The 71,273-nt window shown below is 47.0% G+C and overlaps 2 protein-coding genes across 4 annotated transcripts in view; both read right to left on the reverse strand.

Moving 5' to 3' along the window:
- Positions 1-8,175: 8,175 nt before the first annotated feature.
- On the reverse strand, positions 8,176-45,921 carry GLP1R (glucagon like peptide 1 receptor). Of its 2 annotated transcripts, XM_039856102.1 has the most exons (14): positions 45,787-45,921; positions 37,929-38,025; positions 36,961-37,068; positions 29,645-29,763; positions 29,197-29,303; positions 25,691-25,844; positions 24,996-25,155; positions 20,400-20,460; positions 19,788-19,857; positions 19,576-19,664; positions 19,099-19,237; positions 18,136-18,177; positions 13,312-13,431; positions 8,176-13,112 (listed from the first exon to the last, which is right to left on the reverse strand). In XM_039856102.1, the coding sequence occupies exons 1-14, from the start codon at positions 45,862-45,864 to the stop codon at positions 13,044-13,046; spliced, it is 1,413 nt and encodes a 470-aa protein (XP_039712036.1). In that variant the 5' UTR covers positions 45,865-45,921; the 3' UTR covers positions 8,176-13,043. The 2 variants fall into 2 exon arrangements, with proteins under 2 accessions (XP_039712036.1, XP_039712037.1); XM_039856103.1 differs by lacking the exons at positions 20,400-20,460; positions 29,645-29,763.
- Positions 45,922-64,393: 18,472 nt separating this feature from the next.
- Positions 64,394-71,273, reverse strand: part of DNAH8 (dynein axonemal heavy chain 8) — a 310,080-nt gene continuing 303,200 nt past the window's right edge. For both annotated transcript variants that reach the window (XM_039856088.1, XM_039856089.1), the window contains 2 exons: positions 68,066-68,187; positions 64,394-65,076 (listed from right to left, as the gene is read on the reverse strand). In XM_039856088.1, the coding sequence (XP_039712022.1) occupies positions 64,789-65,076; positions 68,066-68,187 (410 nt within the window). In that variant the 3' untranslated portion in view covers positions 64,394-64,788. The remainder of the gene's footprint in view (positions 65,077-68,065; positions 68,188-71,273) is intronic.

A 71,273-nucleotide genomic window follows, 5' to 3' on the forward strand; every position in this document is an offset into this window, starting at 1 on the left:
AAAAGAATAAAGTGTTTTATCTTTGTACATATATGTATTTCAGAATTCAAGAAGTACATAAGATATACAGTGATAAAATGTCTCCCACCATCTCGTTTGTTCTTTCTCAAGCCCACAAACGATAGCATACTATACAACACTATTCTGCCCTTTTTTTTTCTTTTTTAGGTTTTTGGGTTTTATTTACATGCATTTGAAATTTTTATGTAAGAGAATGCCGTGATCCAATTTTCATGTTTAAAATATCTGGGTTATCATGTAGAGAGTGGATTCTGTCATTCATCTTCTCATCCTTCTGTCCACATACCTGTTCACCCATCTAGTCATTTATGGAGCCCCTAATCTATTTTTTTTCCATTGGTGAAGTGTTTATATATTTTTTATGGCAAAACTATTGGCTTATGAAGTATATACATTCTACTTTTTATGTTCAAGTGGAAGGTTTTCATTTAGGGAAACCAATAATATTAATAATTGTAATAATTAAAAACTAACAGGATATCCTAAAAGTCAAAACAACAAAAATTACAAATATTTTAGAAAAGAAACCAAATAAAACCCATAACCATTTGTTTCCAGAACAAATAGGCTATGGATTCATCAATTTAACAGTTTGGAACAGCATTTTACTGAATAAATTTTTTTACTGAATTTATTCTTTCATCAATGAAACAGTTACAATCCATAAACATGACCAAATGAGGCATAACAACCTCTCGACCAGCACCTGCTTTTTAACATATGAATTTATCATATCTCTCCCTATCTATGTGTCCATCTTCATTTATCTATCTGAAGGTTTGGGTCATGATTTTTTTTTTGGCAACCTTTAATCTATTCAAATTTTGTCAGTTTCACTAATTTTCTCTGTAGCAAATAAAACATATATTTTTCTGGTCCAATATGCCATCCAGGGTCATGATTTCTTATTAAGAGAATCAAAAGCTAACATAGTATCTCCTGTGGACTTTGCTGGAGCACCTAATCTTTGCCGGGTCTGGTGGTAGGCTCTGAGCATACAGAGAGAATGCAGTCAAGGTGTCTTTTTCTCTAGGAGCTCACAATTAAATGGGGGAGGAAGCCTATAATCAGACAGAGCACAGTGTGATAAGCACTATGAGAGTGTGATGTCTAAACAAGAACAGAGCATAGAAAAAGGATACCAAACACACATAGGGTCAGAGAGGGCTTCCTGGAGGTGGTGACATTGTGCTGCATTCAAAGGAGCATCATCCCTCAGGGAAGAAGGGGGCGAGGAGGTAGCATTTCAGTTCCTGGAAACCAGCGGGCAAACAGGTGATAATCATAATGGAGAATAGGATGCTTGGGAAAAAGTGATACATTCTGAGGATTTTATTTTTTCCTACTAATTGTTTTATATATATTGAAAGCTATTGATTTGGGTATATTAATATTGTACCAGATCTTGCCTTTTAGTGAATTTTCCTAGTAATAATAATGGTTTTTCAGTTAATTCTCCTGGATTTTCCACATAATTATTTTCAAATAATATAAAATTTAGCTCCTGTTTTTCCAATTTTTATACGTCATATTGTTTCTGCTTATCTAATTACACTGACTAGCACATCCAGGAAATTGTTAAATCAGAATAATGGTCAATGATCTCTTTGTTTTGTTCTTGACTTTAATGAGCATGCTTTGATATTTTCCCATTAATGCTGGCTTTGGTTAAGTGGATAGATAGATAGATAGCTTAAGGAATTATTCATCTATACTTAATGTTATTCAAAGTTTTTTTTTTCTTAAATTAAGAATGGATGTTGAATTTCAAAAAATCTCTTTTAGTGTAGTGGAGATTATGTGATTTTTCTCTTTGATCAATTAAGCTGGTCAATTATGTTATAGATTTACTCATATTAGACCTTTCTTTTATTCTTGGAATAAATAATTCCTGATTGTAATATGCTGATGGGTTCTGTTGTTAATGTTTTTATTTCTATTTTAAATCAATTTTTATGAGATTATAATATTTTTGAGTATTTTTTCAGAGTTTGCAATATATAAAAGCATTTTTAGGTCTTCGGTATAAATTGTATCCTTTTATCATTATACAAAGCCATCTTATTTTTCATTTTTATCTGAATTTAGGATTGAGACCCCTGTTTACTTTTTATTTGCATTTGCCAAGTATGTTTCTGTCTAATCTTTGGTTTTCAGCCTGAGTAATTTTTATTAGGTATATTGCTGGTATATAGAGAATAGTTGTATTTGCTTTATAATCCATTATGAGAATATTTTCTTTTAATAGGTAAGTTTAGCTCATTTATATTTATTGAAGTCTCATTTATCTTATCACATTTTATGTTAACCTTTCTATTTATATTGCTTTTTTTTACCATATGGTCTCTGTTTTTTTATTTTTCGTTTTGTTTCCTTTTGTGTGTATCTGTTTCTTTTGATAATTTGGAAAACTTCAATATCCATTCCTAAGTTATTTTTTTACTTCAGTTATTTTATCTTTCATAATTTTAGGCAGTATTTATTAACATCTTGTAAAAAAATGAATGTAATAAGCTTGTATTTCCACCTTCTATCCATTCCTCAGTACTCGATTCTATTGACTGATTGATTAATTGATTGGCTTTATAGTTTTAAATTTAATTACAACCTATTACTTGATTTATTAGCCTTACAATACTTTTACCTGTGACTATGAAAGGTGTGGAAATCAACAAACCCGTACTGCTTTATACCTCCTATCACTTTTCCTTTCCTTATTTTATGTGCTATCTAATTAATATATTGTTAAGGTTTATACATCTACATTCTGTTTTTTAATCATTATTAGTTTTAGTCTTAGTCCTATCCATAATTGATTTTTTTCACTTAATGATAAACTGAATATATTCTCGTTATTCTCCTACAATATTGACTTTGACTGCCACGTAATATTTCTGTATGAATAAATATACCATTATTTATTTAGCCAGTCCTCTGTTATTAAACATTTAAGTTGTTTCCAATGCTCACTAATATGACTAGTATGAACCAGGCTTTGAAATTTAAAACCATATTTCCAACTCTTGGAAAAGAGTAATTAGAGGCTAGTTCCTATCAAGACAGTGGTCTCAAACTGTAGTGACCATTCAAATCTTCTGGGAATCTGATTAAAATGCAGATTCTGATTCTGTAAGTCTGCCCAGGACCTAAGATTATACATTTCAAACAAGCTCCCAGGTGGTGCTAATGCTGCTGGACTTTGGACCACACTTTGAGTAACAAAGTCTTTGAACACATTTTGTGTCTGTGGAATTTTGCTTGAAGGAAAGAAATGCTAGAAAACATAGTTTATACCAGTGGTTCTCATTGTGTCTTGTGACACACTTTAAAATATTAGGTTCATATCAAAGTAATTCATAGCAAACCGTTATTATTTGTGAATGTTCATTTTGTAATTTTATTAGTGCACCAGCAAAGTTACCCTTATGTTGTAAATTAACTCACTTGCCTGGGCCTATCGTGGATGTGTCCACAGGAGCTGATCAGATCTGTATGTTGCTGTCACATGGGGAAAAAGGCTGAGAACCTGGGGACCAGCAAAAAAGCAGAGGTCAGATGGGCAGTGACTTGATGAAAAGAATCTTTTGAACCCCAATTCATAAATGATATATGCACTCCTAATCCTTGGAGGTATGTTTTACGTTTGGTGGGTGGTTGGTTGGTTAGGTGGTTTTATCCTACCAGGTTCTAAGTGATCTGTCCCTGCCTGCCTTCCCCAGTCACATTCACCTCCTTCATGTTCATCCTTCACAGGAGTTTGATAGACATCTTCTGTAAAGGGCCAGACAACAAATAGCTTCATGGATCTTACTGTCTCTCTTGCGACTATTCAACTTTGCCATTGTAGAGCAAAAGCAGTCACAGACAACATGTAAACAAATTAATGTGCCAATAAAACTTTATAAAACCAGTTGAGGGGGCTATAGTTTGCTGACCCCTACTCTGACACACCAAATAAGCTTCTGCTTCAGGGTCTTTGCACCAATTGTTCCCTTCACTTAGAACTCACTTCCCTTAGATGATCCTAGAACTTCTTTCCTTACTCCATTCATATCTTTCAGATGTCATGTCATCCAAAAGGCCTTCCCTGACTAGCCAATCTAAAAGAGCACCCTTCCCCCAGATCTCCATGTCCTTTTTTGCATCTCCTCGATGATAAATACTTCATCTAGTTGCTTTACAAATCATATTGATAACACTTTGATATTCCTAAAGAAAAGCATATGTTTTTATAAGCAGAGTATTTTTGCACACGTAGCAGTTTATTTATAGTGGACCATCTCAACAGACAGAAATACAGTTTATTATACAGCTTGTTTTAATCATATTCCTTTCAATGACTTTTCCCTTGTGATTTAGACGGAGTTTGGCAAGTACCAAACATATTGTGTGGTCACATAGCAAAGGGTGATATGAAAGAATTGCTTTGTTCTAGATTCTCATCAATGAAAAAATAATGTCTTTTGTTATCCTGGCTCTTATAGATTACAGCAGTTTCTGCCCCTATATGTAATTTTCAAAGAACTATTTATGGAAAGAGGAGAATTTTCTATACAATTTGCATGTTTCTTTGAAGCAGAGGAAACCTCATGGCCTAATGAAATGCTGGTCAATACAGGGTGAGTAGGGCAACTGGGAGAGACATTTCCTGAGGAAAGATGAATAACAGGAAATTCATGTTAGGACATGATAGCTTTGGAGGATCCAGCCTCAAGGAAGAGAGAGAAGTCAGATTCTAAAGAGTCCACACAGGTTGTCGGTGAGCTTGCTTTCAGCTGCAGCCTTTAGAAATCTCCGTCAGTGCACCATTGTGAGTGCAGCTGAAGAAAGTCTCTCTATGTGGGTGGATGATGCGGAGGGTACCTGAGCCCCACATACTGTTATGGAGATAACTCCAATTTGGGGGTGCTGCTGCAGTTCAGGTGGCTTGGCATACTCCAAGGGGGTCTGCACCATGGATGCAGAACATCTCAAGAGGTGTTGCATTTCTAATGTGAGGAGTGAGTCCAAGAGTAATCCAGTGAAAGCCTGAGAAGCAAAGAACACCTGCTAGAAGAGGGCTGTACCTGAGAAGCAGGCAGAGTTCATGGCCAGGAAAATGTGAGAGCAATGGTTGCAGTTGGGGCTGAGGCTCCACAAGTGGGGCATCTTTTCTGCACTTCTAGCCCCATCGTGCTTTGGCTGGCAGGCTTCATGATCTCTACCAATTTCTAAAAGAAGATATTTTTGTAAATACCTTATGTGAAGTGTAGTGTCATGGATGTTTTCCTTGACTGCTAAGAATACTCCAACATAGTATAATTCTTAATGTAACATGAGTGTACATAAGGTGTCTTTTTGTCTGTGTTTTTAACTGTACCTTTTCAAAAGATGCTGTCGGAAAGATGGAAAGAGCCTGAGGGGTTTCATTGTAGAATGGCATCTAATCGGTGGGAACCAGCAGGGTTTGATAAAACTGTAAATTAAGTTTCCTAGGAATTTTGAAGATTCTAAAGCTTTCTGGAGAGCAAAATATATGGTGACAAAACACTTGTTTCTTTAATGCAAAAAATGTACATATGTGGTTATAGATTCTTGAAGAATGGACCTAAAAAGTAACTGTGGCCTTTTTGTTGTAGCTATTACATTTGTTTCATTATGTCCCCAAGTCCTGAACTGTGTTTCTAATTCTACCTTAGGTCATTGAAACTGAAGTCTTCTGTAAATATTGTTTATTTCAAGTCCTTGCTCTTTTATCCTGGAGATATAGAAAGTTAAAAAAAAAAATTGCTTGACAATCTCCTCCAGGCGTTGCCAGCCTGCTTTGGCCTCTAAACAGTCCATCTCTTGGCTTGGGACCGCTCGGTATTGATAATTCTCAGCTATTGATTTTGTTCTTGGAGGTTGTAACACAGATAAATTCCAAGGTCTGCTGGTCCTACCTGAGGAGGAGCCACAGTAATTCATTCTGACCCTGGTGCCCTGTGTCAGTGGGGGAAAAAAATTTTAACTATTGGATTTACTCCAGGTTGTGGATCTTTTTCTAAAATCATTGTATTAGTTAATATGAGTCTCTGACCCAAAGAGAATAATCTATCACAGTTTGGGATTAGAGAACTCTTCTAGGAAACAGCTCATATTTGTGGAAGAAGGAGTTAATAACATTGACCAAACAAGAGGCTCCTTCCTTGGCTCCCTCCAGCCTGCTGCTTGTAATTATTTGTTCCACCCCTGCAATTTCCTTCTCTCTTTTATTGCATCTCTTTTTCACATCGAAACAGGCTGCTGTTTTTCTTTATTTATTTTTCTTATATTCTGGCCTCTTCATCATCTCTTTATACCTACCTTAATTTCTACTCCTTCTTTGTCCCAATATCAGCTCTGTTTTCCCATTTTCTCCAACTATCTGGCTACATTTGTTATCCATTGCAGTTTATACTGCTTGGGTTTTCCCTCCACTACTTCTGATAAGGGAGACCTCACTGTTTTCAGTCTTTATCATGAGTGTGGTGGGGGTGAGGGAGGGAGGGAGAAGAGAGATTGAAAGACACTGAACTGCATGTGTTTCTGGTATTGGCTTTTGAGAAGATAGTGAAAGAAGATTTGGGGGGTGAGGAGTAAGGGAGATTCTCAACCTTTGGGAATGCCAATACAGATGGTAAATGAGTGAGATCTTTCACAAATTCTATGTGGAACGCAGTTATCCGTGGGACATCAATCACTCAAAGGTGGCTTTATATGGCATGTGAACATGAGTGAGTCTAGAGGCCAAGAATTCTCATTTATTACTCCCATGAGCAAGGCACCTCCCCTTAACCCTTTCTTTATCCTGGGGTTAAGTCCTATTAAACTAGAGTGCACTCTCTTTTTCTGAAGTTGCATCTACCTGATTTACAGGGTCCTACAAATGTGGTAGTCATTACAGTTGACCCTTGATGAATGCGAGCGTTGGGGGCACTGACCTCCCCCCCATCAAAAATCCACATATAACTTTGGATTCCCCAAAACCTTAACTATAGTCATCCCTCACTATCTGCAGGGGATTGGTTCCAGCACCCCATGGATATACCATATTCCATAGATGCTCAAGTCTCTCATGTAAAATGGTGTAGAACAATGCATATAGGTAGCCCTTTGCACCTGTGGCTTCCTGACAATGGATCAAAAATACTGTTTTTTATTTGTAGTTGATTGAATCCATGGATGGATTAGAAACCCAGGGATATGGAGGGCTAACTGTATACTTATCAATAAAAATCCCCATATAAGTGGACCCGTGCAGTTCAAACCCATGTTTTTCAAGGGTCAATTGAATTGGTTTGTGCATGGGGAAGGGAGAAAAAGCTCCGAGCTCCATCTTGCTCCTGCTGAGTGTCACAGTAGAGACACGGAAAGATGAGACTATCAACAGGGAGGTGAATGGAGTCAAAAGCAAGGTTGGTGCAGACACACTGAAATGCAGATACTCTGTCGGCAGATGATAGGGATTGACCATGTTCATAGTTTGCTCTCTGAGTAAGAATTGTGTTTGAAAGGGACAGTGACACAGCTTGCCTGAAAAAGAGGTATATTTTAGGAGACTTTGGGTAAATACATTAATCGTCTAATGGGGTAATTGAAATGGTAGAGGAATTAGGAAGAATCTGGAATTCCTCTGCTCTTCTATACGAGTGAACTGCAAATCTGGAGAGGAAGAGAAGATTTAAATTGGTGAAAAGTTCATTTTTCTAGTGATGAATCTCTAAACAGCAGCTCCTTTCAAATTCTGTGACTGCTTTGCAAATGAGGTGTATGCTTTTATGGCATTTTAAAAAAAATGGATTTAATGGACTGAGTTCATTTAGACAGGGATATCAAATAAATGAGTGGAATTAGAATACACATCCATTTGGCCGTCAGTCATTGTTTTAAGCCACTCGACCACCCAACTTATCTAATTAAATGACATTGCAGTCCCAGGATAAAGGCTGTGATGGATAAATTAATACTTGGTAAGTACTTTAAAGGTGAAAATCACAATATGAGTAACGAGCAAGAGTTGTTCCCCTTCCTCTCCCCCCCCCCCCCGCCTGCCTTGGGCTGGAAGCGGCATCTTGTGTGTTTTCCCACTGCATCGTGAGTCACCTAGGTTGACTTTGCAGAAAACCTCCTCTCCCAAAGGAAGAGCAAGAGAGAAACAGTAATGATAGGCTTTTATTTGACTTACAAGGCAAATCAGGAAAGAGCCTGAATCTGTTCACCTCTGTACAAGGAATTATACACCATACACATTTGCTACCTATAGACGCAGGTCATATTTCACATGAATTTATACATGAAGAAACTGCACAAAAATTATCTCGTTTAAACATTCATGAAGAACAAACATTCCCCGAGAGCACTGAAGACAAATTCAGCTTTGGCTCTCCTGTAAGCTTGGCTCACCTCTCTCTTGGTGCATTTAAAGAGCTCCACAAAACCCCCTCCAAAACCAATGGGATGTTGAGGTTTATCTGCTTTGATGATGTGATTATTTTTAGTGGGAGGAGCTTAGAACTGTATATTTGAAAGTAAAGTGTGAACTGTTTGGCAAGACTCAGCCCTGTCTGGGGAAAATCTTGCTCCTCATGACCACCCCAATGGCTCCCCTGCAAAGAAGCCAACAACTTGTTCTAGGTTCCAAACTTTGCTAGGAGCTCTTTTCTCCTCACATCCAATCCTTCTCATTTATCTATGTTTTTCTTCTCCTGGATCGTTTTGACAGGGTGATAATTAGTCATGCTAAATTGTCCGGGTTGACTAATTACTGATAGTTTTGACAGGCCCCTTTGGAAAGATTGCATAACCCTAGTGTAAGTTAGGATCCAAGCCACTGGTTGCAACAGCTCCTCACTGCTCCAGATTGTAGAATATGGCACATCATTTTAAGCCCTAGAAGCACCTCACTCTCAGCTGCATCCCTAAATTGGTCACAGTTGAGAGAAGGGCATTCCCAGCATGGCTAGCAGGGTGACCTCTTACTGAGGCAGCAGGGGGAGGAGTGTGGGGAAGCTCACTGTGGGGATGGAAGGGTGAGGGGGTATTGAGGGGTAGAATGAAGTTGGATGCATCATGGGGGAAATCACCACTGCTGGATGAGATGTTGAAAATCTGGCTAAAATGGACAAATGTTCCCCTCTGATAGATTTAGATACAGAAGTCCAAGAGACTTTGAAGAGTTAATGGGAAAACAATTATTCTTATCTGCTTCCTGCCATTCTGTATCCATTGAAAGAGCAGAAGTAATTATAGATACACTGTAAAGGGTTTGAAATTATACTGCTTAACAATGCTTTCTGATATGGGCCTCCTCACGGGGCCAGAGAGCTGGTTTGTGACAGCAGGTAACAGTGTAGGGGCATGATGATGTTGTTCATAGAAGTTTCTTAAACTGAGGCATTTTGTTTCCCCAGAAAATTCACTCCAGAGAAAAGAAAAAAAAGTTAGAGTTTATACTAATTTAGTTTCTGTTGAATATTTAGCATGTCGTTCACATAGTTGTCTTAGCAGAGTAAGCTGACATTTTATTTGAAGGTTTTTGTAGTTTGCTTCGTAGGAGCCAAAAGCAGGGTCAGCACTGTAGATTAGAATCAATTCAGTGGAGGGAAAATAAACCTTTGCAATATATTTTGCCTTCTCTGAGCACGTAGCAGACATTAGCAATAATGGGAGCCCTGTCTGTGCATGGAGAGGAAGCATCTATCTCCCAGGCTCGCACCCATTCTTGCCCTGGGTTCTGTGGTCCCACAACCTTCACAGTGGGTGGGATGATTCTGGATTCATCATCTCCTAACTTTATGCTGCTATGCACAGGACATACACACGCACAGTGTTCTTTCCTTATGGAAAAGACAGGAGAGGGAATGGAGATGGAAGTTGCTGAAACATGGCTCACACCAATGAGGTGAGCAAGCCTTTCTGAGCCTGGATGCGAACTGGCTCTACCTGCTCTTGGTGGTGGCTGTGCCATCTTTGTTAAGCTAAAATTTCCCAGTTGACTGGTCTTCTCCAACTTCACGCAGTACTACAGAACAAAGGAGAGGTTCAAGACCCTTTAAAAGGTTCTTTTAGTCCACTCTGTGTGGCTCCCAGTACTTCTCCAACAAGCACGGATGCACAGAAAAACATTAAGACAAATCATTAAAAGAGCCCTGGATTTGCTGTCTATTATGACTCACTTGCTGTTTCTATGCATATATATGCTTATTACGCACTAGAGACAGAATATAGCACACTTTACTCCTCCTCTTGCCAATATAAATCATCAAGGAGATAGTACCTTCACCATACATTTGCTGCTGTTTACTATTTAGTGGAAACTCCAGATATACTGCTGAATTTTACTCAGAGTATCTTGTGTGGCCATTTATAGTTTTCACCTATCCTTCCCAGAGGCCTTACTGGACTGGGAGGCAGGAGTTGGCCTGGGTTCTAGCCCATCTCAGCCACCATCCAGCACTGTGACCTTGGGCAAGTCACCTCTTCAAGCCTCACTCCTCACTTCTGTAGATCAGAGCAGGAGGGATCTCCCCAGTCTTGAGTCTCCAAGAACTCCACTGATGTAGTTTTCAGCAAAAATTGGGTTGAGGCAATTGAAAATCATGCCCACAACTTGGAAAGTTGCTTTAAAGGGAAGGCAACTTTTCAACATGTGGCTTTTTTTTAGTTCTGTGATTTAGTTCTGTGATTTAGCTCCTCCAAAGATTGAAATGATTTAAGCCCCTAAAACATCTGAGGGAGCTGGCCAGAGTGCTGAACTCAGACCTTGCTGGTTGCACAGCTCAGAGAACCCACACCCTGCTGGTCAGCAATAGTTCCCCCAAGACAGATGCAGACAAGAATGTTCTCAGCAAGCTCCAGACTTATGGCATCAGACATATAAACAGCTAGTGGAATTTGGAGTACATTGCATTTGACAGTTCCCAGACCTGTTAGAGCTATTTTTACTTAGGAGAGTTTGGGAATAGTTGTGGAGAGAGTGCACTGCAGTTCAAATGAATATTAATAGTGTGGGTCTTGGAGCAAAGAAAATATTTCCTTCAGTTCAGCAGTTGGTATGTATCCAAGAAGGAAAAAGTTCCTTGGTGTTAAAAAGCTTGGGGCATGGGGGGTGTGATGAACCTTCTGAAATCAGGAATCATCTGTACCAGCTGGAAAAAGAACTCTACTTACAGTTTAAAACAAATTGTCTGAGCTTCCCATGTGCATCCTAACTAAACACTCTCTCTTCACAATTCCTCCCCTCAGCAATCTATTTCTCGCCGATAATATCAATGTGTCTTTGTCGCTATGCAGTGTATTAATGATTCTCAAAATCTTCCAGTTTATCCAAAACTGAAACTCGTGCACCAGAGCCATACCCCCACCCCCACCCCAACAACCCACCGGTGCTCACCTCCCCCTTCCCCACTCCAAAGAGGAAGCCAAATGAGTGATGCCTATGGGGCAGTTTGCCCTTATCCTAGGGGAGCACCTCTCTACATTTTCTCCACCAAGGAGGTAGTCTGCACAATTCCTTTCTTTAGCGCGGGATCCAACTTCCCTATTAACATAGACGCAACTCTTCACTGAAGCTGAAGTATAAGAAATTTTCTGCTTGATATGTTTTATGTCCCATTATTATTTCTCCTGCATATCACATGCTTCTCTGAGGGGCACAGGAGGATGTGTCTGGTGTAAAGTTGGGGGGAGGTTCCCCACCACTTAAAAAGGAGAAAGAGGGAGAGATGGACTCACAAAGGAATTCATCCAAAGCCTCTCCCCCTGCCCTCCCAGCTGAGACTCCCAGGAGTTCTCTCTTGCCCTGGAAATTTCCTTTGCATCCAGGCACTCCATTGCCAGCCTCTCGGGTTGGCTGCTTCTCTTTTGTCTAGGTCTCTGCAGTGCAGCTACGTGTCTGCTTTCTCATCATGGCTGGGACAGGATTGATAGGTTTCTGCTGCTCAGTATTTACGGGGTGAGACTGGAGGCAGGGCAAACACTAATTAGCTCGAAGTGTAGAGGAGTCCAATCAATGACTACCCCACTCCCCCAAACAACATCACAACCACCACAACGATCTAGCTCTTATTTTCACCAGGGAGGAGAAATCAGAATTGCACATTTGCACATACAGACTATTCATAGCCATGAAGAAAAATGAATAAAGTCTATACAAGCTCTCAAGTTGGGGGTGGGGGGGTGTTTAAGGGAAGAAGCCAGAGCAGGGGTAGCCTGCTTCCATGGTAACAGTGGGGACTGGCAGCTGCCCCTCAAGAGTCTCTTCTTGGTCACATCCCCTAAAGTTAGCACAGCCAAACTCCCATGCAAGATACATAATCTGGTCTGAAATAAAAAGTATTTCCACGGCAAGGTGGAAGCACTCTCTCTCAGCCCTCTGGGTTCCTGACAGCGGCAGGTAATCTACACCCCCAATGCACATGTTCCTAAAGTTCCCTAGATGAACCCCAGAGGATACGTGAACATCTCTAGAATTCAGAGCTCACACCCAGGGCCGGGCTCCTTGGCAGTGGGCCTGCCCTGGTTCCCTGGGCATGGCAAGAGCAGGCACCAAAGCAACCCAAACGCCCAGGGGAGAAGTAGGCACCCAAAGGAATCCTTTGAGCGCCTTCTCAATGGTCACCTTTAACACCACCCACAGCCATTTCTAGAAACAGCTGCTGGTCAGCCCAAACAAAGCCCCCCAGAGAGGCTGCGTGGTGAGATGAAGGGGCAGGCTGAGGGAAACAAGCAACCCAGACATGCGAACAGCAACCCTTAATGAGGCAGATGGGGTGGTGACCCCAACCCGAGGCAAGCAGTGTTGGCTCGCATTACCCAAACCCTGTTTGGCTAAGGTTATATCAGGTCCTTTCAGAACTACCTCCTCTGACAAGCCACAATTCCACTAATGCGCCATTGACCTTGAGTTTGAGTCTGGGGCTGATTTGCTGCTCTGTCTGGGGGAACCCCAGGGGCCTGTGGCTTAACGGGAAGAAATCCTCATTTTAGCAGCAATCGTTTTTCCTTTCCTACCGCCACAGTGATCAAATTAGCATGCTGCTTCTCCTCAGAGAAAATGTGTCCACAGGTCCCAGGAGGCTCTGCTCATTTGCCTGTTTGATGGGTTGGGGAAGGGGAAGCGGGGATGTATGCGTGCATGTGTCCCTCCCTTCCCCCACCCGGGGAGAGTCCCCCACCACCACCCCAACCTGGGATGGCCACCCAGCCAGCAGCGGGACCACAGGGAGGGCAGGTGCTGGAGTCTTAGCTGCAGGAAGCCTGGCAGGTGGCTGCATACACGCTGCTACCCACCATGCCCCCGCTGCTCAGGCTGCTGGTGGGACACTTGAGGGGCTTCATGCTGCTGTCCCTCTGGATGTGCAAGTGCTCGAGTCGCCACCGTTCCCAGCTCTTCCGAAACTCCATCTGGACCTTCCATGGGAAAAGGAGGGAAACAAAAGCCATCATGTAAACCAACTGCCCACAGAACGGCCCCATTATTACATTAGTAGGGAAGGGAAAAAAATCCGCTGCATTATATCAAGAGACACAAGTCAAGGCCTTCGGGCACCTAAATTAATATCCCAATAAAATTGTTTATTGTTGTCTCCTATTTTCCGCCTCTCCTCAGGAGAGAGATGGGCTTGATGATTTAATTGGTTTCTTCCATCTCTAAACTCTGTGACTCAGCTAAGTACCTTTTACAATCCATCACAGCATTATTTAACGTAAGACAGAGTGAGAGAAATGCAGGGAGATGGGAGACAGGAGATGGGAGACAGAGGAAGAGGAGAGAAATCTGACTTTAGAGTGCACCTTCCAGGTTTCAGCTTGGACGACTGAGAAGAGCAACAGCACACCTGTAACCCTCATGGTGCCCACATCGGACTCTTCTAAATTCCCCGAGGGCTTTTGTCCAGGTCCCAGTGCCTCACGGGGATGAAGGAGGACGGGAGAAAATGAGACTAAGACTGGTAGCATCAGTGACGAGGAGGCTGCAGACGAGGGCTTCTCAACCTGAACTAATCCCATCCAGGGACTAGTCCTAGCCCATGGCGGTTCAGCCCAGGTGAATTCGGCCGGCCATAATCCCTGCTATGCTAGGCTCAGGTGTCCCATCAGGAAAAGACTTCTCAAGAGGACTGATGCTTCGGGACCAGGTAGTTGGGTAGAAAGCTATAAATCCAACTAACACTGCAGAGCAGCAAATCACTTAGGGACTTGTTGTAATGCCATGACCTCTCGTGATGGCCAGTGAATCTGGTCTCCCAGAGGGGGCCACTGCAACCTGCACAGCTAGCCCAGGGCATCTGGAGTGCTCTCCCGGCGTAAGTTCTCTCTCCAGAGCTTCTCTGATGTCCCCCACCCTTGCCCGCAGTGGAATGTCCAGGGCCTAAGCCCTCCCTTTCAGATCCCGGCCACCAGGATGGCCAGCTGCCAGCAGCTGTAAGCAGCACACTGACACTGTTGCCATCAGGTCCTGTATACATGCCCCTCTTCTCCATCTCCTGTGAGGGCTGTCATCCATCTAGCTAAGCCCATCAGGATGCCTGGTGTGGCCACATGCCATCCCTTAAGAGAACTTGTTCTGCACTGAGCAGAGCTGAGATGTCCAGAACCTGCCAGCCAGGATGGCCTCAGGATCCAAAGCAGTGTTGTGGAGCCAGGCTGGGGTGTTGGGGGCAGGTGAAGTAGACACTAGCTATACCCCACTTCTATGTGCTAGCTCGTTGCCTGGCTTAGAGAGTGCGGTGTGGACGCCAACAGCTGGGATGGGGATGCCTGAAGACAATGATGGCCCTGCTTATGCGGCAGCAGGGAGGCCAATCCTGCCCCACTGCCCTTAACTGGGGCAAGGGTGGGGAGATGGAAAGCTGAGGAATGCCCACGGGAAGATGCCTCAGAGACCGAAGAGGTTTCATGGGTGTCAGCAGCAGGACCGGAACTTCTCAGCATGCTGATACCGGTGTCTCCTCTGTCCCCATTTCCCTCAGCGGTTTTTCTGAACCTCAGCCACAGTCCCCGTAACACAATCGTTATTATTTTAGTTAACTTTCACAGCAATCCTGTGAAGCTCCTGTTATGATTCTCCATTTAAAAGTGAGGAGACTGTGCTGTAGATATAAAAAAAGTTTTAAAAAATAAGGGATTGTAAGCTGACAAGGTCCTTGCAATCTGTGAGGTCAACCAAGGGTTGCCTCGCCTAAAAAAAAATAAATATAAAAGAAAATAAAATAATAAAAGAAAAGAAAAGAAAAGTGAGGAGACTGAGGTGCAGACTATTTAAATATTTGAACCTAGATCAAGGCTGACTCCAAAGCTGGTCTCCTAATCACTGGCCCCCTGCCCCCCATGACTCTTTCAGTCATACTTGTTTCTGGCCGGGTCTCCCCCAGACTCAGCTGGGAGTGCTGTGAGGGCTGGCACCACATGTGCAGAGCACCATGGCTCTGGAGTCAAGAGCCATGGTGAGAAGACAAATGCTACCACAAAACCACTCCAGGCCTCCTCTCTCCATCGGCAGCTGGTGCAGGCCTTGGCTGGCACGCGAGACCAATGTCCAGGCCATCTTTTCCCTTCAGGTCACAAGTACCTGGCATTGCCATGGCAACCCTGGGTCTGGAGAACAGCTCTGTGAATAGAGGCCTCAGCCCAGGAGCCATGCGTGCTTGGTGACGTGTCTGTCCTTGTGCCTGGAGGAGCCAGGGCACGAGGTGTCTCCAGGAGAGTTTAAAGGAATTGGGTTGTGCACTTCAACAAGGCAGCCTCACTGGGCCACTGAGCAGCGCTCCCTGGACCCCATGACACAAGCCTGGGAGAGCCCCAGGGTAGAAGCCAGAAGGGAATCTGGTAATTCAGGGGTCAAGTTATTCGCCAAGGGAAAAGTGGGATATGTGCCCATCCCTCCTTCCTTACAGAGCTGGGCCAGCCTTGGTGGGGGGCAGGCAGTGAGGCAGGAGGTAATAGGTCGACTGGGCTTTGAGAAATGGAATCAGGAGAAAAGACCGAACCAGGGTCCAAGTGATACTCTCTACATAAGTGGTAGGGAAGCCACTGCATACATGCACACAAGTGGGAGTATAGTGAGCGTGTGGTACCAGCATGGCTTTGGGGAAAGGGAGTCAGAAGTGGGAAACCGGGGGCTGAGGGGGGTAGAAAAGGTGTGAAAGTGGCAGTAGTAGCCTCGTTCTCTCCTCACAGGCCTCTGTTCCCATCCCACACAAGAATCCCTGCCACCCTGCCCCTGTCCCCTGGAAAATAAAGAGCATAGGGCCACAGAGCACATCACCCATCTGGCTGAGAACCATGCCTGAAGAAAATGCCACCCCTCTGAGTGTCCTCTACACTCACCTTCTCTCCTTCCTTGTCTTACCCCATTCTGAATCTGGCCAGCCCTCTGAGACCTGCCCATGGGAACAGCCAGAACCTAATAATGGGCCACCCTTTGCCTGGTTCTACCTCTACCTCCCCAGCCCAGCAGCCCTGATGCATTACTAGGGCTCCCTCCCACAGCCTGCTAACTCTACCTACTTCTAGCCATTGAATTGGGGCTATTCATTTCACTTTGCTGAGCCTTAGTTTTCTTGTCTATAAAACGGGGCTGACATCTGCTATACAATAAATAATAAAACACTTGAGCTACCTTATACACAGCAAGTGCTCAGAAAATATCGTGTCCTCTCTTTTTAGAGATCTGAAGTCCATGTGCTCCAAGCATTATTACCTCTATTTTGTAGATGAGGAAACTGAGGTTCAGAGTGGGCATGTAACTGCCCCAATGAGCTTAACAGCTCATTAAGTGATGGGGTCTAGATAGGAGCAGAGCTCTGATACCAAAGACCGCAACCTTGCATTTTCCTGCTACATTACATTGCTTCTTTGGACGATCTCACAGGTCCCTGAAATACCAAGATCCCCACCCACTTATCCCCCCCATGTCCTCCATACCCATAGCAAAAGTAAAATTTGTATTAATGTGCTGACTTTTAAGATCTCTAAGCTCCAGGATCCCAGACTCAGTGACACAGAAGCCACTCTTTGACGAGCAGTGTCCCTGGGTCATCTGAGCTCTAGCCCCACTGATGAGAACCCTTACCTGGGCCTGAAGAGAGTTAAGAGTCTTTGGTTTCACACCACCCCCAGACTGTGGGGTATGGGAGTGCCTACACTCTTTTTCCTGCGAAGGGTTAATCCTCTTGTGGAAACTTCCTCAGGTGGCTATTGTGCTGTCTGTATAACTATTGTTTGTTTTCCCTTCTGGAAAGAATTGCGGGGGTGGAGACTGTGGCGTGTGTGATATCCACTTTGATGGCTTGGGGTTGCTCCTACTCCAGCACAAAACTGGGTACCTCAGAGCAAGGGGCCTTCCCCAGGCACCCACAGAGAGCTGACCGCACTTCAGGTGCTGTCCTACAGGGTCAGCGAGAACCAACTCTCTCCTCCCAGCCCAGCAGCCAGAAGGCCACCAAACAAACTCATCCCCTTTCCTCTGGTGGACAGAAACTCTTGTCTGGCCACAAAGAACAGGGTGCTTTCCTCTTTGGGGCAGAATTTATTTGAATCCTGGCTCAGCACCTATTTCCAGGCCAAACCTGGGCCACGTTTCTTACTCTCTCTGCTCTTCATTATTCTCACGTATAAGAAACAGGAATACTGAAACCAGAATTTTAGCCTGGATTTTGTGTGTGTGTGTCGGGGGTGGAGCGAGGGAGGAGCGGGGGTGGGGGGGCGGGTCAGGCTATAACAATGGAATGAGTGATTATTAAAACCCCAAGGCTGTGACCTGGGCGTGTCTGTTGAACCACTGTGTAACAGTCACCACCACCTGTTCACTCAAGACCTCTTTAACACGAGGTTGGGTCTTTCCCAAGCTCATATGTGATTAGAGTATGCCTGCACGTGTGTGTGTGTGTGTGAGAGAGAGAGACAGACAGACAGACAGACAGACAGACAAAAACAGAAAGACACTTGCACAGAAACAAAATACATGGACAAGATGCCTCCTCAACTCCAGTGCCGCAGTTGGGCAAGTAGGAGATTGAGCTGAAAAGACTGATGGGAGTCCCCACTGCACAACTCCAGAACAGCCAATGGTAGCAGCCCAGCAGGGTCCCCCACATCTCTCTCAGGCCTTACCTCGCTGTTGACAAAGCAGTACAAAATGGCCACCATCAGCCCCTGGAAACAAGAGTCATGTCAGCGGAGAGGAAGCAGGAGGAAGGCACCCTAGTCTGAAGCTCCTTGGGGGCTCTAGTGCCAACATCCCCATCCTCCGTTTGGGCAGCCCCAGAGATGGGGCTGGTGGGCTCCTTCTCCTTTCCTTTTTGGAGGAACAAGGAGGACTCTTGCTCAGATACTGCAGAAACTCTTCGACCACCCTCCCTTTGAGGAGGCCTGACCCAAGAAAGTACACACCTCTGACTGTTGGGGAATTTTCCTGCCTTGGCCTCATTCATTCACTCAGGAGACACAATGCTCCAAAACTATGGTGTTTGTGTGTGTGTGTGTGTACATGTGTGTAAGTGCACACACATGGGCCCACATGCTGGTGGCCATCCCATAAGCCTCCTGAGGGGCTGGGACCAGTTTCTTATATTTCTTATATTTCTACAACCTCATTGACACTCGTGCCCCTCAGCATCATCTAATACTAGTGGAGAGGATCGATTCTTGGCTTTGGAAACTACGTGACCCTGCTAATCTTGTATTTAAGCCTCTGAGCCTGTTTCCTACTCTGTATAATGGGGGAATCCCGCACGCCTCCTGGGGTTCTGTGATGATTAAATGCACAGTGTGTGTAAAGCAGCTGGCAGGGCACTCATCACCTAGTAGCAGCCCAGCAGACGGCGGTTGCAATGCCAAGCTGGGTGCCCGCAGCTACGTCTGGGAATACTTCTTGTCCAATGTGCTTACAGAAAAGACTGGCCTGGGCATCAGGACACCTGGGGATTCCAGCTCTGACTCTGCTCCAGCCATGTAACTTTGGGCGAGGGCCACTTTCCCCCAGGCCTTATGACACCCATTTCTGTGGTACAGACTGGTCTCTGCCCCACCTCCACTCTGAGACTTGAAAGAGAGAGCCCCCAGCTGTGAAGTCACCTGGAAGGAGGTGAAGGAGAGCTCTGTGAGCAGCTTGATGAAGCGCAGTGTCCCCCGGGCGTGCTCATCCATCACGAAGGCGAAGATGACCTCGTGGGTCCCCAGCAGGGGGATGAGTGTCAGTGTGGACTTGGCAAGTCTGGGGGCGGGGTGGAAATGTAATTCTGGACCGCTCCCATGGACTCTTCTCCCCTTTCTGTGCCCTCAGCTTCCGCCAAGGCCTGGCATCTGGGTTACAGACACCCTCACATTCCAAATACTCTGATACAGGCTGCTTGGAAGGAAGGAAGTAGAGGTTGAGACCCCCCAGAAGCCCAGGAACTGCCCAGGTACAGCGATGAGGGCAAGACTTGGGGGCCCAGGCCAGGCCTGGGTGGGAGAAGGTCAATGTAGGGTTCTGAGCTCAACACCCCAGGATCTCTGTCTCTGAGGGAAGGAAGGGCTGAGGGTGCCTAGCAATGCCAACTGTTACATCACCTGCACTTGATGTCTGTCTTGCACATGAGATTGGCTTTCAGTTTGGACACCACAATGCAGATGACTCGGATAAAGATGAGGAAATTCACCTGCAGGGCAGATGGGTGAGTGGCTGGAAGCCCTCTCAAGATGCTCGCTCTTCCCTAGTCCTTCTCCCAGCACCACCTCAGGCCCATCAGAACGCCCGCTCCCACCCTCATACCACCACTCACCCCAATGGCAAAGAGAATGGGCAGCCGGATAATGAGCCAGTAATTCATGTTCGAGTTCCTGGTCCAGCAGCTGGAGAGGGGAGAGAGACACACACAGGTACCCAGTTGGACATAGACTCCAGCTCACAGTGCAGTTACAGGGGAACACAAGTACACATGGGCATACAAAGTGACACACACAGAGCCACATAAACAATGCCAAGAGGAGCTACCCAACAACCAGTCCCACAGACTCACACAAAGCTCTTGTAGCCACACACACAAACACAAACAGAGTTCTAAATATACAGTCACACAGAAAGATATACACGGTCCTTTTATAAACCTATAAACAGCCATTTGTGTACCCAGCATCATACACAAAATAACACATTATTTACAATATTACAGAAGAAACTGCAATGGGACACCACACGCTCCATCAGGCCCCGCATCATTTGTCCTCATACAATCCCAGGGAGGGTGAGGAGGGTAAATTAGAGAACTGAAGTCATAAATTAAGCTCTGGTCCCTCTCAACAGGTCATAGCCACACACTCCAGGGGCCAAAAAACCCCATGGGGTTTGAAAATGGGGACCTTGGCACACTCACCCCTTGGAGTAGGACACTCACCCCTCATCCTCATAGAGGTACTTGACAATGCCCCAGGGGATAACAAACAGCAGGGGGACACCTAAGAGGAGAGAGGGAAAGAGAGACAGAGGGAAGAGGGGCTGGCAGGCCAGAGCCACCGCCATGCATACGCAGAAGTCTCTTCTACCTCCAGCGTGTCTCCTTGCCTGGCCCCAAACCACACTTTTTAGCACGTATGAAACTAGGCTGGTCTGGGTACATGAAGAATGGAGGCAGCAAGAACCACCCCCACCACCTCTGACTCCCCGGACACTTCCTTAGAGAGAGCTCCCTACCACATGGTGGGTGTGTTAGAGTCCTCTCCGGTATGCCCCTCCCACGGGCCAGGCACACTGTCTGGGTTTGCCCCTAGGGTTCTGGTTGAGACACAAGGACACAGACCACAGATAGCTGAGCCGCAGAGCAAAAGGGCCACGGAGCAGGGAGGACATGCTGGATGAGGTGGTAACAGGCTAACTCTGATGCCCTTCCCCCACTGCCTCCATCCACATGCCCATCTCAGTCAACTGTTTCAGGTTCCAGAAGCCCCATCGGTCATCCATTCCCTGGCTGCATGCACTTGCAAGTGGTTAGGCAGAGCCTGGAGTAGAGAGATAGGAGCCTAGCCTTGATGCTGGCGGCCCAACTAACTGTGCACAGTGGCCCACAATAACAACAACTACAATAACAGCAGCGCTTTCTACTTGGCTGGGACTTAGCCAGGATGGTAGCAGCCTCTAGGTCGGCCCCCAAAGATCCTCACCTCCTGGTATTCACATGCTGGCGTGGTCTACATATCAGGATTGGTCTGTGTGACCAATAATGCACAGCTGAAGGGATGGCATGTCACTTCAAAGATTAGGTTATAAAAAACCTTCTTTAAAAGTTAGAAAAGGCTTGTCTTAGGCTCTCTCTCTCTCTTTCCCTCTCTAGTTGATCACTCTCTCTGGGGACACCTGTTGCCATGTCATGACGACACTCAGATAGCCTACACTAGGGCCCCTGTGACAAGGAATGGAGGCTTTCAGCCAACGGCCGGCATGGTCCTGCACTTCCTGCTGACACCTTGTGAGTGGGCTTGGAAGTGGCTCTGCCAACCCCATTAAGCCTTGAGATGACAGCAACCCTGGTTGACAGCTTGACTGCATCTCTGTTAGAGACCCTGAGCCAAGGGGCTGCAGTTAAGTTGAACCCAGATTCCTGACCATGGAAACTGAGAGATAATAATTGTTTTAAGTAGCTAAATTGTGGGGTAACCAATACAACTGGTTACTGGTTCCTTGAGGGTAGAGCCTCATTCAACTTCAGAGCCTAGGTACTCAGCTCACCCTGAGAGTTCAGTATGCTTGCCAACTTAAAATTGGATTGTCCATCCTCACATGACAGATGGAGTTGGATCAGGAGCTCAGGAGGGTATAGGTGGGACTAGAACACAGGCTGCAATCCCATGCCCATGCCAGCCACCCTCAATGGCTCCCTGCACCAACTCTCTCCATGCCTGCCTGTATTGGTGCCTCTCTCAAGGTTGGAGGTATGGGTGTCTGATAGGTAAAAGTGTGCATTTTAAGATGTGTGGACACAGATGTGTGTGTATAGAAGCGAGTGCGTGTGTATGCATGTGTGGCTTCAGGGGGCTCTCCCCCAGGAACACATTACCAGGGCAGAACCCACTTTATAGCCTTTCCTGCCACCATCATCTAGATCCTCAACACATGATGCCCACTCAACAGCAGCTAGGAGCAGCTCGTATGCCTGGAGCTACTGTGCTTAATAGTGTAGACAGGGATGGAGGAAGCAGAGAAGCTCACAACTGACCAGCATTCTTCACCAGACAGCTCTCTCCTTGGCCATTTATTTTTACACAAACCAGACCTCTCAGCATCCATGACAGACCTTTATGAGACTGGACAGGCAACAGATGCCCTCCAAAGGCCCCAGTATATAGTACAGAGCCTGCTGCATAGAAGATGCTCAGTGAGAATGGAATGAATGAATGAATGAATGATTAAGGAGTCAATATTTCAATGAGAGAAGGGAAGTTCTCCAAGCCAACTCCCTGAGCCGCATGTACAGAAAGCTCCTTCTTGGGTATCCCCAGCCACATGCTATCCTTTCTCTCAGAGACCACAATCCAGGACTGAGGGGCTCACTCATGTTACCAGCCAGATACGTGAATTTCATTCACTCATCAGCACCTCCTTAACAAAGCCTTTTTAAAAACACAGGCACAGCTCTGCCATGTGCAGACATTACACACTCCCTGCTGGTTTCATCTTTCTCCCCTTTAGAAAATCAACTTGACAGGCTGGAGGAAAAAGCTCGAATTAAGACACACAGAACCAGCTCCAAGAATTAAGGAGGCCCTCATCCATCTCTTGCCTCCCTTCTGTGCAGCCTCCTTGTGGGGAGTTATGGGGGTACCCAGCCACCAATGGACTGCGGCAGCAGCTGACATGCCTTTCAGGAACTCTCCCAACTGTGTTGGAGTCCTAATTTTAATTTTTCTGCTCACACATGAAGCTAAACATTGTTTCCCAAGCATGCCAACTTAGGCTAGATGTCCTGGCATCACAACAGAGCACATGGCTTTCCGTGACTCTTTCTTCTCTGTCCTTCTGTCTTTGTTCCTGTCTCTCTCTGTATCTCTCCATCCGATTCCTCAAAAAAGGATGCTCTGATCGGGGAGAGGGGCCCTCAGGTCATGCCCTCGTGTCCCCTCAGACTCTAAGCCCTGAACAGGGGAGCGAGGTGGTGGGAAAGGACTGGCGCCCTGCCCCCATTTCCCACTCACAGACCTCAGGGCACTGTGTCCCCACCAACCATCCACCAACCACCCCCACTCCTCTGCACACATCACAACATCCCTTTGATTGTTTCTGCCCTCAGGTCACCATGGTGACAAGCACTACCAGTGCTGATGCTATTTCCCAGAATGAACATACACGGTCCCCCACCCTGACGACAGCCTTCCTTCCCAGACCTCTCCTCAATGGCCTAACCCCAAGCCCACCCCTAGTTAGCTGCAGGGCTCTCCAGCTGCCTGCTGCCTGTTTGCTCTAGTGGAATGAAGAGGCCTTGGGAGAAGAGGAAGGCTGAGCAGGGGTGGGCTGGGCCTTGGGGAAGGAGGAAGGGTAGGAGCAGAGAGCTGAGTGCAGAGGCCCACCTGCCCATCTGTACAGAGTCCTGGGTTTGCTCAGCTGTCCCTCAGGGAACTAAAGAGAAACAGCTTAGGCTACAGAACTTTGTGTGGCAGAGAGCAGGGCCCAGAGCCTGAGAGTCACCTGGTTCCAGTGCCTGCTCTGCTTATAAGGTTCTGCCCTCTCTGGGCCTCTGGGCCCTCAAGACAATGGTCATTTCAAAGCCTCTTTAGAGGTAGTCTTCTCCCTGGGGCTATACAGAGCCAGGTGGCTGAGGAACACCAGCAAAAAGTAATGAAGTGGGAGGGCAGGGTCAGGGAGTCTGAAAGGGCCAGAGACAGCACAGAGTCAGGAGGGCCAGGCGACCTGAGGCAGCTTCCTGAAGAGGTGGGCTGGACCCAGAGAGCCTTGTAAAGGCCCTGGGGCAGGAGCCGGTATTGGATGGAGAAGTCAGTCAAGGGAGAAGCGTGGTTGTGAATGAGGCGGGAAGTCCCTGGAGGTCAGGGGGAAGCAGTGGTCAGAGCAGCATAAGACAGGCAAATGGAGGAATGAGAGGCGTGAATGGATGAATGGCAAGCTCAAAGTAGAGGGCAGGTCCTGTGTGTGGGACATGGACACTGGCAGATTAGGGAGGGCCGCAGGGCAGGGCCCTCTCTGGCTCCATCCCAGGTGGGTGTCCATGGGCCTCTCCAGAGTAAGCGCGGTTGCATCTGTTTTCCTGGTAGTGGGGTGGGGGTTGGGGGCTGCTACTGGTGGGTGTCGCAGCCACTGCCCCCTCCCCCTGCTTTCTCAAAGAAATCCATGTGGCGAGAGGCAGAAGCACAACCAGAAATGTTCCAGCACAAAAAAAGACACAATGGTTCTTGGCTAAAACATTTCCGACTGGGCTCCAGGCACATCCGTGGTCTACCCTTTCCTCAGCTGGCTTCCAGCTAACCTATCCTGCCCTACCAGGCTCTGCGAACCCTCATCTTCATCATGTGACAGAGCCATAGCCTTCAGCTCACACCCCAATGACACCCCACCTTGAGGCCTAAAATCTCTATCTCCCCAGGGCCTGAGCTGCCCAGGTCTGACTGGGTGTGGGGCTCCATTCCCAGAGGGTCTTAGGAGTCAGGGTGTTAGAGTACAGTGCCATAACCGCCAATGGTGTATGAGGTATATTTGGCCAGATAGAGTGGAGGCTTCTGCTTCCATTAAGGAAGGAGGGTGATTCAAAAGGGAGAGGGTAACCACAACCCCTACAGTGTCTCGACAGTCCCAAGGGCATTGAGTCCTGTGCTCTGGAGAGAGTTATCTAGTGGGCCCTGCCTCTTGGTTGAGTACCAAGCTGGCATCGTGGGGGTAGCCTGAAGGCAATAGTTTGAAGAGGGGCCAGCGTCTCCTGCCCGCTTCCCCCCGCCTCCATACCACAGGTTGGGGTGGAAGAGGGTGGTAAGATGAATGGTGTGGGCCTTACCCCAGCCTATGGTCAGGTAGAGCCTGAAGACGCGTTGCTCCGAGAAGACTGAGAGGGCCAGCAGTGTGTACAGGTACACGCCTTCCACCAGGAGCCAGTAGTAATTGGCCGCCACGCAGTACTGCATGAGCAGGAACACCAGGCGGCAGCCCAGAGAATCCTGGGGGCAGAGGAAGGGTCTCGAGGGAACAACAATTCTGCTCCTGCTCCTGTCCCTCCTGACCCCCCTCCCTGTCCTGCCCCAGCTGCTCGCCTGCCATAGTGAATGCAGGACAAGAGTGCTAACACCTTCTGGCCAGGGCTAGTGCTAAGAACTTGACCTCTTGCCCTGCTTTAGCTCACTGAATCTTCACTATCCTGTATGGAAGAAACTAATATTACTCCTATTCAGGTAAGAAAATTGAGGCTCAGCTGCTTAAAAACATAGCTAGTAAGTGGTATAGCTGGGATTCAAACCCAAGTCTATCTTCAAAGACCATTCTCCCGTGTCAGACTGAGAACTCCCTAAGGGCAGGGACTGTGTCTCCTTCCTGGGCTCCCCAGAGTGGACTGCCTCTCCCATCAGACTGGGGGCTCCGAGGACCAGGTCCGGGCAGCTCTTGCCTTTCTTTGTGCCAGGCCTGGGTGGGGTGGGGGAGGCCAGCCTTCACCAACCGTCCATCCCTCTCCAGGCCATTCCTGGACCCACCACACACCTGGTAGGAGAGGAGCCCATCCCACTGGTGCTGCTGGGCAGCCGTGCTGTACATCCACTTGAGGGCTGTGTCCTTGATGAAGACAGACAATGCTCGGAGGATGAAGGATGCAAACAAGTTTAGGTGAATATAGTTCCGGGTGCAGTGCAGGTGTCTGTGGGAGAAAGCAGGGCCCTTCTCTGGTAAGATGGCCAACAATTCTGCTCCACAACCCTCAGTTCTCAGGCTAACACGTACCACAGGAATGTTTCTAGCTCTGGGACTGTGCTCCTGGTTTCCTTCCTCTGAGAATGGCCTTCTTCCCCATAACCCTGAAAATTCTTTTGTTTAATTCAAGTCCTGTCTCTCCCTGAAGCCTTTAGCTGTGTGGTCGCCACCACTGCCACACCCCATCCACATTCTGTCCTTCTTTCTGTGGCAACTTCCTTTCTACAAGTCAAGTGGCAACTTCTTTTCTACAAGTCAAGTGTAGCCATTATGTGTGAGGAACACTTTCCCCAGTGGATACTTTGCTTTGCTTCTTTATGACAGGGCCTACACCTTACATGCCTCCAGGCTGCCTAATGGAGGCAGACTGGGACAAAGCACAGGGTAAGAACTCAAAAATATTAGATACAATTTCAATATACTTTCATGTAAAAACGCATAGCAAACTGGAAATACAAGGACATTTCCTAATCTGATAAGGGGAATATATACCCAAACTAGGAGCAAATATCATTCTTAATAGAGAAATTTTAGAAGCATTCCTTTAAAATTAGAAGAAAAAAAAAATAAGAATCATCTACCCTTAAGAATCTATCATCATATCTCTTGAACATTGTACTACGGATCCCAGCCACTATAATAAGGCAAGGGAAAAATGTATAAGAAAATAAAGAAACAAAATTATTATTTGTAGTTGATAAATTACCTTCACAGAAAATCTAAGACAGCTGACACATAAATTACTAGAACTAACATGAGAGTTCAGCAAGGTTGCTGGTATGGACATTTATATATACATCAGCAATAAACAATTAAAAAGTAATTTTAAAAAATTCATTTACAATAATTTTAATTGGCTACCTGGAAATAAGTCTAACATAAGATGGGCAAGAAGATCTCTACAGAGAATACAATAAAACTTGCTTAAAATCATTAAAGATGACTTAAATTCATGGAAAGTACACCGCATTCATAGAAAGACTCATTATCTTGAAGGTGTCAATTCTACCCATATTAATTGATAAATTCAACATAGCTATAACAAAAATTCCAACAGTTGGAATTTTTAAAAAACACTTGGTTTTCTTTAAATGAAATTTAAAAACTTATAAACAAGAGCTGAGGGTCAAGAATAGTCCAGACACTCCTAAAGAACCACAAAGTATGGGCCCTTACTATAAGAAAACCAAGATTTTTAATGAATATAGCGTAGCTAAGGCACCATAGGAGGGACAGATAAATAGACCCGACAGACAAGAGTACAGATGAAAGAAACCAATCCAGGCACAAATGGCCTTTGCTGCCTGGAAGAATAGGTACTGCAAACTGAGGGGAAAGGATGGGCTAGCAGTAAATGGTCCTGAGACAATTAACTATATGTATACATGGGAAAATGGAATTAAATCTTTATTTTCACCATAGAAAAAAATAAATTCCAGATGCATCGAAGAATCCTAAGGCATGAGCAAAACTTATGACCCTAGAATAAGGAAAGATTTCTCAAACAAGATGATAACTAAATTTGGTTTTTGAAAAAATTGATAAATTTTTAAATCAATTGACAAAATTAATTTTTATTGTTTGATAACATTTATTAAATTATGTTTATCAATAAAACAGATGAACTGATATATTTCATTACATTAAAATTAAGGACTTCTGTGCATAAAAGACACCATTAAGTGAGTGAAAAAATAAACCACAGACTGAGAAGATATTTCCTGGATTAGTATCCAGAATATAAAATGAATGTCTAAAATAAAAATGAAAAAGCCAAATAAGCCAATAAAAAAGTAAGAAAAGGATAAGAACAAGCAATTCTTATTTAAATATAAAAAAAATGCTTGATCTCTCTAGGAGTCAGGGATATGCAAATTAAAATCATAATGAAACATTTCACACACTTCGGATTAGCAACAATTAGGTCGGAAAATACTAAATAATGGTGAGTGAGAATGTTAAGGGAAGGGAACTCTCAATTATTACTGGTGAGAGGGCAAAGTGGTATTATCACTTTCGAGAGCAACTAAATGACACCCAATAAATTTGCAAAAGAACGAGGTATTCAAGGTATTCGAGTTATTCCGATGAGGCAATTCTTATGAGGCAATTCTACCCAGAGGTATTCGCCCCTGGAGAAATGCACAAGGGGTCATAGGTAAGAATGTTCATTGTAGCAAAGTTTACAATTTAGAAAAGAAAAAAAAAATCCAAAAACTTCAAATGTCCACTAAAAGGATAATTATAAATAAACTGTGATGTACAATGGAGTACACAGTAACAGTTAAAATGAATGAAGCAGAACTACCTGTATCAATGCGAGTGAATCTCATAAAAACATATTGTTGGGTCAAATACAAAACTAAAAGAATGTAGGTCCAACATGCCATTAGAAGTAAGCAAAACATATGGTATATATTTTTACGGATACTTACAAATGCAGTAAAAGTATAGGGAGATGGCGAGAATTATATGCAGCCCCTTTAGGGGTTTCCTTGGGGCCGGGGGGCAGGGAGTGAGCATTACCCTGGGAAGCATAACTGTGTGGTTCTTAGGCTGAATGGTGTGTACACAGGTGATCATGGTATCAGCCACTGTATTTCTGGATCTCTGAAATACTTCATAATAAAAGGGGAGGATACTGTGTGAATGCATTTATTGAGCACTGACTGTGCGCCCAGCACTGACTGTGCCAGGTGCCATGGGGAGACAGGAGGAATGATGGGTGCCCTGAGCTCCCTGCCCTCCGAATCCCTGCTGCTCTTGAAGCCAGCCCCTCTGGTTCACCCCCACCAAATTCAGAGAGAGTGGGAAGAACTGCAGCTCCAAAGCCACCTGGTACTCCTAAAGGAATGGCTCACCTAGGAAGACCTTTACCTCAGGGACTGACAAGCTCCAAAGGGCAGAATCTCCAAACTCCTAAAGTCTTTTCTAAAAACATACTGAATTTCTGATTATTTGAGTTACACATGCTCACTGGAGAGGCTTTCCTTTAATCCTACTATCCACTGTTAAGGTTTGAGTTGTGTGCTTTGTGTGTGTGTGGTATTTATTTTTCCTTTTTTTTTTTTTTTTTTTTTACAGTATTATACGCATATGTTTACCCAGTAGAGATTAGGCTAAGTACACAGTGTCGTATCCTGTGTTTTCAGCTTCATATGCTAGGGTGTGGGCTCTCTGGGGATCTCTTGAGAAAAGCCTGCTGCATTATGGATTTGGTTTGGTGCCCCCTTCTCTATCTGGGGACAAAGTGGGGAGTTAGGATGAGGCAGCCTGCTCTGGGTCCCAGGACCCCTTACCTGAAGCTGAGGAGAATGGCCGAGGCGATAACCAGAGCAGAGAAGGAGAGCGCATAGCCCACTGTGTAGATGATGTAAAGGGACAGGAGCTGGTCCTCCGGGGAGCTCTGTGTGCACACAGGGACACAGCGTACATGGGGCACCCCATACTCTCCTCTCCCATATCCTTCTTTCCCACGGGATGGGGCAGATGTGGGGCCCCAAGTCAGGCCCCACTGGAGATTCCAGAACTAAGAGAATAATAACCTATAGAGATGGTCCCCAGATTTCTAGGGCCCTGTTCTAAGGCCAGAGAGGTGAACACACACTATCCAGAAACATGATGTGCAAAGCCCCCAGAGGCAGGTGGATGGACAAGTTGACCACAACTAGCCACCCAATGCTCTGCTCCAATGAAGCTGGGACCCTGCTACCCTTCACTGGCTCAGAGCCGCCATCTTCAACTCACTCTCTCCCCTCGCTTGGACTCCTCACACTCTGTCAGGTCCCTCCAGGGCAGGCTGGAGTTGTCTTTGTATAGCCACAGGCCGTCCACTGTGCAGAATCGGTACACATGACCCTGTAGCACTGGGGGCAGAGAGACACAGGAACTGAGCTTTGGCCCAATGTCACACGCTTCTTATTCCTCTCTATCCTGGGGGTTACCATGTTCCCCCAGGCCTGATCTCTTAGTGTTAGTAACACCTCTTACACACAGAACCCCCTCCCTACACACACACACGCACGTATACTTGGGCCTTTCTGCCCTGCCAAATGCTCATTTGGCCCAGGAAAGGAAAGGCAGTCACTTAGGTGAGGGCCACCCAGCCCCACCCTCAGCCTTTCCTCTTGGCTACACTGCAATGCAATCTGATGAGGCCAGGTCTTTGAGATGAGAGAACTCTAGCCCACTGCCATGGCTCTGCCTCCAGCTTCAAATCACACTATTGAAAGGTCTGGTGTGGACAAGCAGGAGTTCTGACAGCTCCAAAGCCACCTGCAGTGACTTCTGATTCTCAGGACTCAGTGCCCACCTCCCTCCAACACTCCTCAGGCAGAGCAGACCCTGGGAACAAAGTAGGCAGGGAGCTCTTGAGAGGAAGGAAGAGACACAGCCCTGTCTCAGGGAGCCCGGTCTGAGGGGGAGACACAGCCTTGCCCTTAAGAAATCCTAAATCCGAAGGAGATAGTCTTATTCTCAAGGACCACCTGAATACATAGTAAATTGTAGAAACACAGCCCTTGGAGACCCACCATTCTAAGCAAGGAAGACCCAACTCCTCCTTTCAAATAGCTCCAAGTAGTTGGAGAGAGACACTGCCCTTGGAGACGTCCCAGTTTGAGAGTGGGGAGAGATCCAGCTCCTGACCTCAGGGAGCTCCCAGTCTGAAGGAGGGAGCAGGCACCGACCCTGGCTTTAGGAAATCAAGACTCTCATAGGAAAAAAAAGTGCTCATAAAGGGAGAGCATAAATGCAAACCGAAAAAGATTAAACACAGGCCTCACATCAGTCCCCCATGCCCAGGGAGGTGGGTGGCTAGTGGCCCCAGGTTTGCTGTGATGTCACAAGAGGGGATAAGTAGCTTACTACCTTCCTCTAGGAGAATTTGAGTCTGACCTCAGGGCCAGGAAACTGGGGACAAAATGGGGCAGGGGGTAGTGGGGCATAGCATATGGGAATCAAGGAGGGAAGCTGGAGCCAGGATAAATTTTAAAAGGTTTTAAAATTCTAAAAAATTAAAATATTTTAAAGACCAGCTTCCCCAGCTGTGGGAGGAAGGTACAGTGGGAGGGAGGGAGAATGGAGTGGTGGTGGCTGGGCAGAAGTTTCCAGGTGGAGAGGTAGCAATAAGAACCCTGTAGTGGGAAGAGGCTCATTACAGGTGTGTGTGATGGAAGCGTTGTCAGCCCCAGGGCCTACCCTGCTAGGGCCCAGGAGGGAGGCAGCCATCTGGGACAGGAGCTCTAGTTCACAGTTCACAAACCCTTCTCCCACCCAGTATTTTTATGAGCAGGAGACCATCACTGCAGCGTCTGGTGACAGCCCTCTTACCTGTCAGGGACCTGCAGGGTCTGCCAGTCAGGCCCTTGTCTTTCCTTAACGCCAATCCCCAGCCACCCATTGCAGCCTCCTTGCTCACATTTCTCTTTTCTCTTGCTCCCTGTCATAAACAAACCCAGAAGCGGGTCTCTCTTCAGGAGATAGAAGTATCTGGTAATACAATGAGGTAAGTCAGCTTGCAGCATCACTCCTTCTAGAAGGACCTGCATTTTAAAAGAGACTTCACTTGGAAGAGAAACAAAAACCTGAGTGGCTAACGGAGGGACTTCTGGCTGTGGGAAGAGCCATGTCCCAACACCCCATTAATACATTTATGGACGAAATCAGGCAAGGACAAAGGCAGAGAAGGGGAGGCACGTGGTTTGGTTTTAGCAACTGGAGGGTTCCTCTCAGGCCCCAGAATGCCTCTCTTATCTGCTGCATGGATGCCTGGAATCTTTCACCAGGGGTCAAGTCTTCTGATATGTGGCCAAACTGGTCTTCAGTGAGAGATAACCCCAGAACAGTGATGGGGATCTGGGTTGACTCCATGAGGAGTGAGACGTATGTGGGAGCCTTCTCTGGCAGCCCGTTTTGGGGTAAAAAAAAAAGATGATGGCAGAGGGGCCAGGGGAAGGGAGGACACAGCAACAGGACACAAACCATGAAACTTCCCATTTACCCAGGACTCAGCCCATGACCCTAATAATACCTACTTGCCACAGCTGCCTCAGGGCCAGGTACTTGACAATTGCTGGTTCTCACCCTTCGTGCCCCCTTACACAATCCCTCTGCAGGACATGCACTCACAGAATCTGTTTCTTAACACCTGCTGTATGCCTGACACCTTTGAGCATCACAACCACCTGACAAGGCAGGCACAGGTAATCCCATTTAGCAGATGAAGAAATCGAGCCTCTATGAGGCCAAGTGACCTGCCCAAGATAATCCAGTCAGGAAGCAACAAAGTCAGGTTTCAACCCACCCCAGCTCTTTGCCTTCAAAGGCCAAAACGCTATCAGGCAAACTCGCTAACAGTCAACAATGGCCATGTGCCATTTCTCCTCTGCTGTTCCTGTAGGCTTGGACTGGCCAACATTCGGTTGTCCTCCTAACAGGTCCTCTTGCCAGGGCAGACCCCTAGCAGGCTGCACCATTCCTGGGGCTTCTGCTCAGGGCCAGCTGTGGGGGTGGTATCTGCACAGATGTGTGTGTGTTACAGGCAGAGTGTCAAGGGATCGCTGCATCCCTGGGAGTCTATATGAGTGCGTCTGTCAATTATCCTTTATTAGCAACAAATATTAAAAGCCAGGACTGGTTCTTGGCTGGGCTGTGGTCCCCAGACACCCATCTTGGCTGGAGGTGGAGTTGGTCCAGGCATAACCCTGCTTATCAGCCCAGCTTTATCTGGCCCAGAAGCTGCTGGTAAATCAGCCAGGGGCTTAGCTCCAGTCTTGTCAACAAGAAGAGGCAGCCGGCCGCATGCCAGGAGGCCCAGGGATATTTCATTAAGTCAGACCTTGGTGCTGGAAATAAAACCCCCAATTAAACACTTCCCCTCCCGGAAACTGAAGCGGCGTCTGTAATCAAGCTAACAGCCGCCCTTCCACGTGGATGCGGGCACTCGGGGCTGTGGAGAGCTGCTCATGAATCCATTAGCTCCCACACCCTGGCAACAATAGCAGCCAGCAAGGACTACTGGGCCCCCATCTTACAGACCAGGAAGCTGAGATTCGGGGAGGGGAGTCACAGGCCCTCCCCAAAGTGGCGGAATGTGGGTCAAAGCCAGGGCTGGAACTTAAGGCATCAGCCTGGGGTGAGGGTGAGGGGTAGTGCATCACATCACGGCCTAGGAGAAGGAGCTCAGGCTCTGAACTACACGGGCTCAAGTTCAAATCCTGGTTCTGCCTTCAACCAGCTATGGAACCTTGGGCAGGCCTCCTCGGGTCTCACTCAGTTTCTTCATCTGTAAAATGGGAACCATAATGATTTCCCAGGTCTGTGGTGTGAGGATTAGGAGATTAAACATGTGAAGTGCCTGGTGCATAGTAGGCCTTTAAAATATGATCACAATGGAAGCCCTAATGCTGCTCCCACCCCAGCTTCTCATAAGGGCACTCCTTCACTGGGGCTGGGGCTGGGGCTCAGGACACTACCTCAGCCAGAACTCCTCCAAAGCCAAACTTGGGCCTCGGTCTCCCTTTGGCAACCCTGGCCTGCCATGAAAGCTCCTACACTCAACATTACTCAAGGGAGGCACCTGTCAGAGTTTCCAAGAATTGTTGAGTGATAGGCTATTTTAAAAGCATTTTATGACTCTCATAAAATTAGAACTAAGCTAACAAACAGGTAGAGATTGGGAGGGGATATAGCTAATGAGACCAGAATGATCTGTAACAATCAAATCAGCTGCTGGTGGAGGGTGTTGGTGGGCTCTCAGGCAGTAGCGTCTCTGAAGCCACCCCAGCCTTCTGGTTTACAGAGAAAATCTTGTTGACACCAAACATCTCCTTTGAACTCCTTCTTTCCTTGACTCATCTGCTCCTGCCCTCTCCATGCAATCTGGAGTCCCAGGTTCGGAATTTGAGGGGTCAGAATTCAAGAGCTGGCTTCCCTGGCTTCCCTCAGGACAGAGGCCTGAGGCCTGGCCACACCTTCAAGGTGGAACTTTATGTCCTCCCTCTCTCGAGGCCCTCCAATCCCCCTTCTCCACCTGTCTATTCTTCCAGGCCTGGCGCCACCTCTCTCTGGAAGCCTTCCTGATGGCACTCCCCAGGCACAAGAGGTAGTTCTGACCTCCCTCAGCACCACTTACTGGGCCGTTGAGCTGACCTCTTCAGCCCCTTCTCCCCCACACATACACATTCACACACCTCTGGGGTCTCATTGGCATTCCTAGCTCTTGACACAGACCTAACCCCGGTGTCTGGTAATTGGTTTGAATTTAAATCTTTCTCTAGTTACTCATTCCCTTGCCCTGCTCTGTACCCCAGAAGGTTGACCCCTGTGGACAGAATTACTTGGCTGCCTGCCCACTACTGGGTTTGACCAATGGGAGGCAGTGACAGAAGGTAGGAAGGCGGAAGGAGAGAGGTTGGGATATCTCTCCCTTATTCCCTTCCTGCTTTAATTCTGAGGTTCTGGCAGTGGCTTCACCTGTGACCACAGCCCTGCTAGGTGACTTCTCTGTCACCATGACCTCTAGCTCTCATGGGAGCCCCATAGCCCCGTTTCTGTCCTACTCGAGTCTAGGGATGCTAAGCTTCCCATAGCTATGGTCCTTGGTGCTTTACATACCTTACTGGCCCCTTAGCCCTGCCCAGCCTCTGTAAGTGGCCTCTCCATCAAATTCTCTTCAGATTTCCAGCTGAGTATGTTTTCTGCTGGGCCCCTGTCTAAGACACCCCGCTTCTTTCTGCCCACTCCTAACTCACACTGAAGTTTCTCTGCAGGCTACTCTCTTGATCAGCCCAAGAAAGCTCCCAAACTGCCCCCTTCCTGCTCCCACATGCCCTGGGTGGGGGTGAGGGAAGCTCACAGTGCCAGCTTCTGCCCAGGGGAGCCCATGGTGGGTGTCTCTGTGGATCCCTCAGAGAGAGAAGGAGGGAGGCAGAGTCAGTGATTCTGAGTGTCAAAAAAGGGAGCGAATTAGCCTGGTGAGTGGGAGCGGGGCAGAGGCTGGCAGGGGGCCTGTGCAGTGGCCGTTATCTTCGTGTAAAAAGCAATAAAACTGTGTTCGCTCATAAATGGACACCACCAGGACCTACTTGCTGCTCGAATAAAATTAAAGGTGATGGATGGAGCCAAGAGCAGTAGGCAGAGTTGGGGGCAGCTTAGTGCTGAGTGATGGGCCCCGTCCTGTGCCTGGCTCCTGGGGATCTAGGGGCACAGCCCACGCTGGCCAAGCAGCCAGCCTGAAACCTTTGTGAGGCAGGGAAAGTGTAGATATGGTGGGAGGTGGGGCAGGTAAGTAAGGTGGGTGGAAAAAAATTAACAGCAACCAGTTTTCAAAAACCTGCAATCCTCCCAACACCCTCATCACCTGACTCTATCCCATGAGCCAGGTGAGCCATCTGAGGCACAGAGAGGTCTAGGAATTAGCTCAAGCTCACACAGCCAATCAAAACATTGGTAAGCAGAACCATCAGATTGTAAGACTCAACTTTTCCAACTATAGGGAGAGGGCAGGCAGTTCACTGCCCTCCCTCGGGGAAAGCCCAGCCAGCAGAGGCCCAGGCCACTCACCTGTCTCCATGCCCAGGAACACACATATGCACACACACACATGCATGCATGCACACTCCAGGAAGCCTGGTATAGCAGTGAAACATACTGACTTAAAACCGGACTCCTGACTGAGTCCTGGGTCTGCTACTCACAAGCTGTGTGAGCTTGAAACAGTCACTTAGCATCTCTGTGCCCCGGTTTCCACCTCTGCAAAATGGGAGGAAAATCAGAGTACTGGCCTCATAGGGCTGTTGTGAGGATTAAATAAATGTAAGTATGTAAATGCTTACAACAGGCCAAGGAAGTGCTGTGTGAAGGGCCCCTCTGTGTCTTAGCCAGGTGCCCCCGTTTCCAGGCCCAGGCTCTCCTTGCACCCCTCAGGGTGAGATGGGTGTCCTGGGAGGGCAGAGAAGAAGGAAGTCTCTTTAGGACTCCTGCCAGGGCTTCACCTGACCTCAGTCCTGAGTTCTGAGGTGAAGCTCACGCCAGGCCCTGCCAGGTGCCCTGATATTCTATTCAGGGGCCTCCTCTTCCAGGAAGACAGCTGGCTTCCCACAGTACAACCTCATTCTCACACTTGCTTCAGGGCCAGTTTCTGCTGGGTCTCAGGTCCCTTCAATGCACAGTGGTTAAGAACAGAGACTGGGTTCAAATCCTGGCTCTGCCATTCACCACGTCATTTGGAGGAAGTGGCTTAAACTTTCTGGGGCTTAAACTTTCTTGGTTTCTCATCTGGACCAGAAGCATAACCACGGGGTAGTTGTAAAGATTAAATAAATACCCTGTTTTAAGAGAGTGTCTTTTCTCCCCTTACTGGGCTCCTCGAGGCAGGGTGCTTGTCTCCTGTTAGCACTCCAGGTACCCGAGATAGATGGATAGGGGTGGGGGCGCATTAATTGCTCCTCCAGTCAGAGCTCCCCCTGCAGCCTCTGTAGATCTCTGTACTCCAGTGACCTTCTCACTTACCTGGTCACACCTTTCTCAGTGTAGGATGTCCCCTGTAGGCAGAAGTGAGCCCGGGAGGCTCTGAGGGACAGCCCCACCAACACTCTGATAGCTACTCCCACCTGGGTTTATCTGACTAGTGAACCCCTGAAGAGTCAGGAGGTGGCCAGGTAGGGGGCACTTATAAACACCTATCATATATACATACATACATACACAAACTTCAGAGCAATAACACTTCTGGGTAACGCCCCTCCCTGAACACCCCAAATCTATACCCATCAGGCTCCTTCCCTGACTACTAGATGAGGGAACACACATTTCACTCTGAAGTCGGACCCCACACTTCCCCCCACCCCACCTGCCAGCATAGGCCTCAGGCCCAGGTTATACTTGATACCCCCCACTGCGCCCCTCCCCAAATGACAGGCAGACCACCCATAAAAGGGCCTAACAAACTTTTGGGGTGGGGAGGGCTGTGTCTCGGTGGAAAGGAAGCAGCGTGCTCCTCCCTCACCCCTAGCCTCCTGGATCCGGGAAAGGATAGTCTGTGTGTAGGGGAGTGGACTCACCACTATTGGCCCAGGGCAGGTACCAGGGGCAGCTGACATTCACGAAGGAGCCGGGCAGCCCATCTGGCCAGCAGGCATAGTCATCAAAAGTCCGGTTGCAGAAAAGGCCTGGGTGCAGGGGGAACAGTCACAAGTCCCAGCCTGGTGGTGGCACATCCCTTTCCCTCCCCACCACGGAGGCTGGCTGGTGGGTCAGAAACCAGCACTTTGCTAACCCGTTGCTAAACGTTTGCTATGTGCCAAGCACTTTCCCCACCCAGCAGGTGCCAAGCAAGCGGACCTGGCCACTTATCAACAGTGGGACTTTAAGCAGGTTGCTTAATGTCTGTTCCCTCATCTGGAAATGGGAGTAATCCTGGTCCTACAGAGCTTTATATAGTAACAAAAAGTGCATGTTACATAGAGATCTGAGCATAGTAAATAAGTGCTCAATAAATTACAGGCCTATTCTTAAATTATACACCATGGATGAGGGGGAAATAGTACCTCATATGGTTGAAATAACCTTCCTAAAGTCACTGTTAGGATTTGAACCCAGGCTTGTCTTCAGTCCTGTGCTTGCTATCTATCTATCATCTATCATCTATCTATCTATCTATCTATCTATCTATCTATCTATCTATCTATCTATCTATCATTTATTACTTTATATTAGTTTCAGGTATAGAATCCTGTGTTCTTTAAAAACCACCCCACAAATTCTCCATAACATTTATTCCTATAAATATGTTGGTTGGGCCTCCAGCCCTGTCACAGGGCACAAAGTGCTGAGGACACAGAATGGAAAGGCCAGGTCCCTGCTCCTGAGGGCTCTAGCTGGAGGAAGGGGGAACAGACAGCAACAAGGCAACAGCCCAAGGCAGAGGACAGATGTGGAATCGTAGAGAGGCAAATGATGCCCAACCACAACTCGAGGGTCTTCAAAGCCTTCAGGGACTTGGTTGGGTGAGGGCCCCACCTGGACTCACCTGTGGCTGGGGGTGGAGCCTCAGTCAGGAAGAGCTGGCACTGGTGTCGATATTCTCGCCATTTCTGTACTGTCTCGGAGAGGGACACAGTGGCGCCCTGGGAGGAAGGGCAGAAATGGGGGCCCTTTGGGTCCAGTCAATATCTCTTCTACGCCCCTGCCCCCACACACTTAGTTTCTTAATCTCCAAGGGACCTTAGAGCCCCAAACTTCACCAGGCATTGGTGTCTCTGAGAGGAGGAGAGAACAAGTCGCCACTGCTGAGGGCTCTAGGGGGATGTTTTTACACCTTTATCCCTCCCAGGGGACCAGTGCACAGCCTGATGTGTAGTGGTGCCCAGCAAATGTCAATTGACTTGATGCCGTTGGAGGGTGGGGTGAGTGAGTGAGAGGGAGGGCAGAGTGTATGTGTCATTCATGGCCTAGGAGAGAGTTCCTGTCTCAGGCTTTGTAATTGCCACTGGCTCCTTTTTTCCTGTACAGGTTTAAACTATAAATATTCCTCATGTATAGGCTATAGATGCTGAAATGACCAGGGAGCCCCGGCAGTCTCCCTGTAAAATCCTCACTTTCAACCATTCTAGAAGGGAAAATGCAAGCCCATAATGGGAGAGAGACTCAGTCAAGGTCACACAGCACCTCAAGGAGAAGAGCTGAGGCTAGGCCCCAGAGTCCCTGAGTAAATGTGATGGAGTATTGGAGGGCGTGCAGTGTTATGGGATTCAGTGCCACAGAGCCTGGTAATTCAACACCATTACACCCCTCATGCACAAGGCAATGATGCCACTGGAGGGGGCAATACAATCCCCAAGTGTCCCCTTCTAACATAACACCACAATCAAATATTCATCTCAGCTTCTATCAGCTGGAGAGGGAGGAGTCTTGAGGACATGGAGAGAAGGGGTCAGAAAAGTTCTAGAACATTTTTGGGTTCCCTCATCCGTAAATATGAACCTCAATTTTCAGATAAGGTAACAGAACTGGCTTTTTAGCACAGTGACTCAAATAGAGAATGGTCCCTTCTGAACATTTTTGTGGACTTCCTTTAGATATGTCTTGGGACTGTGTTTTTTACATTTGCATTTTTTTTTCTGTACAGGTTTAAACTATAAATATTCCTCATGTATAGGCTATAGATGCTGAAATGACCAGGGAGCCCCTTGGATAAAATTTAGGGCCTATATATAATTTAAAACAAAATTTTACTTTTTGAAATCACAAAAATATACACATGTGCTGAAATTAAAATAGCTTGTTTTTGGAGGCTTGTACCCTTGACTGGTGGTAACCTAAGCACTTGCTGGATCTGGTTTCTGAGTAATCCTGCCCCAGTTTAAGCTGAGTCTTGGTTTCTAAGACACTGCTTAATAAAGATATAGGTTGTCATGTGTTGGTCCCATGTGTGGGGCTGATAGGAAGCCCCAGGGTGGGGACCAAACTTGCTTGAGCCCCAGTCACATTCTTGGAGTAAATGTGCTGAGGCCACAGGTGAGGCTACCTGAATGATGGAGTTCTTCTGAGGGCAAAGTTCAAGTGTATTTGTTGAATGAATGAATGAATGAATGAAAACAGAATCAAACTCGACAACGGCGAAGGCAGTGGCATGATTTTAGCTACAACTGAGGTGTCAGGAGTCTTCGCTAGGGCCAAGCCTGGTAGACCAACCCCCTCCCCACCCAAACCCCTTCTCCTTCTTCTCCCAGCCCCTGAATGCAGCAGCTGCTGGTGATGGGAGAACAGAGAGACTAGGGAGATTTTCTCTTGATCTCTCTCTCTAGGAGGAAAGCAGGCAGGAAGCAAGGTCACTGCTGGGAACTGGGGCAGAAGGTGTGTCTGGGCCAGGGAGTGGAAACCAGCAATCTCAGGGTGGGGGTGGGGTGTGGGGTTAAAGGCCAAGGTCAGCACCATGAAGCCAGTCTGGCCACCAACACCCCAGGGAGCTTCGAGACAGAGGCAGCCTTGTCACTTGTTCAGATGTGAAACTATCTTTAGAATGGGGTCCCCTGACTGGAGCTCCCTGAGGAAAGGCTGTCTCCCCCTCAGATTGGGGCTCCCTGAGATGGCACCGTGTGTCCCCCTCGGACTGGGCTCCAGTTATATGGATAAGTCATGGGGATATAATATACAGCAACAGGGATTACAGTCAATAATATTGTAATAACCATGTACAGTCACAGATGGTCACTAGACTTATCGTGGTGATTACGTCATAAATTATACAAATGTTGAATCACTATGTTGTGTACACCTTAAACTAATATAATACTGTATGTCAACTATAATTAAAAATCGATTAAAAAATAAAGTTATTATGAGAACACACACACACACAAATAAGAACAAGGCTGTGTCTTCTCCCCTCAGATAGAGAGCTTCTTGACAATAGGGGTTCTCTATCTTCTTCCTGTACCAGCTCAGGGTCTCCAAATACTTCTCACCCACCCCCCCACACACACACCCAGCACAAACTACCCAAACCTCAGGCCACGCCCCAGTCTGGTGTTTATGGAAGACATATTTTCCCAGGCTCTGGGTGGTGAAGAGGGGACAGGGACATAGTAACACAAAGATGAAGGACACAGCCCTGGCCTGGGAGACTTGTGGGTGGGGTGGGGTCAAACGCTCTGCGGGATATAACAGAGAAGGTAGTGGATGAAAGAGTTCAAGGAGTGGTTGGAACAGGGCTCAGTGTAGACTCGAGAGCCCTAGGGGACTCTGGGGACTGTGAGCTGGGAGTGAAGTGGGGATGGGTGGAGGAGACAGGGCTAGCAAGGGTGAAAGGTGAGCATTTCAGCAGAGGGACCAAGCAGGGACAATGATGTAGAGATGGGGACACCAATGCTCCCTGGAACAGAGTAAAGCCTCGGATCGATATTCTGGAGGATTTTCTGGGCCAGGGAGAGAGTAGTGGGCGGGACCTGACACTACTTGGTCTGGGACAGGGCCGGGGGCCTCCCAGTGAAGCAGGGCCCAGGTGCTCAGGTGAACACAGCCACACAGTGTAAGGTAAACAGCCCTGGCTTTGGGCTCCGACCTGGCCTGACCCTGAGTTAATAAATTAATAAATTAATCCCCCATAAATTAAGTTCGTGACCTTGTACAAGAGTTTTAACTTCCAGCCTCAGTTTACACATGTGCAAAGTAGAAACCGTTAACAGTCCCTACCCACCCAGGCTTGTTGCGAGGATTGAGTTAATGCTTAGAACAGACCTGGGACATAGAAAATGCACAGTCAATGACAGCTGTTCTCACAATTTCTGCTATTTATGGAGAGGGCAAAGTAGACCAGGCAGCCAGGCTTCCAGGGGAGTCTGGGCTCCACCTCTCCCTCAATTCTAAGATCAACAAACTCCCAAAAGGAGGAGATGAACATATTTTCATGCCAAGGACCAATCATCTGCCTCATATGTGACATCTTCCAGCAGCCATCATAGGTAGTGGTGGCAAAGCCAAGTGGGGATGCTCAGGACCCCATCCATGCTCACAGGCAGGAAACAGTGAGGAGGGGCAAGGCCCTGTCCACCAGCCCCTGCCCTTTTTCATCCTCCTGTGATATGAGTCCCTGCTCCAAGCCAGGCGAGGTGGGGCTTGGGGTCCTGGATGGTAGGGAGGACAAGTGGTAGATACCCCTGCCCCTCACAAGGGCAGGAGAGCCGGCCAAGAGAACAGGGCGGTAGTAGGAGGGGCCTATGGGGCCAGTGAGGGCAGGTTGGCAGTTTTTAGAACTGGGACTTGCTAGGCTGCATAGGATCTCTCTGGAGGGGATGAAGGCAAATAGGGAGAGATTAAAATAAGGAGGGGGTATCTCTCAGATTCCAGAGTTTTAGGAGGAAGCAGGAGTTGAGAAAGAGGATGCCAGGAGAAAGTGGTGTGCAAGCACTGAACAGTTACAAACTACCCAAGCCTCTGACCTCTGGGTTTAAACCCCAGCTTTTCATGTTAATGTGGGGCCTCAGTTCCCTCACCTGTAAAATGAGCATTTCATTCTTCTCAAAGAGTTACCGCACAGATCCAGCAAGATAATGTAGGTGAAAATCTTTATGAATTGACCAGTCCTGTGCAAGGGGGCAGTGTACGGAGGAAGAAGAGCAGAGAGGGATGGAGATGGAGTGGTCGTTCTCTAGGCAATGGGCTTTCCCACACCTGGCAAGGCACTCTCTCCTCAAAGATTGGCTGCTAACCTGAAAAATTCCTCCTACGGTTTTATTTCTCGTTATGAACAAGTGCCTCCGATTCTTTCCTTTTCTGGGAACCTTTTTGATTGAAGGGGAAAAGGAAAGAGACCTTGACTCCCTGGGCCACTGAGGTGGGAAAAAGGGGAGAAGGCCCTGAGGGCTGTCTCTGACCATTCCAGGACCCCAAGCCTACTTCCGCTCTGTCCACCTGCCAGAGCCCAAACCGCTGGCCCCTGTGCCCTGGAGTGGGGGGCGGGGGGGGCGGGGCTGTTGGACTCCTGGCTCTTAGACCCTGTTCTTTTTTTTCTTTTCTTTTCTTTTTTTTTTCTTAAGGGCTCCAGATATGTGCATGGAAGGGCAGAGAAAGGAAAACTGCACACACATTCCCACATGCACAACAACCCTCACATGGATACACTGCCACACATTATCACCCACACCATCCAGCACAGGTTTACATACTGACACATAACCCAGAGTTTCTCTCACATGCACAAACACACAGAGTCAGGTACATACTCACATGCTCAGACGTTGCCCCCCAACACACGCGCAAACACACGTACGCACACACACCCCTTGACTGACATATACTCAACTCACATACATATGCACAGAGAAACAGCCACATATTCTGTCACAAGCATGCTCTCACCCACACAAGGGCACATACTAGCAGACAGTCACACACTAAGATGTTTCACACACATACGCAGAGCTTCCCATAGTCGTCGTGTCACACATGGGATCACAAACACATATACACTGTCAGACATACAATTATATATGCTGAGATGTTTCAAACACAGTGACTCACACATAGGCAGACTGTCACATACAGTATTATGTACAAATACGTGGAGTAACAGGCTCATACATCGCACAACTCTCATCCCCTGGTCTGTCTCTCTCTACCTGTCTCTATTTCTGTGTCTCTATTTCTCCACCTCTGTCTCTGTCTCTGTCTCTGTCTCTGTCTCTCTCTCTCTCTCTCTCTCACACACACACACACACACACACACACACATGACACACAGGAATTGCCTAGAGGCAGGCCACAAGGTAAGACCTCGAGGGCGCAGGATGTGGGTCTCTTTCTAGTTGCTCCGGTCCCGGCACCCACCCAGCGTCCAAGTCTAGGAGGGAGCCCAGCTCAGAACAATGTCCATGCTGACCACTGTGGACCCTGACTCCCTTGCCCTTTGCTGGAATGCAGAGGCGGGCGCCTATTCTGCTGCCTTTGAGAAGGCTGCCAGATTTCTGAGGACAAACAGGTCAGTTCCCCCAAGTGACTGAAGCTCCTGTCTCAGGGGGCTAGTGTCTCAACTCTCTTCATAAGCCTGTGTGGTAGAGCTTGTGATCCCTATTTACAGATGAATAAAACTGAAGTTCAGGACGGTCAAGTGATCTATCTACTCAAGGTCACCAGCTAATAGCAGACCCAATATTTGCACGCAGGTTGGTCTGGTTCTAATTTTGGGTGTCAAAGGTCTACTTGTCTCCCTCACAGGGGTCTTGGAGAAGTAAGGAATAGGGACAGATTGGTGGATGGTCCTTCCCGGTAACAATCAAGTAGCCCAGGTCCCCTTCTTCAGAGCTCAATTCAGCCACACCCCTGACTGCCCAGACCTGACAAGGGAGAGCTCACTCTGTGATCTTCCTTCAGTCTCACCTGGGTAGGCAGATATTAGGCACCAGCCCAGGCCCGCATCCCTTGTTCCTCTCTGATCTTGAGCTGCTAGGTCACCTTACAGAGGGAATCCTTCTTTTCTGACATGGAGGGAGTAACCCTAGTCTTGCCAACCTCATGAACAGAAAACAGAATGCAAAACTTACCATTTTTTTGGTCTTATAGGCGGACATGAAGTTGTGTCACAACCTCATGGAACCAAACCTCAAAGCCCTTGTTGCTCAGATCCTCAGATCACTGAAGTGGCCAGGGATGCACAGGGACCCCAACAAGAGCATGCACCAAAGCTCCACCCTCTCTGCTCAGAGCCTGGCTCATCCTGCCCTTCTCTACCCTGAGCCATCCCCTACCCCCACCCCACCCAGTTATGGCCCCAGGATATTTGGCTTTTGCCCTTGGCCCAGGGCTGAGGAATAAGGGGATCAGAAGAAAGGCAGGTTCAAGGAGCCTGACTCTTCTGGGTAAAGGAACTTTAGGGAGAAGACGGGCAGTCTCCAGAACCTCTCCTCTTCCCTTAATCTGAACCAGTCTGCAAACTTGACCTGGAGCAGGATGGCCCCCCTTCCCCTGGACCCTCCTACCACAATCCCATCCCAGACCAAAAGAGGAGGCAAAGATGAGAGAGAAGCAGGTAATCAGTCTGCAGTTCTGGCTCCCGAAAGATTTCAAGTGCCCCCCAGAGAAGCCAATGCCTGGCTGAGCAGTTGTGGGAAGGTGCTGTAAGAGAGAGGGTGTCTCCTTTGGCTTGGGGCAGTAGCTGGCCTGGGGGACAGGGAGAGGGAAGGAATCTAGAAAAGAATCTCAGGGCGGATAATGGTATGGCACCTTAGCTGGGAGACACATCTGTCCACATCCAGATTCTTAAGGGGTAGAGTTAGCCCCCACCAAAGCCCCTCATCCTGCCTCCCACCTGTGCTGGGACACATTTCAAACCCTATACAGACCCACTCCCCAAAGCTCTCAGATTTTTAGGTCTGGGAGTAGGAATGAGAGGTGATGGGAAGAAATGGTTTCCTGACACAGGACAAGCCATCCAAGCCCGTGCCTCCTCTCTGCTCAAGTATCTCACAGCAGTTTTGAACAACTCTCTCCCCAAAAGCAGGCTGACCACAGCTTCCAGTCCAGAGCCTGGAGGCAGGATAGGCAGAGAGGACAGAAAAGGCCAAAGACAAGGGATTCAGGGGTCCAGCTTGAGGCCTGCTCTCCAGCAGCACAGAGGAGGCCAAGTTGTCTGTGTGTCTCAGCATATGCTCTGGTGTATGTTGTCGGCCAGCGGGGGCAGTCAGAATGGGGGCTCAGGCCAGTGTGTGAAGGGGGCCTGGCTGCTTCCAGAAAAGCCGGGAGCCTCCTGGTGTTTGCTGCAGGGGCAGGCAGAGGCGGGTGTGTGAACACTCAAGTTCCATCTGGGAGGTCACAAGGAAGGACGACAGGCTGCTACCGTAGGGTCCCTGGGGCTATGAGTCAGGGCTGTGCTGGAGGGTTGGCGAGGGGGTAACGGACCTGGGTGTCCACACCCTGGCCCTCTGTGTCCTCCCAGAGCCTTCTCAGGGTCTTTCACCAGTAAACGGGTCGGTTGAGGGGTAGGCACTACGGGGCAGGGGTCCGGGCTCAGTGAGAGAGGCTGAGGTCGGGTAGGGGGCGAGTTCGGTCTGGGGCAGGGCAGCTGGCACGGGTTTCCGAGGAGAGGGAGTTGGGAAAGTGTCCGGGGAGACGCGGCGTAGAAGTCAGCGCCTGGCGGCCGCGGGGCTGACACAGGGGCCCCGAGCGGCCAGGAACAGGGCGCCGCTCCTGGGATGATGGGGGAGTCGCCCGCCCGCCAAGCCACTTCAGCCACCCAGCCCAGGACGCCAACGCCCCCAGTCCCTACTCTCCTCGAAGCTTCGGTTACCCCCGCCCGCAGTCTCGGAGTTTCGCTCAAGTCCCGCCGGCCCTGTCAGGACCCGCCGCCCGCTGCGCTCCCGCCTCCCCCCTACCCGGCGGCTCCGCAGCCTCACCTGGGGGCGGGGGCCGGCCCTGCCCACCGCCCCGAGCAGCAGCAGCGCCAGGCGGAGCGGCCCGGGGGCGCCGGCCATGGCGGGGCGCTCAGGACTGGGCCATCGCTGCCACCTGCGGAACCGCGCGCGACGACTAATCCCGGGCGGGCAGCGGGCAGCGGGCGCGGGGGAGGAGCCGGCACGGGCCGCCCCGCCCGCGGGAGGGGCCAGGCGGGGTCCCCGGCCTTCCGCCCCGGCCCGCGGCTGCCGCCCTGCCAGCTGCCAGCTCCGCGGCGCTGCTCAGCGGGTCCCAGGCCGGGAGGTACCAAGCCCCGCGCCCCCTCTCCCCTCGCCCTGACCTTCTCCCGGGTGCCCCCGGCTAAGGCAAGCCAAACCATCCCCCACCGATTCAGGGTACCCCAAAGGAAAACGAGGCTGGAGGAGCTCATGGGACTTGTCCAGGGTCACACTCTCCATTAGACTCCTACCAAAAAGTATAACCCCAAGAACTGCGCGTGACTAGAAAGACAGATTTACCCAGTGGAGTTACCCCCTTTCTAAGACCTCTCCTTATTTTCGACATCTGTCCCAAAGGCAGCCCCGGGACAGCCAAGGTTGGGGAAGGAGAGGGGAGACAACAAATGGATGGACGGAGCCCTGCTGGTGGGGGAAGAGTCCAGACGTTTCCCCACGGCCCCTGCTCCGAATCGCTCTGCTCTTAGAACCTCTGTGTCCTCGTGACAACGTGTGTTCATGGCTGTTCCCTATGACTCCTATATCTTTGTCTCTCTGTATTTTACCTGCCTTTGTGTCTACGCAGACCCCCCCAAACACAGCAGGCTGTGGGAAAGTGCTAAGAAGGCGCTGAGTTTATGTTCTCGGGTGCAGGAGCCGGGTAAGAAAAAGGGATCACCCCCCTGTCTCCTTCCCCCCAAGAACTTTGATGTCAACAGCACTCAGCCCCGGACCTGCTATAGGGCATGTCTAGAACTTTCCAAAGGGAGAGAGAGTCTGATGGAGTAGTTGTTCTCAGAGAGAGAGAACAGAACTTCTCCAAGCCCTGAGGAGGCTGGCTCTGTCTGGGGAAGTGGGAGGGGGAGGAGGTAGGAGACAGCCGGTGGGATGATCCCCAGGCTCCCTTTCAGCAAGATAGATCCTCCTCTCCATTCACTACTGGGGAGTCTCTTATTCCTTCCTCTTCCCAGAAGTTAATCTAATGGTCACCTTGTGTGTGTCACTTAAGATTAGTTTGTTCAGCTGCATGTGACAGAAAACCCCAAATAACGATAGCATAACCAAGGGCTCTGCCATGTAAAGCAGGGCCAGATGTTCCGCCCAGGGCTGGAGCAGAAGCTGCCTGATCATCAGAGTCCTGAGCTCTTCTGGCTTCCACCTTTCTCATGGGCCAAGGCTTCCAGTAATGATCCAAGGTGACTGCTCCAGCTCCAGCCATGATATCCAAATTCCAGCCAGCAAGGGGAAGAGGGAAGAAGATGGATGCACCTCCACTGTAAGGACACATCCTGAAAAATGCAGTTGTCAGTTCCACCTGTTGGTTGTAACTTAGACACATGGGCACTCTTAGCTTTGAAGGAGGCTGGGGAAAGTATATTTTATTCTAAGCAGTCACTTGCAGGGTTAAATATTAGGGCTTTTATTACTCTAGACGAAGGCAAATATAGCTGACGCTTGAACAAGACGGAGATTAGGGGTGCCGACTTTCGCAGTTGAAAATTCGTGTATAAATAACTTTTGACTCACTAAAAACTTAACTACACTCATCCCTCAGTATCCATGGAGGATTGGTTCCAGGATGCCCCACAGTTACTGAAATCCCTGGATGCTCAAGTCTCTTATATAAAATGGTGTAGAACAATGCATATAGTCAGCCCTTGGCATTATGGGTTCCCAACCAAGGATGGAAAATACTATTTTCAATCTGCTGTTGGTTGAATCTACAGATGAGAAACCAGGAGATATGGAGGATCGACTGTATATTTATTGAAAAAAATTCATGCAGTTCAAACTTTTATTGTTCAAGGGTCACGTGGATGGATAACTAGCTAGCTAGATGATGATAGATAGATAGATAGATAGATAGATAGATAGATAGATAGATAGATATTTGGAAACATCTTGCAGGCCCTGCTATATCAGGTTTGAGGTTTGGAGAGAGGAGAGGAGAGAAGCAGATAGGGGGCTAGAGAAAGCATTCAGAGAGAACCGGGCCTTTACTGTGAACGTACCAACCTCCAAATTACATTTATTCAATAAATATCTATTGAACACCTGCCTTGTGCCAGACACTGAACTAGATCCACCCACGGGTGAAAGTTGTATTAAGCGGTGATGCAGTCTCTATCCTCAGGTCGATTCTACTCTCCCACAAATGGAATGAGACATTAAATTCGGGGAAAGACATTAAATAAGTGATTATTTGAGCCATTTCAATTACAATTAACACTGATGATCAGTACTGTTGGGATAAGCACAAGCTGTAGAAGTCCTGCCCTCAGGACTTAACAGACTACCTTCTGTCTGCCAGGGGTCGTTCTCTGACTAGGAGGAGATTTTTGTGTTCGGCCAGTACAGGGCAGGCACCCCTAGGAGCAGCTCTCAGGCATGAACGGACATGAATGAGTGGATAAATACCCCAGTTCCTCACCACTGGATTGGAAAACTCAGAGGCATGTACCAGTCTCCCACATGTTTCGGTGGGATGGAGCCCCAGCCTCCCACAGTGGTAACCTGCCCAGGAATGTACCCACTGTTGGCTTCCTTCCCTGGCCTGTCTCACTTTCTAATGGTAGGGGGCTAGTGCTTCCTGGGGGCACCTCTCGAATAAAAATAAACTACTTGTCTTAAATCTTCGTCTCAGGGTCTGTTTCTGGGAGAACACAGCAAAGACAGTGGGCTTATGAGAGTATCCAGGGGTGAGGGCTGGCCCCCTGAGCCCAGAGGTATTTATTTGGGTGGGAGATTATTCAACTTCTCTTTTTAACACCTGAGGGTCCAAAGTTTACGCGTTTTCTCTGATGTTCCCTCTCATCTCAGCATGTGCCTCCCTGGATTGTCCTTCACATTAGACTGAGGTTCTGAGAGAGCCAGCACATTGTACATCCGCACAGGCATAGGTCTGTGCCTAGTAAGTGCCCAGTATTTGCAGGCCCTGGTTCCGTATAACGGGTGATACTGGGTGCCATGACCTGATGCTTCAGTGGATGTGCCCTGCAGCTGCTGGAAGGTTGTCTATTAGACATTTAGCATCATTGTCTCCCCTATTTTTAAGGTAAGTAGGCTTCAGAGTAGGTCCAAGGTCTGATTCCTTTTTAACTGTTCTCCTTCCCTCCTTATCCAGTCTCCTAGAGGATTCATTTTCTCAGACCCTGATCTGACCTCATCTCTGAGCCTATCCATTAGTTCCCCCCATCGCCCAGGCTCAAGTCCTCCAAACTAGTTATCATCTAAGGAGTCTGCTTGGATCTGCCCCCTGCTTACCTCCCCGCTAGACCTCTTGCAAGTGATCCTCCCGTTTCTTTGCACATGCTGTCTCTTCTGTCTGAAGTGTCCTCACCCACACTGCCTCCCTGAGCTCCTACTCATGCTTCAGGACGCCTCTCTAAGAAACCTTTCCTCATCCCTTTGAGGCAGCATAAGTGCTTTTGTCAGCAGCAAGAGCCCAAGAAGTCTCCCCTACACATGACTCTTCTCTAGGATTCCCCAGCCCCTGCTCACTCTCAGAGCCTTAGTGGCGGGGTCACCCCCACATGGAAGTTTTCAATGATTTCTTGTGCTTACCGCCATCTGGGTGCTTTGGAACCCTCTTGAATGATTGCTTGTTAATTTCTCAGTTCCCCAAGTAGGGGTCTTGTTTTACTCATGTCTACACCCACAGCACCCAGCACGGGGCTTGGCACGTACTAGGTGCTCGGTGACTCTTGTTCGAAACAGCAAGTGGAATGAACTGAAGCACTTACTGTAGTCTGTCACCATCTCATTATAGCTTTTCCTCATTAGACTGTGAGCTCCTCAAGGGAAGGATGTTCCCGTCTTCATCTCTGGATATTCAGCACTGGCACAGGTCCTGGCACATAACAGGTGCTCAGTAATGTTTGTCTCAATTGAAATGTGTCAATCCAAGTGTCCAGTGAAGTGTCTGGCACATAGTAGGTGCTCAAAAACTCATCAAAAGGAGGATGCGCTGGGAGATGACATGGAGGGGAGTACAGTCCTCTCCTCTCCCCACACCGTTATCAGGGCCCCTCATTCAGGCCCTGCTATAGCCTGAATGCTTGTGGCCCCCAGTCCCCAAATTCATATGTTGAAATCCTAACTCCCAATGTGATGGTATTAAGAGGTGATTAGGTCACGAGAGCAGAGCCCTCATGAATGGGATGGGTGCCCTTATAAAGGGGACCCCAGGGAGGTCCTTTGCCCTTCCACTATGTGAGGACAGACAAAAAATGGCCATCAACGAACCAGGAAGTGGACTGTCACCAGACACCAAATCTACTGGTGCCATGATCCTGGACTTCCAGCTTCCAGAACTGTAATACATGTTTGTTGTTTATAAGTCACCAATCTATGGTATTTTGTTACGGCAGCCCAAATGGACTAAGACAAGCTCCCTTGAACAGAGGGCAAGAAGCTCCCTAAGAACAGAAATTTGCATAGATGGGATACCATTTCCTAAACTAACGATACCATGAACAAAAACCCTGAGCCAGATGTTGCTGAATGCTCAGTGTGCCCTGATCTCCTCAGATGCTATGACCAAGTACTATTATACCCATTTAATGGATGAGGAGACCAAGGCTCAGGGATGAAAAGTGAGTTGCTCATGAGCAGCAGCTGGCACTCACTCCAGGCCCACCTGTTCCCAGAGCTGGTACAGCAGCTCCCATTGAGTGGCTGGGTCTGTGGCAGCACAGGGGGTTTGGGTTCCAGCTCTGCCAGCCTGTGTCAGGAGCACGTCCCCTGTAGCTCCTCTGTGCTGCCCAGAGCTCTGGGTCCTGCTCCTTACCCACGTGCTCAAAGCTTCTCCTGTGGCCCTAAAGTGGGGCACCTTCAGCTTCCATTAAGAAAATTTGGTTTTCACACTATCTTCAGAAATAAGAAGGGGGGCAATAGATAGGTGCATCTGAGGAAAAGGTGCTGTAAGGCCCTGTCCCTTTGGAGACAAACCTTTTGGAGATCAGGCTATTGACCCTCCATTGTCCCTGACTGAGGAAAACCCACTCCTTAGTGGGAAGAGTTGGCCAGTGAGTAGGACAGACTCTTTCACATAGGAGAAGATGAAGAGGGAGGGAGGGGTGAAGGAGAGAAAATGGAGGCAGAAAGAAAAAAGGAAGGAAGGGGAGGAAAGGGGAGAAAGAACTTCTAAAAAAAGACAAGTGTCTCTTGCCCATATGATTCAGTTCACTTTCCAAGCTCCAAGTTCCTAAGGAACCTGTTTATTTTCTGAAACTGAAGACCATATGCCTCTTCTAGGGTACTAGATGAGGAAAGAGCCCACATCTTTTAGCTGAATGTAAACACGCTTGTGTGTGCGTACACATGACTCCTACACACAGATTTGAGTCTGTCAGCCTTGGGTTCAAATCCAGTTCAGTCACTCACTGAAAATCTCCGACCTCTAGTCTGTCAATCTGTAAAATGGGGATAATAATAAAGGGCAACATTAACTGAGCACTTGCCTTGAGCCAGGCACTATTCTGAGAGCCATATGAGTGTTACTTCACTTAATGTTCACCTCTGCCCTCACCCTCGTTCTGGCCAGTAGAGTCTGAAGATCTGCTTTTGGGAGAAGGCAGAGACCACAGGAGTGGGCTCAGGAATCCGCCTTCTGCCAGCAGCCAGGAGAACTGGGCTGCCAGCAGCTCCCTGGGGCAATGGAGTGTGTTGGTGGGAGGATGCCTGTGCAGACAAAGGCTTCATCTTCTGCCTCCTGCTTTTCTTCCCTGACCCTGCCCTTTGTCCCTTGACCCATAGCTGCTGGGAGTAACCCTGGGTTGTGAAGTGGCATCATTTTAATCACCATTTTTCTAATGAGGATCCTGAAGCAAAGGCAGTGAAGTAACTAGCTTTGAACCAAGATTAAAATAGCCCAAGAGAGCGTAGATGCAAACCCACCCAGACCCTGCCCACTGACTGCACGACCCACATTCCCCATCTTGCAGAATTGTTAGACAGTCGGGAACAGAACCTGAAACAAAGTAGTCCTCAGTAAATGGCAGCATTAACATCACTGTTATTCCCCAAGTTCTCCATCTTCCAGGCTGTCATTCACCTGTTATGCCAGGTCTCAGCAAGACGGCAGATTTGGCTGCTAACGCCCAGGGCCTCCAGTTTAGTACATCCCTTCCTGGCCCTGGCCCAATCCCCTGGCTCAGGGGAAAGGAGGAGGCCTGGTGGACAAAGAGGCCTTTCCCCTGTGCCGAGCCGCTATCGCCAGCTCCCACTCACCAGTCCAGCTCAATTTCCCAGGTGCTGGGTCCTGTCCAGCTCTGTGTAGTCAGCTGGGAGGATTTACAGCCTCTCCAGCTACAGTGAGTATTGCTGTCTCGGGCGGAGGCAGCAAGCCATATTTCCAAAGTGTCACCGCATCGTTTTCATAACCGACTCCTCTGTTGAGGGGAGGAGAATGCTCCCGTGTTACAGGGAGGGAAACTGAGTCCCGCAAAGTAAGGGGATTTGCTTAAGGTCAGTTAGCAAGGTGTTGGCAGGGTTTTTGCACCTGTGGACCAAGGAAGAGAAAAAAAATAAGGTGATAACAGCAAAGTTCCTCTCTATTTTTCAGAGAGGAACCTGGGAGACGGCCTTGCGAAGGGCGGTAGAACCAATGAAGGTGTCAGGTGTGGCCGTAAGAGGCATCTCTTTTCTTCCGTTTGACACAAAGATAGCATAGCAGAGCTGGCTGAACGCTCCCAAAACCTGGGCACACAGCTTGTGTTGTTAGCTTCCTGGGGCTGCCATAACAAAGTACCACAAATTAGGTGACTTAAACAACAGAAATTTATTGTCTCACAGTTCTGGAGGCTGGAAGCTGGAAATCAAGGTGTCAGTCGGCAGGGTTGTTCCCTTCTGAGGGCGCTGAGGGCCTCTGTTCTAGGCCTTTCTCGTAGCTTCCAGCAGCCTCAGGCATTCCCCACCTGCAGATGGTGCTCTCCCTGTGTCTTCACGTCGTTGTCTCTCTGTGCATGCCTTTCTGTGTCCAAATTTCCTTTTTGCATAAAGATTCCCGTCAGATTAGGGCCCACTCTAAAGACCTCATTTTCGTTCAATTACCTCTGTCGAGACACTATTTCCAAACAAGGTCACATTCTAAGTTACTAGAAGTTTGGATTTCAAGACGCCTTTTGGGAGGGATTCAATTCAACCCATAATACACCGAGAACACACCTCCCCGTCTCCCTCGATGTTTAGTGACCAATGGAATGTGCAGGAAGTTGATATAGGCCATCTCCAGGCTTGGCCCATAAAATCCCCAACACCCTTTCCTCCTCCATCTTCCAGCTGGACACAGTCCAGTGGAGACCTCCAAGGCAGAAGGAGCCTGAGTCCCTGAATGACTGTGCAGAGCAGTTTCCTGCTGACTTGCATTGGATTATATCCTGTTAAGCCACTAAGATTTAGGAGCCTTCTATCACTGCAGTAAGCTTACCTTGATAAACATAGCTGGCATGTGCCCCTGTGCCTGTCTGGGGGCAGGGCTAGTCAGTCTAAGCAGACGGCTTCTGAAGGTCCCCTCCTTGTAGCTGCCATTAGGTGAATGGGACTCCTTGCTCTGGGCCCATCTCCTCCTCTGCTCTCCTCACCTTTGTCAGTGGATGGTGGCATCAGAAAGTGGCTGCTGGGTCTGTGTGGCTGTAGCTCTTGGGCCTGAAGAGCAAACTTGTTTATTCTCATTTATCCAGCCTCTCTCTATCCTTCACCCCTGGCTATTCCCACTTGGCTGCCTTTTCCTCTGGAGAGAAAGTAGGGGAGCTGGGGAGGGAATGGTGATGACAAAGCCCATATTGTTCCTTCACAGAATTAATGCTCTGTAGGAAGAGAGGAAACGAGCCCAATTTCACACTTTTGGAAATCAAGTGAAAAGGAAGCATCACACCGATCTTCACACTGTGGCCTTTCCGTGCATTCATCATGGCTGAGAAACCCACTGTGACCAAAATGAGAAATGAAGCCAACATCCACCTGAGTCTAAAATAAGAGGTATCATCAGACCGATATGCTAACCGGCCCACCAGCAAGTAGCCTCCTCTTTAGATACTTTCCCCAGCTGTCTCTCTCTCATAGCATCCTTCGGACCAGCCAGTTGCAGGCCTCGCAGGCCTGGGGAGGAAATGCTCTGCAGAAGGGCCTGCGGGGCCCCAGAACTTCTCTGGAAAGAATGGCCCTGGATCCAGAGTGTGGAAGTTTACCACTGGCTTTCAAGAGCCAGGATCACCTCCTGGGCTGCATCAAAGTCACTGCAAAGCATCGTCAGAGTCCCCCACGGCAAGGCTCAACCAGCAGGCAGGGCTGGCAGGACCCCCGGCAACAGGCTGACTCTCATCACTGACACACTCAGGCTGGACAAACTCATCTCCCTCAGTTCTATAGCAAAGAAATATGATAAACCACTCATGCCCTTCTCCTAAATAATAGAAAACGAATAGAAAATCAGAAAGTTTCTGGGCTGACTCCTCCTAGTCGCCTACACCACTGTGCTTTGGTTCTCTGAATGCAAGCTCAGTGGTCATCTCCGGCCACCTAGGACCCCACAGGTCACACCTGGGAGCCAGCTTGAAGCAGCTGCAGCTAGAACTGACCCTGCAGATGTCTCCTACACCTCCACAGAATCGCAGCCCAGAAGTTTCCGCTCCAGTCTCTGGTCATTTCTCTGTCAGTCCCATCTGACTTGTGACATGATAACATTTCAGAATTCAAGACTGGCCTCGGGGGAAGGTCAGAGTCACCCTCTGTTGTGTTCTGACTTCTAGACCTGGCTTCAAGTAGATCTGCGGCTCTGCTCAGCAGGGGACATTTTTTGAGGACCCAGTCTATTTCATTCTTTCCCCTTGCAAGGCCAGCTCAAGAGTTACTTCCTTCCCTGTTCTGAAAGCCCTCAATCCCAAGGCACTCAGCTGCACTCTGGTTTCTGGCTCATTTGCCAAACAAGACAGCAAACAAAGCTGATGAAACTACGCAGCACCTAATGGCTTAGAAGTCCAATCTCCTGCCTTCCAGGTGCTCTCAGGGGGAGCTCCTCACGGGTGTGGGCTCACAGAATTAATTATAAGCATGACAGTTTTGCCACATGAAAATGCACAAACACTTCTCCAAGACAAAACCTGATGACACTGGTGCTGTGGGAGGCGCCCTGGAATGAGAGGGCATGGAGGCTTTGGAAGTATCAGGCAGGGCTGGGGTCTCAGCTGTGGTCAACATTAGAGCTGAGGTCCTGGAACACATGGTGGCAGATCAAGGACAAGAAGTAGGTCTTTATCATCAAGCCAGGTCCCAGGGTCCAGGATGTGAAGGTTAAGTCTCTGCAGATCAATCTCTTTTCTCTGCCCACCAAGGAGTTTTAGATCATTGACTTTTTTCTAGGGATGTCCCTCAAGGACAAGGTTCTGAAGATCATGCCTGTGCGAAAGCAGATCTAGGCTGGCCAGCAGGCCAGGTTCAAGGAGATTGTAACAATTAGGAACTACAGCGATTGTCCGTGTAGATATCAAGTGGCCCAGGACGTACCCGCTGCCGTCTGATGGCCATGCTCTCCATCATCCTGGTGCAGTGTGACTACTGGGGGAACAACATCAGCAAGCTCCCCATGGTGGCACAACACTGCGGCTTTGTGCTAACGGGCCTCATCCCTGTCCCCCTGGCATTGTCTTGACCCCTATGCCCAGGAAGTGCCAACTCTGCCAGCTTTGCTGAGGCCACTTCGATGTCACATCCAAGACCCACAGCTCTGACCTCTGGCAGGAGACTGTTCTCCAGTCTCCCTATCAAAATTCACTGACATCCAGGGGGTGAATATCCAGGGGTGGCCACTTCGTGGTGCTTTTACAGTGAATTAAACTCGGTGAATTAAACACGAAGGCAAACCAACAAACAAAAATTCTACAAATATACAGTACGGGCAGGTACTAAAAAGCAAGTTCTTTTGCAGGCTTCCTACTACCACCACCTGAATTAGGGGACAGGCCTTGGTCAGGGCTTGGGAAGACCTGGGCTTTCACTCTGGATCTTCCATTATTTCTTTGTCCCCTAAAGCAGATCGGATCAACTTTCCGAGTCTCAGTTTCCTCACCCGTATAATAATCTCTGCTATTGCCTGCTCGCATGTTTGTTGTGACAATCCAATGAGATGATGCATGCGAGTAAGCTTTGGAAACTACAGAATGCCATTTACATATAAGGGTATGTCACAGTCATACCCACATCGTTCGTGACCCCTCACAACTGCAGGCTTTCCTCCCAGCTCTCCCTGGCTGTGTCCCATGCTGCAGCCAACCTGAATTCATTGTTGTGCTTTAAACTTGGCCTGTCTTTGTCCATGTCTGGCCTTTGCTCTGGCTGTGCCCTCCTTCTAGAATGCTCTTCTTCCCTGTTTCCTTTGGTCAAATGCCATCCATCCTTCATGGCTCAGCCCAGATTCTATATCCTCTATATGCTCGATCCTCCCAAAGAAAAGTCAAGTCTCTCTCCTCTGCCCACCTATGTCACTTTATCTTTAGCATAATAACCACTCTCTGACTTATACTGTGGCTATTCATGAGCAGTTTGTGTTCTCGGCTATAGCACATGCCTGAGGACAGAGTCCCTCTTGCATCCCGCCCGAGGGTTAGCATGGAGCTTGTGCACGGGTGACACTGACACCATCACCTTGAGTTGCAATGAGTCGGAAAGGACCTCAGGAGGTAACCAATGTGATTGGGGCCTGGAGGCAGAAGGTGAGCCGTCAAGCTCCAGGGAGCAGGCCTATAAACATCTTTTGACAGAGAAGCCCAACTTCAAAGCCTAGCAATTTTAGATCATATTTGCATTGGAGGTTTTTAAAATAACAAAACTTTAGATTTATATCTCTGTGAACAGATGTGGAAGGGAAATCAATTCTTCTTAGGATTGGTTTATTTGTTGTTGTTTTTTTTTATCACAGTGCTAAATATTATTCACCAAGTGACAAATTAATACAAAAACTGACGTAGAGACACATATATGCACTCCCTTCAAGGGGAAAGGCATGAGGAGCTGCCCAAATTTCTTCTCATGGCTGAATGTGGAAGATGTCTGCATGTTGTGTGTCAGTCAGGTTGGGATTTCCCTAAAAGACGCTGGAGGTGAAGACAGCTCTAATCAGGATGGCTCTAAAATAGCCCAGACTTCTTCCCAGAAGATGGAAAATGCTCACACACGGTTTCAAGAGACATGTGGTATGGAAGACTGGCTCTGAAGATTTTCCAGGGCTGCGAGAAGGATGAAGGAGAAAGGGCTGGGAGCACCCTTCCCATCCATGCCCTCCTCCAGGATGGGAGGAAGGGAAGGGAGAAACATCCCAGACTGGCCCTGAGAGCCCTTCCCTCTGGACTGGCAGGGAACTGCCCGCCCCAAGTGACTACCTGCCACTCCTGGTGTGGCTCCCTGGAGTGAGTAATGTGAGCTCGGCCTTTCTCCTGTGGGTGTCAGTCCCTGCTCTCCAAGAAGTTGGAGGGCAGAGCGGGCAGGTGGGCATGAGAGGAAAGGGCAGGACTCATCCACGTATCCCTTGGGCCACCTGTCCCACAGCCCAGGTTTCCATGGGCAGGGGAGAAACCTGAGGGGAATGTGGGATCTGGGGTCCACTAGGAGATACCCAGCTGGTGGCTGGCAGGCAAGGACTTGCTTGGGCTTCAGGAGAAAGCAGACAGGCAGAAAGAGCAAGCCTATTCTTTAAAAAAATTCCATAAACATGAAAAAAAAAAACAACTAAAAATGATTGCTTTTCCCAGGAGAAGTGATGACACATAAAAGACAAAGCTTCTGACGTGATCTAGCTAAATGCCAAACAGTAGGTTCTTTGCTCTGGATCGAGAGAGGGAGAGAGAGAGAGAGAGAAAGAGAGAGAGAGAGAGAGAGATTTTCTGTTTGTCTGGCAACCTCTCATTCAGGTTCTTATCATGATAGACACTGGGTGTCCTTTGTGGGGACAATAGAAGAGGAACAATAGAAAGGGTTTAAATAATCAGGAAGGAATACATGGAAACCACAAATGACAAATGAGTGTCCTTATCCCTTCAGGCACAGGTTGAAATCCCTGATCACATGTCTGAGGAGGCTGGGGTTCCAGTGACAGAAATACCCATGAATCTGTCAGGTGGGAGACTGAAAAATAACCCCCACATTCATAACACCATCTTGAAGAAGCTGTGGGGGTGCTAGGAAATTAGAGACTCAAGCATTGCATACCTGCCCAGGGTCAAATGAGGATTTTGCCTGGAAATAGGAAGGAGGGGCTTTAATTAATCAGCCACAGCCTCCCTAAGACTGAGTCGATTGGCAGCTTCTGTAGAGTAACGCAGGGAGCTGCCAGGGCAGCACACGTGTGAAGTGAAGAGGCATTTCGCTGCTCCCCAAGGACACTTATTCAGTTAAAGCTTTACAAAGAAACAACTGTAACTCTGTCACCCTGCCACCTTCCCAAAGAGGGTGATTTCACAAGCCCAGGAGGATGGAAGCAACTGTGAGACCCTAGCTCTCTGGCTCCTTCTGGGGAGAATGGAACAGGGCAGGGCAAGCTGCTAAACCAACAGCTTCTAAGGAAATGGTGTTGATTTAGGTTAGATGAAGAACATTTTAATTTTTGAGCATTACTCCAAAGTATTTATAGTCATCTCAGAAGGTTGTATGTAGGTCAAGAGTCGAGCGTTCAAAGATATGGTTCCTTTTTGCAGTCAAAGCCAGATGTTGGAAGAGAGAAGCAATAGAGTTGACTGATTTTCTTCCATGTGCTCAAGGTACAAAAGACGTTTCTTTTCTAAGGCAAAACACAATTCTATCCTTCAAAAATTCTTAGGGAACTTACAGCTCTGAAAAAAATAGCAACTAAGAATAGATGCTTTTACATTTCAGTTGTCTTCGTGTCTGGGGGTCTTTCCCAAATCTGTCTTGTTATTCCACTGAGTCCAGGGTTTCTTTCAGGCAGAGACCCTCTCTTCCCCAGACACTAGAAAGGGACGGGAGTCATGCCTCCCTCAGGTTTCTTTCCCATTACTTCAGGAACTCCAGAAAACTCTCTTCATTTCAGGGATGTGAAGTCTGTGTGCAGATGTCAGAAATATTCTCCCTGAACTTAAGATCCTCTGAGGAGATCATAAAGAGGAAGCAAGGGAAAACATGTTCATGATTTGTTTTCAAATCGAAGGAGGTAGAGAAAGAGTACGAGAGATGACAAGGAAAAGAGTGTGGAGGAAGCAAGGTAGTGCCAGGGACACGCTGCCCAGGTCGCCCCTCAGGTCTCAGGCTCCCCTCCCCCAGCTTCCAGGAGTGTTGGCTGTGATGGCAGCGGCCTGGCCCCCTCGCCCCCATCACCCCATGCGGGACCTCTTGCAGGGCCATCCCCGTTCCTCAGTTCCCAGGGGCGGGGGGTTGGCTGAGGCCTTCGCTGCAACTGCATTGCAGCCTCTGCCCAGTCCTGCCACCTCCACTCCCCCGCAGGTGTTGTTTCCAGGAGCTCTTCCCAGGAAACCTGCACATGAATCTCCAGCTCAGAGTCTGTTTCCAGACCTAAGACGGGGAGAGGGGCAAAATCTGTAGCGTTTTTAATAGGTGGACAATTTTTACCACATATAGAAAAAACCCATAAGCCAATGTCTATTCAGCCCTGGATAACATTCAGTGGATTCATTACCCATTCATTATTTGGCATGGCACGTTTTTAGATTTATGCTATAAAGGCTTTGAGATACTGCATTTTTTACAAATCGAAGGTACGACCCTCCATTAGCAAAAAGATTATGGCTCGCTGAAGGTTCAGGTGATGATTAGCATTTTTTTTAGCAATAAAGTATTTTTTAATTAAGGTGCATACATTTTTTAGACATAATGCTATTGCACACTTAATAGACTACAGTATAATGTAAACATAGTTTTTATATGCACTGGGAAATCAAAAAACCTGTGTGACTCACTTTATTGCAATATTTGCTTTTTTGTAGCGGTCTGGAACAGAACCCACAATATCTCTGAGGTGTTCCTGTATGTCCTAACTATTCCTGAAGTGTTGTCATGTGATATCTTTTTATATTTAAAGCAGAATCATTTTTTAAAACCTTGAAAAAAAAAACACTGGAGATTCTGTTAGACACCTAGGATTAAGTCACTGAGTTATTTTAACTGTGAGTGGCTTTTTGATTTTTTAAATGAAAAGGATCTCCATAGTTTTCTAATTTTTTTTCATTTCAGATGAAGACATATTTTTCACACTTTTTCTCTCTTTTACCCTTTGCTGAATCGTGTTCTTTAAAATAATATTTTAGTTACTTTTTGTCTTTTGCGTGGGGACAAAGAAGCCACCCAGCAGGAGGCCTGTGTCCCTGGACTAGATCACCTGTCTTTTCATTTAGCACTGCTTTGCAAAGTTCATCAGAGCATGGACTGGAACTGTTCAGGCATATTTCAAATCTCAGCGTTGTCGCTTACTAGTTGTGGGAACTTGAGCAAGTTATTTAGCTTTCCTGTGCCTTTGTTTCCTAATCCGTGAAATGGAAATTATAATTTCAGACTTCATGGGGTCAGTATAAGGATTATATAGGTTAATTCATGTCAAGTGCTTAGACCAATGCTTGGCACATCATAACACTATGTTGTTAAGTCACAGACTTCATGAGCAATGATGAGCACACAGATCTTTGAATCTTTCTTCAGCTGACCCTTTCTTAACTGACCCTGGCAGTTATTTATAAGCACTTGGCTAGGAAAATAGCTTTAGTCCCAAATTGTAATGCCAGATGAAATATCTAACCAGGATTTCCAGGCTATAAACTGCTGTATCTTTGCTTTCAACACTTCCTGTTTATTATTCACCTCGCCAACTTGGTTTCGGAATTCCCAGATTTTACCTCCACAACATCTTTCAAATGACTTGCTTTACTTCCATTCTAATTGTCTTCTCTCTAGTTTCAATTCTCATTTCATTTTGTTTGATCCAGAGCAACAGCCTCCTAACTGACCTACTCGCTTCCATTCCTGTAGCAGTCCAGAGCCACCCCACAGTTCCCCACTGTCTTTCCATGGTAGTCTAGACCCTCCCAACATGGCCTTCACCTGACATTTCCTCCTTCTCCACCATTTGCCTACATTTGCCAGTCAAATTGGGTTACTTGTTATTCACTCATTCTTTCATTCAGTCAGAACTTATTGGGGTGACAAAAAGCCAGACTCTGCTTTCGAGAAGCTTGCTATAAAGTGGAAAGACAGATATACGTTATTAATTCCTAAGATTAAAATTGTTAAATTTGGCTGCAACCAAAATGCAGAAGGAGCAATAAATCCTTCCCCGGGGAGTGGTGAGGGGGTCATGGAAGTCTTCACAGAGGGCGAAGAAGGAATCGGGTGGTATAGAGAGAACTTTTCTCCACAGCTTTATTGAGTTATAATTGAAGTACAATTACTGCACACGTTTAAAGTGTACAATTTCGTACATTTTGACGCTTGTGAAACCATCATCACAATCAAGAGAATGAACACACCTGTCACTCCCCAAAGTTTCCTCCTGCCCCTTTGCAATCTCTTTCTCATGCCTGCCCCTGCTCCTCTTACCCCAGGTAACCACTGATGTGCTCTCATTATAGATTAATTTGTACTTTCTAGCATTTAATATATAAATGGAACCATACATATGCACTCTCTTTTTCTCTGACTTCTTTCATTCAGCCTCATTATTTTGAATTCAGCCATGTCGTAATGTGTTTCGGTCATTTCATTTTATTGCCGAATAGTATTCGATAGAATGGGTGTATCGTAGTTTGTTTACCTATTTACCTGATGACGGACATTTGAGTTGTTTCCAATCGTTGAGTGTTATAAACAAAGTTTCTATGAACATTCCTATGTAAGTCTTTGTATGGAATCTCCTTTTATTTCTCTTAGGTAAATATCTAGGAGTAAAATGCCTAGGTCATATGGTACCTAGATGTTTAACTTTTCAGAAACTGCCCACTGGTTTTCCAAAAAGGTTGTACCATTTTACATTGCCTCCAGCAGTGTATGAAAGTTCCAGTTGTTCTATATGGGTGAGTTTTCCTTGATAAGAGAACAGTGTGAGGATGAAAGTATGTGTCACATTCGGGGAACATTAAAAAGTCCTAACTGCAGAAGCGAATGAATAAGTTGAGTGACAGTGGCCACAAGGCAGAAATTTTATCTCAGGCTAGCTAATGGAAGCCTTTGGCATTTGGAATGTTCCAGGTGTCGGAAACTCACTGACAGCTCTTGAGAAGGGGACTGCGTGGTCTGTGGTCTCTGTCTCTGGATGTTCCGTGCAGTTTCCCATCTTTATACCATTCTTTCCCTAATGCTGTTCCCTTCCTCAGAATATATTATCTACTGTCTTGGTACCAGCTTGGTACCATCTATGGAAAGACCAAGACCCAACTGAAATGTTACCTTTTTTCAAGTTCATCCCTGGCCCTTGAGTTTCTATAACCATTCTTTTGTCGTCTACCCACGGCCCCGAGTCACACTCATGTTACAGGTGAGTCTCTTTTTTGTCTCAGGTCTCTTTGACAGCAGAGTGGAGCTCGTTCATGCAACCTCACCCACAAGACCAATCTCTTTCAGAAGATATTTCTTTAGATACCTCTCTTTCGTTCTTATTTTTATACAAAGACCAAACTGAAATAACATTTTAAATCTTGTTGTTCATTTTGCAGAGAACAAAATGAGGATAGATGGATCGATTCGGTGGAGGAAAAAAAAATTACTCTGCCTCTCCCCCACTTCAGTTGGCTTAACCATCTTGTCCCCCGTTATTTGCTCTTTTATGCTCACCAGGTCTCCGTCACTCAAGTGCAGCAAACTATGTAATTAGCGAAGAGTAACAATTTTCCCGAGAAAATGCTTATGCGTTTATGGACGTTCGGCGGCGCAAAATGTCTAAGGAAACCATTTAATGGGCCCAGTGAAAGCAAGCGGAACTGGGCCCTAGCCATCTCTGCAAAACTAAGGATGGCTGAGAAGTACTCACTGTAAAAAGAAGACTATTTTGAAGCACTTCTTGGGTGTCGGGTCCTCACTCCCGGGCGGGGGGAGGGCCTCTGCACGTATCTCCTCTGTGTTGACACAGAGCAAAATAATCAGCTACAGTAAAAAATTCCCCAGAGATAGTCAGTGGCTTTCAACAGCCTGATCTATACCCTTGCTAGATTCACATCTTTTCTACCTCTTTCCCAATTTTCCATAAGATATTCGAGTTATTAGAGAATATTAAACCTAATTGTTATTCTCTAAAAATCTACCATGATATCCTTGGGTTTAGATTATGCGGTTTGCCTTAAATTGTTTTAGCAACTGGACGGGAATATGAATAAAATGTGCGTTTTATTTTGGGACAAGCAGTTGGGTTTGCTATAATGTGTTTTACTTCCTCTGTGCCTACCCAGAGTGGCAGAGGGGGTCCAAATTCTAGCCTCAGTTCAGGGGAACGTTTCTTTCCAGAGAGTGCCATCTCTTCCTTTAGTGTGCCTGTTGCCAAGGGAAATACCAAAACACTTGGGCCAAGGGCTAGGTTACCTTATTTTTCAAACTGCCCTGGAGAGCTCTGTGGCTTTGACATTGAATCAATATCAGGAGCACATCGGAGACCACTGCTATGATTTGCATTTCCTATGATATTTTTCTACCGTTTGAAAGTACACTAGATAATGGTGGCCTTCCCTCCAGACACCTCACCTGGGTTACTGCTTGGCCATTGTGTTTTGTTTATTATTGACATCTCTGATCAGGGTGACAGAAAGATGAGAGGGGAGCAAGACAACTTGAAACGCCTCCTTCCTTCAGAACGGACAAAGGGAATGATGCTTGCAAATTTAGCTGGGGGCAGGCAATCGGATTCTAGATGGGAAGATCAGTAGAGACACTTCTTCACTTTCTTTAAGCTGCATGAGCATTCAGTGCAGGACCCCATCTGTTTTGTTAAATCGACAATTTCCTTTAGCAGGAAATAAAGGTTCAAACCAAGTTTCAGACTAGCTACAGAGTAAGAAATAGCTTCACTTTTTAAAGACTTTGCTCTTTAAGGCATTCAGCATGTAACCTAATTTCACTTGATGGAGTTTGTTTTTCCTTTTCCATTTGCTGCCCAGAAATGTGTGCTTCATTATCTCCTGCAGAGAGTTGGGTTTGGGAGGGAAGAACTGGAGACTCAGAGCTCTCTGGGCCTCAAAAACATTTAAAAGAATAAAATAAAATAATGTTAAATGAAATTAAAATGAATGATAAGAGCAGTCATCCAAGTGGATTCTCTGCCTCACATACTTTACACCACACAGCTATAGATCTTAGGGGTTCTGCCTGGAACTCTCCAGTTTTCATTTCACAAGCATAGAGAGAAGACCAAACTCAAATGAACAAGCAAACGGTTAACACATTTGCACAGACACGAACATGGGTAGATTTTATTGAAGGGAAAGTGGTTTTCGTTTGAAAGGAACGTTCGCATCTACTAGACTCCTACTAGATGCAACAGATGAATACTTTTAGATTTTTTGAAGTTCAAACCTTCCATATTGTTCTGACAGAAAGATAAGAATTTATCTAAAAAATAATTATAATGGAATATGATTGCCTAAAATAAAAAACATTGCTTTAGAATTGTCTTTTTTGAACACTGATATGAGGGCAAACACACACACATGCGCACGATTATAGAATATTACCTTTTTAATTTAGAAAGAGTAATCAAGCGATTACCAGGGTCAAAAGACACACATCTTTGAGTCTCTCAATGTCACCGGCCATTAACATGGCTCCTGGTGCCCCCAGCCAGTGGAAATGAATTTACTTGATGTCACACAAAAGGGCCACTCCTCTCAGGATCCAGTGATCTGGGGACAAGACTGTGCGCAAATACACCACGGTGATGAAGGTCAAGTCAGTTCGCCGCGGCTTCTTGTAAACAGGACACACGTACAGCTTGGGGTCCTTGGGCGCAGTGGAATTAATGGCGAAGATGTGCAGCACAGGCAGCTGCATGAAGAGCACCTTGGGGGTGGATTCTGTGAGCTTCCCATTCCGTCTGTCCCAGGCTGCTCCATCCATGTAGAGCCCATAAATATACACGCCTTCCTAGAACAGCCAAGCAGAAGGTAATAATTTTTTTAAAAAATCAGGTGCTGTGAGATGGGCATCCATTACTGTAATAAAGGTTGTCAGTATGGAAAGAAAACATACACCAGTCTTAAGATGCTACAAAAGACAAAAACACTGCTGGGCACACTGCATTAGTGAAATAGTGAGCCCAGTTCTCCCCTGTGGCCTATCTTGAGGTGATGAGCGCTGAAGAAATGTTCCTATTATTGATTATTTGAGCGTGGGGGTGGCCTGCCTGGGACAACAGATTTGCCGGCAGTGCCAAATCACCTCTGCAGGAAGCTAAAAGTCTCCCAAGAGGCCTGGTCTGAGTTCGTGCAGGGCGGGAGCATGGAACAGGATTTGGAACTGGGTGCCACGTGGTATGTCTGCCTGCGCTGGCTAAGCCAACCTATAACTCTAACCTCATCTCTGTCATAGGATGAAGTGAGGTGTGTGCTTCCTGGCCTGGTGAGCAAGAGAGTCAGACTCCCCCCGCCCCCATCCCAGAAGCTGGACATGGTAGATTGAGAGTGAATATGATGGGCAGGAAGGGGAGAGTTGGTTTAGCATTGACTGACCATTGCCCCGTGTCTTTCTCTCTCTCTCACACAATAAGACCTGCCCCGGAGGTCTTCATCATTATATCGGGAGACAACACACACACACACACACACACACACACACACACACACACACACATTTAAAAAGACATGAATGTAACACCAGCACACACTCGTTAGAGGGGTTTCCTGGTGAAAAGCACTGGGGCTGATGGCAGTGCTTTCTGAAGTGAAAGCCCACTATGGGCTGTGGTGTCCTGGGCCTTTGCAGGGAGTATGGCCTTGAAGGGTGGGCTGCATTTGGAAAGACAGAGGAGAGAGAGGGTGGATATCCCAGGTAGGAGCAGTACTACAAGTAAGCCAGGTTGGTGGGAAAGCCCACCCTGAATTTTATTCAGAAGAGGGTGAAAAAAATGGTGAAAAATAAGTTAGGGCTTGAGCAGGGAAGTCTAGATGCCAAGCTGAAGAGTTTGAACTTGATCTTGCAGGCAGAGGGGAGCCACAGAACATACATGCAGTAAGACAAGAGAGGCTAAAGGGAATCACGGGAGAGATTACAATAATCACATAAGCTTATAAAATATATTTATGTAGAAGGTGGTGACCATTTTTTCATTTCCAGTAAGGACTGAGAGATAAGGGGAAGCAAATGTAGATTATAATAAAAGAGAGGAAGATTAGTTGCAAAGTGTTTTCTAACAGGTCGAGGACTGTATGTTTTGAACCAAAAACTGAGGTACATGATATGACAATAAAACCGCAGGCAATCCCAGAAAATCAGGACATATGATCACCATCACTAGTTCCTGGATGACAATTACTACATGAACAATACAGCCACTTAGGTACCACCTGACAGTAAATTGCATCCCTTCTAGACTCCTGTCCTCAGAATTTTATAAAGTCATAGTTAGAAGGTATAGTGGATTGAATAGTGTCACCCTAAAATTCATGTCCTCCTAGAACCTTAGAACATGACTCTTTGGAAACAGGGTCATTGCAGAGGTAATTAGTTGAAGTCATACTGGACTAGGCTGGGACCAAATTCCGATCTGGCCACTGTTTTTCCAAGAAGAGGAGAGGACACACAGAGATACGCACAGGGAGAATGCCATGTGACAATGGAAGCAGAGATTGGAGTGATGCACCTACAAGTCAGAAAATGCCAAGGACTGCTGGCAACCACCAGAAGCGAGGAAGGGCGGGGAACAGATTCTCCCTCAGAGACCCCAGAAGGAACCAACTCTGCCAATACCTCCATTTCGGACTTCTGGCCTCCTGAACGGCAAGAGAATAAACTATTGTTTTAAGCCACCCAGTCTGTGATACTTCGTTACAACAGCCTCAGGAAACTAACACAGATCATGGCACCCAGAAATGGGGTGTTGTTGTAACAGATACCTAAGAATGTGGAAGTGACTTTGGAATTGCATAATGGGAAGAAGATGAAAGAATTTTGAGGCACGTGATTTTTAGAAAGCCTAGATTATTGGCGGAAATACAGAGATTGATTCTGGCGAGATCTCAGACGGAAGTAAGGACCATGCTACTGGAAACTGGAGGAAAGGTGATCTTTGTTATAAAGTGGTGGAATGGACCGGAACTCGGAAATCATGTAGTTCATTCCCTTACTTGACAATTGAGGGAATGAAAGTCTGAGAACTAGAAGAAGGGACTAAGATTTATTGAGTGTGTATGTGGGGTCCGGCACCAAGCCTAAATGATCCCATTTAATTCTCGCAACCACCTTCAATATAAGGAATATAGTCAATAATATTGTAATAACTATATGTAGTGTCCAATGGGTACTATATTTATCAGGGCGATCACTTTGTAAATTATATAAATGTCTAATCACTACACCTGAAACTAATATATTGTATGCCAACTGTAACAAAAAAAATTTTTTTAATTATTTTTTAAAAAGTTAAAGAATTTGCCCGAGTTCATAAAGCAGGTAAGTGTCCAAACAGTGGCTCCCACTGGTGTCTGCTCATCTCGAGCAACCCCACTTCCCTATCGCGGCCAGGGTCCTACAGCTATCAAGACACGCAGCTAGAACTGGTTCCAGCACTCGGGACTGCTACTCCTGTTAGTCTCTAATGGTCCCCTCGACGCTCATCCATTCTGTGAGTAGCCCACAGCAGGAGCTGGAGATGTGTGGAAAATCCTTTTTAGCAAACATGAGCGTAATTTGTAATTATAAAGAAATGCAGCCTGGGGAGTTCCCAGTGCTTGTCATTAATTCCCACTCCAACAAATGGAGGAGGCTTTGACTCTGAGGTCTTCCGGTTACCACTGAGGAAACCATGGCTGCAAAGCCAGTGGGCTGAACTGAGGCACTCATAGGTCAGCTTGAAGGAGAACTTGAACTTTCAGCCTCGGCTTCCGCACTGTCCCTACCATTGCCCAGTGGTGCCTACCGTAGGGGGTGACGTGATCTCCTCCTTGGTCTGCCGCAGAACTTCATTGTGGATGGTCACCGAGTCCAGGGCCCAGCCTTTGTGGGCCCGGGTCACTTCTTGCCTCATTGCAGTGAGGAAGCCTTAAAAAAAAAGAAAGAAAGACATTATTTCACTTTAGAAATAAGAAGGGATCGGTGCTACTTCCTTTTTGCTTATCAACCTCCAAAGGCATGCCCATCTGAGAGGAGTTGAGATAAAACCCCAGAGGGGACATTTCTTTCAGTGTTTTGTTTCTATGGGGACCTGCAATGAGCTAAATATTTCTCATCAGCTGCCAGCAGGAAAGCAGCATCCTCTCTGCCTCAGACAGAGCCTTGGTTTGAAATTCTCCTAGGATTTCAACCACTCAAGTCCTATAAGGGTTGTAACCCAGTCTTAGCTCATAGCCTCTATGTGAAGATACAATATCTAGGAATAAGACTGGAATGATAAAATATTCTGAGAACAGCATTCCAATTAAAAATGGAATCAAACTGTTATCAAGCTTCTATTTGCTATAATAGAACAATTTCATTTAGTCTAAGGAAATAAGGGATGATGCCAAAATAGAAAACCCGACTTTCAATTTGATCAAACAAAGCAATCAAACCGGAAAGGAAAGCTGCACGGTTTAATATGCATAATACAGTTATTTTAAGACAATACATGGTTCCACGTATCGTGGCCTTTCTTTAAACTTAATATTTGCAAATCATGCCATTAAATTCAACAAGAGAAGCCTTTCTTGGAGGGTAGCATTTGATATTAGAAACTATACCCTAAACTTCAAAATGGACTTCAAAATCTTAGGAAAATTTATCTGTGACTTAAACATTACATTTAGGCCTCCACATTAATATTGAACATCATGCCATGTCGAGTTACAAGGCATAACTATGGGTGCCGAGTTAATATCCTTTGGAATTGGAAGGAAAGAATAGGCCTCTAGCCTGGCTTAGTGAGAAGGTCAATCTTTCCCATTGCCAAGACCCCCCCTGGTTATTAGACGCTTGGGGAGGCATTCATCCATTCATTCATTCATTTGTTAAATCTCTTGGGAGTGGCTACCATGTGCCAGGAACTACTCCAGGTAGGATGACCACAAAGAGGAAGGGGCCATCCGCGGACCTGGCATTCAAAGAGCTCAGTCTAGAGGGAATGTGGAGGAAGGCAGGAAGTATAAAACACAATGTCAGCATAAAGAAAGATGTGAACAAAGTGAATTACTCAAGAATTGAGAAAATGAAATTGAAGGTGATGCTCGGAAGATATGTAGGAGTTTTCCAGATGGGACAGTTTCTGTTGGAGGAGTAGTGTGTGCGAAGGCATGGAGGTCTAGGCTAAAGGTGAGGCAGTAATGGAGTTTAGAACAAAGAGAGGTGGGATTTTTCAGCGTCAGAATTTGGACTTGACTTTGTGGATGGTGGGAAGCCACTGAATATTTGAAGTACGCAAATGATTTGGTTCTATTTGCATCTCATAAGGTTTACCACAGAGCTCACCAAAACAGGATTTCGGTGCTAAAGGAGAGTCCTTGAATTAATCCACATGAGAAGTTGGACAATCAACCAGAGCAGATGATTGAGGGACTTTTATGGATGATTCTTATAAAGCTACAGTTTCTTAAAACCAAGAGTGCCTAGTAGGAAAGGATGATTTTGTGATATAAAAATTTAACTGCAGGAAACAAAGTAGAAGTTTGCCTGGCAGCAGTTGCTGGTCAGTATCCATCCTTACTCTATGCGTGGGGTCACTCAAGATGATTCGATCAGCGTGTGATTATGGGGACTTCCATTTTAAATACTGGAGACCCCATACTTTATTAGTAAAATAAACATTTAGTGTGTTTGCCAGTAAATGGTATATATGACCACAACAATAAAATCCAATTCTTCCTTCTATGTCACTTTATGAAAATGTCATTTTTGTCATTCAACATTAAGCATGCGTCCACGTGGGGTATTAGACACTGCATATCCAAGTAGAGTACTTAGTATTAAACTGACCCTATTTTATGATATTTTAAAATTTACCACCGATCTATGAGTCTACAATGGCATAACGCACAGGACATGAATTCTGGTCTTAACCATCCATCTGCACAAGTTAAATAATTGAAAATTTCTATAACATTTTAAATTCCAACTAAATCGCGAATTTAACCTCACTCCATGTGGCACTCAGCACAATGCCATAGGTGCCAGGTGAAGAATGAACAGGATTCTTTTTTTATGTAACATACTTCTGACGAAGTCTTCAGTCATTGTCAGAGAGCTCTGAAAATCTCTAGTGCAATTAAGGAGAAAACCTCTCCTATCTTCTCCCTCCTGGGGAATACATGTGAGGTTATCTAGCTGACTTCAACAATAAGCCTCCTAAAGTTTAGGAAGCACTTTTAGTGTGCCAGTTGACAGAATCTAGAATACACAGTACCTTGAACTATTAAGAAAGGAAAATGTTAAATAAATGTATTTGAGGCCTGAGAATGGAGGGGAGGGAACTGTTCCATGGGTGATTGATTCCCACTCAGAAACATGGAGAAGATACATATATTTTTTTTCAAGTCTTGAAAGTTTTGATTTGGCTTTTTGATCAAAAGTGGATTCCCTGAATTGTTCATTTTTGAATTTAAAAAATGAATGACCGTCTTTCCCATGGACTGGTAGCAAGTCTAGTGGAATCAAAATCTGTGTTTTCTGAAGTCTCTATAATAGAGACTTGATGTTTTAATAAAAGCTTGAAAAGCAGTACGTTTTGTCTTGACACCAATTTAGTTTTAGTAATTCTTAAACCAAATTTCAATCATCAGTGAGGGAAAAGTGATTCATACATTCACATGTCTGACTCTGAAGTAAGAAGTAAAAAGCTGGGGGAAGTCTTCAATAATAATAATCTATTCTTCCCAAGAGTTAACCACCCACATAAAAATGAGTGATTTGACTATTGAAACAACTGAGTTACACGTAGTCTAAGTGAGACACTTTAAAAAAATGTTTTCCCTTCGAGCTCATATAGCATAATGATTTTTTAAAACACTTGTCAAGCTTGTTCTTTAAAAAAAAATTCATCTTTAAGCTAAGAGTATACTTTGGAAACTCAGGTCTAAAGTAACACTTGTTATGTCTTAATTCCTATAACAGCAGTAACCCAACATTTCAGCAAACTAATTACTACAGTTTGACTCACA

This window comes from Pteropus medius, unplaced genomic scaffold (assembly GCF_902729225.1).
Source record: "Pteropus medius unplaced genomic scaffold, Ma_sr-lr_union100, whole genome shotgun sequence".
In the NCBI taxonomy this organism is placed as follows: domain Eukaryota; kingdom Metazoa; phylum Chordata; class Mammalia; order Chiroptera; family Pteropodidae; genus Pteropus; species Pteropus medius.

Excerpts from the sequence above, each read along its gene's own strand:
- GLP1R (XM_039856102.1), bottom strand. The coding sequence starts at position 45,864 with ATGGCCGGCGCCCCCGGGCCGCTCCGCCTGGCGCTGCTGCTGCTCGGG. Across the intron at positions 20,461-24,995 it reads CTACCTGACCATAGGCTGGG|GTGTCCCCCTGCTGTTTGTT; the intron begins GTAAGGCCCACA and ends CTCTCCTCTTAG. Across the intron at positions 19,238-19,575 it reads AAGACAGACATCAAGTGCAG|ACTTGCCAAGTCCACACTGA; the intron begins GTGATGTAACAG and ends CCCCGCCCCCAG.